Source organism: Sturnira hondurensis, unplaced genomic scaffold (assembly GCF_014824575.4).
Source record: "Sturnira hondurensis isolate 20B ecotype Veracruz unplaced genomic scaffold, ASM1482457v3 Scaffold0008723, whole genome shotgun sequence".
NCBI lineage: Eukaryota > Metazoa > Chordata > Mammalia > Chiroptera > Phyllostomidae > Sturnira > Sturnira hondurensis.
In genome coordinates, this window is record NW_028081354.1 from 1,913,523 (window position 1) to 1,974,470 (window position 60,948).

Genomic DNA, 60,948 nt, shown 5'->3' on the forward strand with positions numbered 1-60,948 from the left:
ACCAGACAGATTGAGGTTATGGATTTGGGGGAAGGATGCTGCAGGGGTGAGGTGACCCTCTCAGGGTGTAATCCTAGGGTACATGATTCTGATACGTCTATTACTGTTGGTGTTAACCGTGATCATGTGGTATTGCCAACTCTCTTCATGGTGAAGTTGCCATCTTCCCTTTTGTAATGAATAAATGTGGTGGTGGGGGATGGGGGTGCTCTTCTTTGGGGTTATCAAACATCCCACTTCTCCTGTAGTTTCACCCACGAGTGTTAGTTTTCATTGGCAGATCTTGCAGCCCTTATTCCTGTGGTGCTCTGATGGTGGCTTCCTGTCTCCCCCATTCCTTCATTTGACTGGAATTCTTCTGTAAGGAAGTTATCACTCCCTCCCAATGATTTATTTGTTCAATATTTTTACATCAATATGGGCAGATGTTTATTTATTTGGGGAGGGTTATAATAAACATTATAGCTGCTTATTTTANGTTTTCTCCTGACCAGACAGATTGAGGTTATGGATTTTTGGGGAAGGATGCTGCAGGGGTGAGGTGACCCTCTCAGGGTGTAATCCTAGGGTACATGACTCTGATACGTCTATTACTGTTGGTGTTAACCGTGATCATGTGGTGTTGCCAACTCTCTTCATGGTGAAGTTGCCATCTTCCCTTTTGTAATGAATAAATGTGGTGGGGGGGGATGGGGGTGCTCTTCTTTGGGGTTATCAAACATCCCACTTCTCCTGTAGTTTCACCCACGAGTGTTAGTTTTCATCGGCAGATCTTGCAGCCCTTATTCCTGTGGTGCTCTGATGGTGGCTTCCTGTCTCCCCCATTCCTTCATTTGACTGGAATTCTTCTGTAAGGAAGTTATCACTCCCTCCCAATGATTTATTTGTTCAATATTTTTACATCAATATGGGCAGATGTTTATTTATTTGGGGAGGGTTATAATAAACATTATAGCTGCTTATTTTATTGTTCTAACTATTCCAGCCTTGCCTAGTAGAAGCTCTTTTCAGGTTGACTCTTGTATCCTTTTGATGTGATGTATTACTTTTATAACTTAAGCAATACAATAATAAATAATTAAAATTGCTTTTCACTGCTTTTTATTATGTTGAACTGGTGTTTCATTTGAAGGGAAGAGGATGTGGAGACTAGACATGAGTAGGCTCAGCTTTCTTTTTCTTCACAGGTCACGCAATCTTTTTTTTACACTTGTGCAAATTTGACAAACATTTAATATATACACAATCACATTTATTCATAACTGAGTAAGAAGGATTTATAGCAACCAAATCCATAGTTTTGTAGCTGGTCTCTCCTTCAGAGCTTGTATTTATAACTGCTTCCGTCCACTGCTCACGGGTGCGCTCCCTTTGCCTCTTGCAAGCACCTGGGCTAGTTGTAGCTTTTGCCTGGATGGATGACTGACCCTGGCCTTCATTCCTAAGGGTCGGGGCCATCACTGATCATGCCTGGATTTCTTTCTTGTGACTTCGCGTTGGCTTTTACCATAGGTCAATCATCCCAGACAGCTCAGAAACTCCCTTTGTTCCCTGTTGCTTCAGAGTCATAAGGAGCTATAACCCCCGGGGGGCAGTCTTAATTTCCAGCCCAGTGAAATCAAGGTGTCTCCTGGGCGGGTGTTTCCCTCACTTTGGAATGATGACTCCTAGACGGGCTGCCCATGAGGTCCATGGACATGAAGCATATATTCATTGTGCTTCACTGTGTTACCATGAGTCGGGTAACAATGGTAATAGTGAATGGTGCCACACCCAACTCCCCCTGACTGCTGAGCTTGTAAGCCCTGGCCGTGGGAAAATTAGTGCTCTATAATGGACGCTGGTTTAGAGCCTGAGCAGCTTTCCGGGGACACCGACCCAACCCTGCGGAGTGCTGCCACCTACAGAGCAGTGCTGGTACCTCAGTCTTCACAGGCCCAGTCTGTGCCATCATGGCATCTGCTTCAGCACGGCGAGGAGCAGGGAAAGACCAGTGGATTTCATGCACCAGCATGGCCACAGCCACACCCCACTTTCTCTGCAGTGAGCTCCTTGGTTGGAAGCCATGCTGAATGGAATATCCTGATGGTGGATGAGGGATTCTGTGAGTCTGCAGATGGTGGTTCACAGAAGCGCTGGGCAAAGGGAAGGCAAATCTGGATCCAGAGTTGGAGTCTAAACAGTAAGAGTAAGTCACTGCCTCTCCCATTACAGGTGGGGTCTAATGTAACACCTGCTATGAGGTATCTGCCTGATCACCCTGGGGAATAGGCCATGAGAGGGACCCTTCTTGGCAGGTCTGGCACACAGCAGTGCCTGTGGGAGGTCAGGTTTGAAGGATGGCAGCCATCATGCCGACCCCATGCATGACCTCCACACCTGCCATTTGAACCAGCTTATTGGTGACCCCACTGCACACCAACAGGAGGAGGCAGCTCAGCTTCGAGTTGCACAAACAAAACTTAAAAGGTGACAGATTTCTTTCTTCTTTTGAATATTTAAATATTTAAAAGTGTTTCCCTTTTATTTGTTGTTGTGCAACTACAGTTGTCCCCATCCCCCCACCCCATTACCCTCCCCATCCCCCCACCCCATTACCCTCCCTGTTACCCCCCCGCCCCATTACCCTCCCACCTCCCATGTTCAATCCTCTCGCACCTTGTCCATGGGTCCTTTGTCCATGTTCCTTGGTGTCCCTTCCCCTTCTTGCCCCTGTTATCCTCCCCCCGCTTCCCTCTGGTTACTGTCAGTTTGTGCTTTATTTCCATGTCTCTGGTTCTATCTTGCTCATTAAAAAAATAAAGCACAATTCTCTTTGGCATATGAGGCTGTATTGTACTAGAATATAGAATCATAAATCTGAGGTTATGAACATCTGAAATAGCTTTTTAGAAAAATCACAGAGAATGACAAAAACTTCATACTGTTGAAGAGACTTGTGAAAACGATGAACTCTGAGTGTTGACGAAACCTCATTTGGAGACAAAATTAAACTAAATTCCAGAGTATTGTTTTGTTTGTTTTTACAGTCAATGGCTGAAAATATGACTTAGCCGAGAAAATCAAATTTCAAGGTTAACTCAACACCCTTGAAGAAAAATTGTGCTTGACGCTTGTTCACTTAGGCTACTTAAAGAAGAAACGGTGTTCCTAAGTTCCTAAGCTGATGTCTTTAAAGGGCCGTCAGCATTCTTTGCGGGAACAACCTTCATTAGAAAAAGGAAGATTGGCCGTCTCCCGGGGCTATTTCGGCAACGCCACATTCCAGATCAGCACTGGAACAGAAATCCAAGAGAAGATTAACTTTTTTAGGAAGTGTTATCACTGTCAAACATTAGAGCGAACAACCCTGGGGAGCTTGAGCTAGCTGCGAAGACAGCCAATTCGGAAAAAATAGTGTGTTCGAACATCAGGTCATCTGCCTTTTTGTGTGGGGCCGAGTGCTAACCCTAGAATGCCGAGGTGTGTTTGCTGCCAAAGGGAAATCACCGTGGCTGGAACCAGTGAAGGGCAGAGGCATCTTTCTCTGGAATACCCAGGGAGAGACCTTTCCAAACTGGCCGGGTGTTAGCTTTCCACGTAGCTTGGTGCGGTGGACGCTCTCGGTGCCTCTCTCGGAGGTTCTACATCTCTTCTGTGGGTTCGAAGTGTTGTGTCACAGGTTCTCTGTGCTTTGCCTCCTCCATTTGCACCTGCTGTTTCTTCCAGGATCACCCTTGGTGGCTGGGGTCCTCTGCACAGGTGCACAGAGAAGTGCCTTCTGGGAGTTTGTAGCACCTAAGGGCTGTGGCCAGCAACTGGGCCAATCTTCCTATTGGGTATGAAGGTCCAGGTCCCACTTTGAGGTGGAGGGATAAATTCCAAGCTGTAACTCTTTCTCCAGGGGTCCCCAGGGGACCAGGGCAAGGTCAGGACCTGCTTAAATGTTCCCTCTGCCCAGCTTTTCCCCTTGCCCATCCTGCTTTCCTCACTCCATTAGTTTCTCCATAATAAATCCCTTGCAAATGGGTGTGCAAGGAATGCACTTTGAATACATTGTGCAACTTTATGAAATAAACATCTCCCTCGTTCCTTAGTATTTCATATGTCAAGAAATTCCAACCAAACTGAATCTATGGACGCATCATATCCATGTCAAAATTTTCTTGTTAGTGTTTAGATTTGGGGACATTCTTGCTTTTTAAAAAAGTCATTTCATCGAACATGTCTGCAGGGTGAATTCAGGGTACACACCTCTTTTTTTCTGGCCTTGGCGCTGAAAAGCGCATTTGAAACTCCAGCGTTGTCTTTCGCGGGTCTTCCCGAGGTGCTTTGGAGCTCAAGCTTGACTTGGTGGCCAAGACAACTCACGTCAGATTGACTTTAAATATTTGTGGGAGTAAATTATCTCTTTCATTTTCCTGTAAACACGTAAGCATTCCTTGTACATTACTCTGCATTTTTGTCAACATAAAAAAGGCACACAATGGCCTCGATGTCAAAAATGATCTTAGTTACATTTTAGCAGCTACTTTTAACCCATGAGAGAAAAACTGGGGTAAGCAACTAGACTGAATAAAATAAAGGTTCGATTTCCCTTCCCGGGAAAAAGAAATTATTGTCATCTAACGTCACTGCAGCCTTGCTTCATTTGTAGTAATGATATTTAATCGGTTGAGACAGTTCATGAAAAGCAGGTGTTCTTGCTGGTTTCTCTTCCTAGGCTAACGGCAAGGGAACGGGTATGGGAAGGTCTCTCCCTCAGTGATCTGTGTGGTCTTGTCCTGCTCTGACAATCTTTATAGATGATAAAATTCTCTTTTTTTCTTAGCTAAGAGCTAAGGTTTGTCTCTGAGTCACAATATTCTTTTTCTCCACCAGGGGATGTTCTAAAATTGAATTAAACTTTGGTTTCAGGCCCAGGCACTGACAGATACAAACACTGCAGAGTGAAAACCCTCCTGCTTGGACAGTCTTGGCTGTTTAGGGCCTTGGGATAGGAAAATTAATAGATGGTCAATGGTCCTTCTTAGCAGACATTCTCCTTCCCCACCCAATGTCCTTCCTCCCCCCCTTTCTTTCTCCATCTTCCCTCTCTTCCAATGCCTTCTCTCTCTCCCTCTCCCCTCTTCCTTTTTTCTACTTTCTCTCATGCAACTGAAATGCACCCAAACGGAAGTGACTGCAGTTGGCTTCTTACCTTTTTGACTGTAAATGTTCTGCAGCATCGACACAGAAGAGCTCCCACAGCTGAACAGGAAGCAGGAAGCCCTGCGGAGAAGGAGTGGGTGTGCTCAGCAGGGATCGTGTGTGACAGCCGTTCTCACGGGAGGCCTTCCTACAGGTGGGGTCTGCGGGTGCTGGATGCTACAGAGAACACAAGCTCAGTGTCTGTGTGATTCACTTCCGGAGATGACTTGCAGGAACCGGAAGATATCTTCCTCGAGAAACATTTAAGACTTGAGTAGATGTTGATCTTGATAGCTTGTCTGGGTTGCCTTCTGGATGCCTGAATTTGCTTTCCTGTCAAATGGGAGCAATGATTTGGCTCCTTTCTGAAGGTTGGAGACATTGCGAAGGTCAGTGGCCCATTGAAGAGCAGCAGGGGGAGGAGGCCTAGACACGGCGCCAGCTCTCCAGTTTTCTAGGTTTTCTCATCATCCGCATGCGTATAGCTTCTGAAGATCTCAGTTTCCTCATCTGTGAAATGGGAAAAGTGGGTTTCTCAAAATGGGGTGTATTTCCACAGTTCAAAGCTGCTACTTCTCCTTCTCCGGCCCCTTTGGCGATATGTTTTTTAGAAAGCAGAGCCTCGAATAGGATGTGGCAGAAAGTAGTGGCTCAGACACATTGTTGAATGTGGGGATGGATGGATGCTCACCAGGAGGGCCTGCGAGTGCGGCTCTGTCATACACACATCCAGGGACCGAGGGGCACTTCATGGTGGGAACTGTACCCCTGAGCTGTGCAGTGTGGCCGTCTTCAGTGTCCTGAAATTGCCAAGATGGCTGTGAGGCCCCTGGAGGTGTAACACCCCTTATGCCCCTCTGTTCAGTTTTGTTTTTCCAGGAGCTGCAGAACAACCCCCATGGGTTCTCCACCCCCCACCCTACAGAAATGCGGGCTCGTGAGTGCTCTCCGAGGCTCCTGGAGCTTTGTGTTGGTAAAGCTTTTTAAATAATATGCGTCTTCAAGTCCTCCCACTAGAGGTTCTATTTTGGAAGTTAAAAAGCCAACATATTCCTCACTTTCTAACCAAGGGAAATATTTATGCCCCAGTTAGAAAATAAATACCCCCACTCCCAAGTGCATTTAGAACAAAATAAAATTTACTTAGAGGATATGTAATTATGAAAAATTTTTATAAGTTTATCTGTTTGTATTATACAATTACCACTGGCTGGGACCTTCCACCATCCCCCCTCCCCCGCCGCCGCCCAAGTTAAGGGAGTACTGGATGACTTTGGATTGAGGTTTAGTTACTCAGGTAACAGATTCATAGCGCCCCCTGGTGGACACAATGCTCTAATAGACCGTGGAATTGTTGGATGAATTGGAAATAGCGTTCCCAGCTACACTGCTGTGGCTCCCATCCCATCACTGACCTCGGCTAATCTTCTTAACCTTCTTAATCGTCTCTGCATTTTTATGTCTCATCTTGTGTTTGTTCCTCACAAAGTCTCGGTGAAGCCAACAGAGAACACAGGATGGAGGGAAGAATCATCCGCGTTTCAGCGCAGTACTTTCTCAGACTCAGAGTAGGCCACACCTGTAGTCAATCACGGGGGCAGGCCATCTCCCACACTGCCTGGGGGAGCAGAATGCAGTGTGGTAAACTTGGACCTTGGGGTCAGGCCAGCACGGGTTTACATCTGAGCTTAGCACCTGAGGCAAGTTATTTCACGTCCATGAACTTTAGCTTTCTGACCTGTAAAATGGGGATAATGATGATAGTGGCTGTTCCCTGGGGCCGTGGTGGGGGTCGAATAGGAGCATCAGTGCAAAGCCCTGGCTCAGGGCTGGCGTGTTCATCAGCACGCTCAGTGGGTGGCAATGCCTATTTTCATTAGTGCTGTGATGGTCTTGCCATGACGTGGCCCATGGCGTGACTGCTGAAGAGAGCAAACAAGGTCTAAATGGCGGTAGGAATAGGGGTATGGATATTGCTTTGGTAGTTATTTTACATTTGGAAGTTATTCCAAAATCATACACTCATTTCCATCTTTTTATCCTCACTTGAGGATATGTTTTTATTGATTTGAGAGAGAAAGAGAAGATGAGAGAAAGAAAGGGAGACGGTGAAACAAAAACATTGATGTGAGAGAGGAATGTCAGTCAGTTTCCTCCTGTACATGCTCTGACTGGGGATTTCACGCACACCTAGTATGTGCCCTGACTGGGAATGGAACCTGCAAACTTTTGGTGTATGGGCAATGCTCCTACCAACTGAGCCGCCCAGCCAGGGCATCATCTCTAGTTTTTAGTGGGTAATAATTAGTCCCCAGCCATCACCACCCGAGTCTGGGGTCATGCTCAGCCATTTGGACGTCGTCACGTCCTGTCTGTGACTGAGGATGTGGGATGGAGAGCAGGGTCAATGCCCTAGGAAAGCACATCCTGCTGAGTGCCCGGTCAGAGCCCGGGGAGGAGGGCGAGGTCGGGGGTGGCACTCTCCAACCTTTGCAGCTCTAATTCTGCTCCCTACGCTGGACACATCCCCAGTCTTCTCCTTCTTCTGCATATTCTTTTTTCCTTCATTCTTTTTGCTATCATACATAGCCCTACTGTGGGCCAGCCTAATACTTCATAGCACTGAACTCATTTCATCCTCCCAACTACCCTGTGAGCTACCTACTGTTTATTAAGCCCTGTGTACAGGTGGGGAAAATGAGACTCAGAAGTGAATTAATTCCATACCCTGCTTTGGTTCTCCAAACTCCCTTGCTTCTCCTCGCTCTGGTCTCCCTTCCCCACCCCATGGGTTTTGGGGGAACCAGTCAGGTTCTGTATTACCCCTCAACCCCTCCCCAGTTTCTGATGGTGATATTGCCGTGAGTCCCAGCACTCACTGAAAGGGAGCCCCTGGGAGGGACCAGGTCAGGGCTCTGACTGGCGACTCACTCCTGATGCTTGTTATCAGGAGGGCGGGGTGAGACCAAGGGTGTGCATGTCGCATTCCGTGGCACGCAGCAGGTTCTCTTGGGGACTATTCTCCACAGGCCTCTGGTGTTTCTGCACGTCTCATGAGCAGAGGCCCTGTCTGTCCTGTGTTCCTGGCTGTCTTTTCCAGGGTGTTTGTGCAGCAGACGTCCTTGGGGGTCAGTTGGCTTCCTCTGGAATAAGAAATTACTGCCCACTGTAAAATATTTGGGTTCTCTAGCTCAGTGTTGCTCTCCTTTAACACAACCCACTGCACATGCGGGTGTTACCAGGCTCTCCTCACGGGGTCCTGTGGGAACTGGGCTTTAGGGACTGGGGCAAAAACGCTGACCACCTGGATACTGCTAGTGTGTCTGAAATGACGTCCTCTGTCTCTGATGCAAGTGTCTTACGGCTTCTGCCAGTATCCATGAAACTGGCAGGCTAACTTAGGCTTGCAAAGAAGCTAAATTCTCTGACCCTTCACAGTTCTTGACAGATTCCAGGCTCATAGCTTAGAGGAGACAAAGATTTAGGATTTTACAGGTGAATCAGCCACAACCCCTGCCTGTAGAGAACTCAGATATTAGTGGGAGTCAAGGAAGAAGATACAAGGGAGAATGATCTAAGCACTGAGAAGATTAATGCTTTCTGAATAGTGAAGGAAAAGAGTCTCAAAGGACACAGCCTGTGGCTGTGGCTTGAAGGAGGCCTAGGATTTTTTTAAAAACCCTTATCTAAGGAGGATATGTTCATTGATTTGAGGGAGAGACAGAGAGAGAAGAAGGAAGGAAAGATCAGTGGGTTGCCTTCTGTACACGCCTTGGCCAGGGATCAAACGTGCAACCTAGATATGTGCCCTGACCGGGAATTGAACCCACAACCTTTTGGTGTAGAGGACAATGCCACTTGACCAGGGCAGGTGGCACAGGATTTTGATGGGCTTGGAAGCCAGGCAAGGCAGCTGCAGGCAGGGGGAACAGAATGCGCAAAGGCACCGAGTATGAAGACTAAGGGCGGGTTCAGGGAACAGCAGTTAGTCCCAGTGTGCTGGAGCCAGGGATGTGTGGCTGGAGGGCCGGAGAAGCTTCGTCTGGCCCTCTGGTGTTAACCTTTACCCTTTCTACCCTGCTCTCTGCCCTGGAAGGCTGGTTGGGGTAGCCGAGGGGAGGTACCAGTGGGAGAGCAACGGGTGGGGGAAGAGTGAGGTCAGGGTACGGATCCTTTTGGCTCCTTGCCTGTGAGTTTGCCTTGGGCTCCTGAGGCCTCTCCTGAGGCCTCTACCCAGCTTTCTCCTTCTGGATTTCTGTAGACACTCCCTGTCCTCACCCTGGGAGGCTTAGAGGGTAGTAACAGCTCCATTGCATCCAGCCAGCCAGGTGACTGCCCTGACCCACAAGGTTCCCTTATCTGCCCTTTGGTGTAAAATTGTTCCCACAGAAGCAAACACTTCCATGTGGCCCTTACTTGAGTGAGCCAGCCTCCCTTGCTGAGACCCGATGCAGTGACTGGTGGGGAATAAGGGTGTTAGGTTGGACTGTGGGGGGCGTGTCATTAAGCCTGTCTAAGAAAGGTCTCCTAGTTGCACCTTACTAACCTCTTTCTTCTCATAAGATGCAACGCAGGTGTTTCCTTACCTGGAGAGACTCCCAGGACACCCACCTCCCCTTCCAGGGAGTCGATAACCTGTATTTCACTTGCCTCCTTCCATATTTCTCTCCTCTCCGGCTGCAGGTCGAATTGATTTCCATATCTCTTATGCTGCACACAATAACTTTTTGTTTAGTGGATGGATAAACATACGGATGGAGGAAGACATGGACAGAGGGATGAACATGACCCTGTGTCAGTGAGGGTTTGGGGATGGGGGAGTGATGTGAACAGACACAGAAGCACATTGGTGGCCCCTGCCTTCCAGCAACCCCCAGTCCACTGGGAAGATATGGCATGGCATGGAACCCCATGTCCGTGGGGATATCTCTAACCCCGTAAGGCCACCTCGGGAGAGGTGCCCCTAGCACACAGATAGCGGGTGTGATAGGAGGTCAGACAGGAGTTAGCTCACTTTTCTCTGGGTGGAGAGAGATCAGGGAAGGCTGCCTGGAAGAGGTGGGGCTGGAGCTGGGTGCAGAAGGATGGTGTCTTAGCTTGGGCTGCTATAACAAAATACCATAGACTGGGTGGCTTTAACAACAGACATCCGTTTCTCACAGTTCTGGAGGCTAGGACGTCCAAGATAAGGCCCTGGTAGATCTGGTGTCTGGTGAGGCTCCTCTTCCTGGCAGCGTCTGTACGTGGTAGAGAGCGAAGCTCTCTGGGGTCATTTGTCATAAGGGTGTTAATTCCAGCCTGAGGGCTCTACCCACATGGCCTCATCGCCTCCCAAAGGCCCCACGTCCCAATACCATCACATGTGTTAGAATTTCAACATATGAATGGGGGGGCACACACACGCAGGCCATATCAGATGGAAAGATTTAGAAGGGGGGATGAGGAGGAGAAAACGAAGGCCATGGAACTGGAGGATGTTTTCAGAGAATGTGAGGGAGGGGGAGCCAGGCTTCAAAGGGTAGTTTGGGCCTTGCTAGAGTCTGGAATTTATCTGGAAGGCAGCACTGAGCCACGGAAAATGCCCCAGTGGGGTTTGTTACTTTAAAGAAAATGTAGAAAAGCAACAAAGGAGGCTTTTTCTTCACAAGGCATCAGACGTGGCTGGAGGAAACAGCATAGGTTTGGAGTCAGGCAGACCTGGACGTGAATCGTAGACTCCATGATTGTTGACTGTGTGACCTTGGGCAGGTCACCTCACCTTGCTGAACCTCAGTTTCCCTTTCTAGAACACAGGGCTTATAATGGGTACCTCCCAGGGCTGCTGTGAACAGGTGATTACATGAAAACAACATACCTATCATGGTGCTTTGTGTCTGGTAAATGCTTTATTATGATTATGATTGTGACTGTGATTATTATTCTACTACTCTTACTGTTCCTACTACGGCCTTTCTGCTTTTTGTTTTGTTTCAGGGAACATGCCTTTGAGGGCCATGTGCATTGTCTGAAATGGCTTTGGCCGCTGTGGTTGTGGGTAACAGAAGGAGAAATCATGTAGCCACAGAGCTTTCTTTTCTTTATTTTTCTAGCCTGAAAGAATAAGATAGTGGACTATTAATACCCCTATCTGGGGGCTCGGCGCTGGGGCTTGGCAGGGGCTTGTTTTCACAGCCTGAAATAGTCTGACATTTGCCTCTCCAGCAGGCAGGCTGCCAGGCCAAGGAGTGTGTAAGCACCCGCCTAACAAAGCAAAACTATTTTTATTTTGGGGGGGCCCAAGAATGCATCACAGAGCCCCTGAGCCAGCCCCACCCAGCCTGGCGGCCCCAGCCAGAACCAGCAAAGGCTGGTCTCTGCAGGCGCCACTGGGAAGCAAACAGCCAACTCCTCGGGGACCAATTTCCCTGGCAGGGAGACCAGGTGTGCCAGAAAATTGCTGGAGCGGCCCACCCCCGTCTTGATCTCCCAGCTGGGAACTAGCGGACCAGAATTCTCACTGAGTTTCTGAAGTCATCAGGCAAGAAGCAACAGGGTTTAGTTTTATCCCCTAATAGAAGATGAATAAAAGAAAGGCTGCTACTAATAGTAATGGCTTCCACTTACTGAGACCCTCCTGGATATCAGGCTGTGCTAATTGCATTACATGCGCCATCACTTATCCTGTAATATCTGTGTGAGGAATAGCCCCATTTTTCAGATGTGCAAACCGAGGCTCAGAGAGGTTAAGTCACTTGCCCAGGGTTAACCAGCTGGGAAATGGTTTGCCCCAGGCTTACTGGCTGTAGTGTGGATGCCCTTCTCACCCTCCTCACTGCTTGCCATGCAGGTGAAGAACAGGGAGGAGGTGGGAGCCAGCCTTAGTCCTGGTCTTGCCCCTGACCCAGACCTTGCCTCTGCAGTTATAATGGAGAAAATGATGCCTGTCGTCCTGGCCATGCAGGGCTGTGAGAGCAGGGAGTGGGGAAAGAGACTTGGAGAGCCCGAACAGCACGTTGATGTGAGCTGGGGAGGCTGGTGCACTGGACGGGGAGTGTGTCACCATGCCTTCTTCTCTGACGAGGGGGGAGCTGGGGTCAGAACTTATGGAGTCCAGTCCTCCATAAGTTACCTTAGGGAAGGGTTTTCTCCTTTCTTGTTTTCTTTCTCATAACTTTCCTCTCTCCCTCTCTCTTCCCCTCTCTTTCTCTCTCCCTCACTCCAGTCCTTCGTACTCACCTTTTNCTCTGCAGTTATAATGGAGAAAATGATGCCTGTCGTCCTGGCCATGCAGGGCTGTGAGAGCAGGGAGTGGGGAAAGAGGCTTGGAGAGCCCGAACAGCACGTTGATGTGAGCTGGGGAGGCTGGCGCACTGGACGGGGAGTGTGTCACCATGCCTTCTTCTCTGACGAGGGGGGAGCTGGGGTCAGAAACTGCAGAGTCCAGTCCTCCATAAGTTACCTTAGGGAAGGGTTTTCTCCTTTCTTGTTTTCTTTCTCATAACTTTCCTCTCTCCCTCTCTCTTCCCCTCTCTTTCTCTCTCCCTCACTCCAGTCCTTCGTACTCACCTTTTGGTAGGATGTAGCCAAAGAAGCATGGCCATCAGAGTCAGCCTTTGTTCTCTCCTCTTCATCATCTGACTCTACCCGACCTTCAAGGTCCAGCCTCAGCCGCACCTGCTCCAGGTGCCTCCCACCCCACCTGCTTCCCTGACTTAGCCCCTGCCCAGTGCAGAGTGAGTCCCTCCCACTTGACTTCCTGTTGCAACTGTCATCTGTAAATATGGGGCACATATGGGGCGCCTCGGTGGAAGTGGCCTGTCAGCGTTAGAGACACTTCTTCCCTACTGGATTGAAAGCTGCCTGGGGGTAGGGCCAGCGGCTGGTGTTTCTTTACATCCCTTCCTATTGCTCCCTGACCTCAGAACCTCAGTGACTGCTTACTGCACACAGGATGGCGTGTTCACCTGTTCTCCCACCTACCCACCCACCCATTCTCGCACCCACTCAACAGGTACTGAGTGCAATGTTAGGGTGTAGGGAGCTTTGGTATCAAGGTTCCTCAATGAGGAAGGAAGCAATTACAAAAAACAATGGTAAATCCTATGAAAAAGGAGGTAAAGGATTGAAAAGGCTGTGTGGGTTAGAGAAACCATATTCAAGCCATGACTCTGCCATATCCAGCTGTAGGAGCTTGGTCAACTCACCCTCCTTCCTGTGCCTCAGTTTCCTCCTCTCTAAAATGGGGATAATATTCATTCCCACCTCCCAGGTTTGTAGGGAGGACTAAATGAGGTGATGTGTGAGCAGCACCTGGCCCTTTCCTCCTTCCATCCTGTTACCTCCACATGGGCAGACATGTGGTGGTGGTGCCACAGCCATGGGTGGAAGGGCTGTCCCTTTGTCCCTGAGTTCAAGGCAGTGACCATGCGCTGCTGGTCACGGGGAGCTGAGAGCCTGAGAGGTGAAATGATTGATCTACAGACAGGTTTTTTGCTGGTTTGGCCCCAAATTTTCTTTGAATCAAAATGCCACTCAGTCTTCTTCATGTCTCTCCAGCTTCTGTCTGTGTAATTACATTTCCTAGAGTCCCCTGTCCCTGGACTTGCCCCAAGCCTTGTCTCATCGGCAGAGAAACTGAAGCCCAGAGAAGGAGAGCGGAAGCTGCTGGGGTCCAGTCTAAACTTTGGATCCAAACTTTGGTTCTTCTAGTTGCTTTTTCTCTCCAAGGTCAAGGATGGCCTGATTGCCAGGGGGCCTGGCTGTTTGCATCCCTGTTCTAACCCCCACCTCATTTTCCAAAGGACACCCACCCTGCATCTTGACCATTACACAGCGCCCAGAACCATGTTGTTTTTCTTGGAAGCTCTGGGGTTGCACCTTCCAGGTAAATGAACAGGCAATGAACACCTCTCTCCTGGTCTCCGGAGTACAGCTGGAACAGAGGGCCCTGGGGCTTAAAGACAGGGCAGGGTGGTGGATGAAGGCAGTAGCCATTCTAAGAGGTCTCATTTTCTGGGGGGTTGTCAGAACCAATACCAAGTTTGCTCTGGAATGGACTTTTTGTTCCCTCTCCTACTCGGCTTGTTGATGGGAAATGAGTTGTTTTGTAGGAGACGAAAAGGGTGGGGGATGTGTGTGGTCAGAGATCTGCCTTTCTCGGTCCTGAGCCCGCACATGAAGCCTTTTGAGCAGTGTGTTCCATTTCAGATTTGTACCAACCTGGTCTCTCTCTCTCTCTCAAAATATTTCCTTGGCCATTGTTGAAATGGGACACAGATTGTTATTAAAAAAAAAAAAGAAACAAAACAAAAAGCCCCAAACCTTTGTTTTCATATCAGTACAGACTTATATTTAGTTAGAACAATATCCTTTTGAAATTCAATTTTTTTCTGCCCCACAGTGGTCCAAGGGGAAGAAAACACTGGAGAAATTGGAAAAATTACCCAGTGTCCTGAACTTGAAAAGAGCATAGCGGGCTTGTGAAATCGCAGTCTGTGTCCGTTTGCCTTCCCACCCCACACGGACCAGTGAGCCGTGTCTTCTGCTTTAGAACCTGTTGGACAAACCCTGAGTGGTCGCGAGGCTGTGTCAGTAGGCTGCCTGCTGTGTTCTGAACAACGGCACAGCAGCATTTTCTCTCTTTGCGTAGTCAGCTCCAGGTGTCAATCAGAAAGCTGGCCTGACGCATGTTTGGCGTTCCAAGTAGTTCACATACACAGTGAATATTTCAATGAAATGAAGTAGGTAGAGGCCATGAGGACTGGTGGGGCAGGCATGGAAACTCAGGGAAGCGTGCTGCCTTTGCCACCCACTCAGCGTGCCCTTGGGGAGACGATTCACTCACTATGACCTTGGAGAGGTCACCCGCTGAAACACTGAGGTGTTGACCTTTCGCCCTTGAGCCCCAACATCTGCTGTAAGATGAAGTAGTTATAACAGTTCTGATAAGGGAAGGTAAATATTCAAGAGGTAAATATTTGCATTTCAGTCATAGTTGATAGGCGTAAGTGATTAATGCATGTGGAAAGATGTTATTCTAGGAACTGGAATGCATGGCTCCAGGAGGTCAACAAGCAATTCAATCTCTGTGCTCCAGGAAGGCTGCAAGCTGTAAGGAGATCGTGTCTGAGCCACTGAGTTCCAGAGAGGTCCTCCCCATGATGCCGAAAAAGAATTGCTGATCTACAGATGAAGGAAGACTAGGAAAATTGCCTCCAGACTGCACCTCTTATCCAATTAACCTTCTTGCCAAACCCATTACCTACCCTTTATTCTCCATATAGGAAGGTCATCGTGAGATGAGATGTTAAGATGGTTTTTGAGGGTACATAACCCACCATCTTCTCTGATCACCAGCATCCGAATAGAGTGCCCGCAATGATTCAATCCCTTCTCTGCTTATTGGCTGTGGTAGTGGTAGGCAGCTCAAACACCAGTTTTTCCAGTTTCAGTTCTATTTCTACTCATCTTCTCTGTGGAAACATGCACACATGTACAGGCTTATGTGTGAGGATTTTTTAAAAAATCACAATGCCATCTGTAGTTGCAAAAAGCAGGAAATGGTTTGGGAGTCCATCACGAAGGCAATGATTACTTTCGGCCAAGATGGAGGCATAGGTAGACACACTGTGCCTCCTTGCACGACCAAAAGAAGCACAACAAGAATTTAAAAACAAAAAACAACCAGAGCCAACAGAAAATTGAACTGTATGGAAGTCTGACAACCAAGTTGTTAAAGGATACACATTCATCCAGACTGGTAGGAGGGGTGGAGTTGGTCGGTCTGGGCAGAGAGCTCTTCCAGTAAGGCTGCGCCTAGTAGACCAGGGAACACAAGGTGGAGGCTGTGGACCAGTGAGACAGTGGAGTGTGGCACAGGGCATGCAAGGCTGCAGCTGGCCAGCAAGGCAGCGGTGGACCAGGGGGTCCCACATTCAAGCGCAGATAAACCAGCTGAAAGAATGGGGGAGTGGGAACTCCCAGCCTCACAGGAAACGTTAGAGACCCACAGGGTCCGGGAACGTACACAAACGCACCCACACAGGAATCAGCACCAAAAGGCCCAATTTGCTTGTGGGAAGTGGGGGAAGTGACTGAAATCTGGCAGAGAGTGGAGCAAATGCCTTCGATCGCTCTCGGGCCCCTCCCCCACAAACAGCATCAATACCCAGCCAGGCGGGTTACCCTACCCTGGTGAACACCTAAGGCTCTGCCCCTCACTACTTAACAGGCAAGTCAAGACAAAAAAAAAAGGCCCAAATGAAAGAACAGATCAAAGCTCCAGAAAAAATACAACTAAGTGACGAAGAGGTAGCCAACTTATTAGATAATCAGTTCAAAATACTGGTAATCAGGATGCTCACAGAACTGGTTGAATTTGGTCATAAATTAGATGAAAAAATGAAGGCTACACTAAATGAAATAAAGGAAAATGTACAGGGAGCCAACAGTGATGGGAAGGAAATTAGGACTCAAATCAATGGTATGAGCCAGAAGGAAAAAAGAAACATCCAATCAGAACAGAATGAAGAAACAAGAATTTAAAAAAATAAGGAGAGGCTTAGCAACCTCCAGGACATCTTTAAATGTTCCAACATCCGAATTATAGGGGTACCAGAAGGGGAAGAGGAAGGGCAACAAATGGAAAATTTATTTGAACAAATAATGAAGGAGAACTTCCCCAATCTGGCAAAGGAAATAGACTTCCAGGAAGTCCAGAAAGCTCAGAAAGTCCCAAAGAAATTGGACCCAAGGAGGAACACATCAAGGCACATCATAATTACATTAGCCAAGATTAAAATAGAGAGAATCCTAGAAGCAGCAAGAGTAAGGAGGCAGTTACCTACAAAGGAGTTCCCATAAGACTCTCAGCTAATTTCTCAAAAGAGACCTCATAGGCAAGAAGGGGCTGGAGAGAAATATTCCAAGTCATGAAAGGCAAGAACCTACATTCAAGATTATTCTATCCAACAAAACTCTCATTTAGAATGGAAGGGCAGATAAAGTGCTTCTCAAATAAGGTCAAGTTAAAGGAGTTCATCATCACCAAGCCCTTATTATATGAAATGTCTTTATCTTTCTTACATAAAAGGGATTTATCAAAGAAAAAAAATAAAAAATACATATAGTAAAATGACAGCAAACTCATAGTTATTAACAACAACACCCAAAACAAAAACAACAACAAACTAAGCAACTAACTAGAACAGGACAGAACCACAGAAATGGAGATCACGTGGAGGGTTATCAACAGGGGGTCAGGGGACGGAGAGAGGGGGGGAAAGGTACAGAGAGTAAGTAGTATAGATGGTAGGTAGACAATAGACGAGGGAGGGTAAGAATAGTATGGGAAAAGTAGAAGCCAGAGAACTTATATGTATGATGCATGGACATGAACTGAGGTGGGGGAATGTGGGTGGGAGGCCTTAGCAGGATGGAGGGGAGTGAAGGGGGAAAATGGGACAACTGTAATAGCATAATCAATAAAATATATTTAAAATTTTTTCAGGAAAAAAAAGAAGGCAATGGTTGACTACCTCACAATACATTCCTACAGCAGGATGCCATAAAATGTTAAAAATGGGTGGGACTACTGTGTGGTGATTGTGAGGGAAAGGGGGTGGAGGAGGTGGAAGAAGGTATAAGGGGAATAAATGGTAATGGAAAAACAATAAAAACAGCTGAAAAAATATGATACCACATAATACAGAAAAAAAATGGATGGGGCTAAGATGCTGGGTATAATTCTCACAAACATGATGTTGAGTGAAAAAAAGCCAGATGTTAGAGAGGCCTGTTTTCCTTGTGTCCCCCAAATCCATACATTGAAGCCTTTACGGCCCATGTGATGGTATTTGGTGGTGGGACCTTGGGGAGGTGATTAGTGTTAGATGAGGTCTTGGGGATGGGCTCCCCCTGGTGGACTAGAGCCCTTAAAAGGTGAGACCAGCCCTGGCTGGTGTGGCTCAGTGGATTGAGTGCCAGATTGCAAATCAAAGGGTCACTGGTTTGATTCGCAGTCAGGGCACATGCCTGGTTTGTGGGCTGGGTCCCTGGTAGGGGGTGCACCACAGGCAATCACACATTGATGTTTTTCTCCTTCTCTTTCTCCCTTCCCCTTTCCTTAAAATAAAATAAGGTGAGACCAGACAGCTAGTTTACTCTCTCTCCATCATGTGAAGACACCACTAGGAGGTCTGTAAGCCAGGAAGAGAGGCCTCACTAGAGCCGACCATGGTGACACCCTGAACTTGGACTTCTATCCTCCAGGACTGTAAGAAAGAAGGATCTGTTGCTATGGCAGCCCAAGCTGACTGATATAAGTGCCTCATGCACAAACACAGGTATATAAGTTTCAGCTGAGCGATGGTGTTACAAGGCAGAGATTATCTTTGGGGAGGGGGCAGGGAGTGGGTATGGAGAAGAAGCATGAGGGGTTTGGAGATCTGGTCATGTCCCATCCTTGGTCTGACTGTGGGTCAAATGTGGTGTCTTTACTTTGTGAAAGTTCACTGAACTGTGTGCTTAAGATCTGTGCATTTTTATAATGTTATTTTTCAGTTAAGGCACAAAAGGATAAAAACCCTATCCAAATAAGAATAATGATTACCAATGAAAACAAAAGGCTTGTGAGAACATTCCAGTCATTTCTGTTATTGGTATTGAGTGCCTGGGCTTAAACCCAGTAAGTGCATACCATGTACAAATGTACAACCTGCTACAGCCGTTAAAAAAAAATGAGTGGGGTGGAACCATGTATGCTGACTCAGGAAAACATTCACGGCACGTTTTGTTTGTAATAAAAGATGCTGACTCCCATTTATGCTTTGAAAAATTCTAAGTGTATATATATTTATTTGCAGGTCTACCTGTAAATTCACATATGGACTTTGGAAGTGAGGGTCATTAATTTTTAACTTTTGATCTTTTGTAGGCTCGATCACTTTCACAGCAGTAGGGTATTTCTTTTATAAATATAAAAAAGAGTAGTTAAGATAAATAAAAGGGAAAAAGACATGAGGCATTGGAGCAAAGTATGTCTGAGGTCCCCCGACCCTGCTCTGGGGTCCATGATTAAGGAACTGCTCCATGTCCAGCAATGGCGGTGGCCAGTTTGGATGGTACGGCACTGAATCTTCACTCATGGTTCTTAACTTAGATCCACAAAGCTGTTCAGCCTTGTTCATTCCTGTGGCTGTTGTTTGGGGGTTTCATCATGGATTCCTTCTTCAAGTCAAGTTTGATGATGGCCGTTCAAAGAGCAGCCCCCACCTTGGCGTCTCCCCCCTCCTTTGGGGAAATGCCCTGGGCGCTGGGGGAGGCAGTCAGAGATGCATAAATAGTGGCCCTGTGCTGAGTGTTGTGGGGACAGAACAATTGGCTCTCTCCCAAGGAAGTCATGGAGGGCATGATTCCCGGGAACAGGGGCATCTGGGTTAGTCCTTGGAGGATGAGTAAGAGTTTAACAGGCAGAGAGTGGAGGAGGAAAATGTTCTAAATGGAAGGAACTGCACACACAAAGCCTTGAAGTTGTAACTGGCCTTGGATGTCAAGGGAAGGTAGGATTGTAGAATAGCCAAGAACTGGGGGCATGGGTGGATCTGGGAAAAGCATGAGGGGTAAAGCTGGAAAAACTGCGTGGAGACAGGTTGGGGATTTGGACATCATCAGGACAACAATAGGGAGCCACAGAGGATTGAAGCAGGAGACTTAATCAGATTGCAGTGTGGCAGGGCAGAGCTTTTGATCCTTCCCCTGTCTTTCCTCTCTTTCATCCTCCCTTCTAGGGTCGGGGTCTTGGACCAGTATGAGTAAAAGACAGAATCCTGGTAGACATTATGAACGTGGAATTTATGCTGTGGAAAGTAGTCACTCCTAGTGACCAAAAGTCTTAGCTTGTGGATGTTTTATTTGGAGGAATCTGGAGCTGGTGGAGCCAGGCACATTCTATGTCCACAAAGTCGCAGATGCCACCAAGCACCTGAGACCCTGGGGTGTGAGTGCAAGAGGGTGGTGCTGTTGGGGGAGGCCTGAGAGGAGGACCTAGGGGACTCTGTGTGACCTGAAAGGTGACTCCACCAGAAAAGGTCAAAATGTCCTGCAGCATTCTCTGGACTCTGAGTCTGATCACTCAATTTCCCTTCTGGAGATCCTGCGATGCACCTGTCGCCTCCACTCTTGGGGTCACCACGGAGTGCATGCACATGCTGTAGACCAGCTCCTGCTGGGGGGTACTGCAGAGCAGGTGAGCAGAGGCCTGACAGCAGGATAGAGGGGTGGTGAGGGCCAGAACTGGTGGTCACTGTGGAGATGGGGGGAGAAGAGATGGGTGGGAGGCATGGGATTGAGGAGAAGCCAAAGTTGAGGATAGCTAGGGGTTTGCAGTTTGTATGACTATGGGGCAGAGGTTGTGGAGGGTGAAGCCATTGGGCAAGAAGAGACTGAGGAAGAAGGGGCTGGTCTGGGGAGGAAGGTGATTAGATTGGAGTCACCGCAACATCATCATTGCTCAGGGCTGTGCCTCCAGTTGACCTAAGGTGGGGGGTCCAACATCAGATGGTGGAGGAGAAATCACCTCTGCGACACTGTTGGCTTCATGAGAAGTGCCTTAATATATCTGACATTACGTATGGCTCTAGTACCTGTCTGCAAGGAGACAAACCTTGTTAATTATGATGAGTGGGAAAAAAAACACCCGATTCCTACTCCCAACAGTGCTCCGAGCTCCCTGTATGGCCCTCAGTGCACACATGTGAGGCTACCTCTCATGGAAGAAAGCTTGGACTATGGCTTGCTACTCACTGTCATGTGATCCTGGGTGAGTCCCTTCCCTTCCCTTGGCCTTGGTTTCACCATGTGTACCATGAAGAAATAGGACAAGAGGATTTCTGAGGTGCCAACACATGTTCACCACCAGCAACATGACCCTCCTCCGTGTTTCCTGCCTTGCTGGGGTGGCAGAGGGAGGCACAGGCCAGCCACCGGTGCTGACGATAGATGCAAGTCTCCGCAGTCACAGGGGCTACTGGTTAGTGCTGGCCCCAGGCCTCAGAAGGCTGGTGGTGCCTCACAAAAAAAATTGAATTTGTGTTTGAAAATTCAAGTGACCAAAGAGACTGGCCTTTTAAAATTCCAAATTGGTTTTGGGAACAAATGGATTGGATTAGTAGGAAGGGAGGGAGACGGGGAGGACCAGCTCACAGTGCGTGGACTTGCTGGCAGGCAGCCTTGCCCATTATGAGATTAGCATCTCTGACTTTTGCTGCAAACAAACCACTCTGTCCTCCTTACTGGTAGGAGCCAAGAATGAAAACCTCCCCATGTTTTGCCCAGAGAGGAGGGCAGCCAGAACATGGTTCTAGTTGGTTAAGTCTGAAGTTCCCAGGCTGGGAAACCATGTGGACCTGCTAAAAAGCTCCTTGAGAAATGCCTTGCAAAGTCGTGGCCACTAGACGCATCCTGAACTATCATGGGTCAGTTTTCTGTGGGGCAGAACTTCTCTTGTCCCCAGCTTCTGCGGGAGCATCCTATTTCAGCATGTGAGCCTCAGGGTCTCGGTGAACTCTTTCTTGCTGTCCTTGCAATGAGGCATCCTGCAACTGAGTCCCTCTATTTTTGAAAGTGTGAAAGCCTGAAATCTAAAAGTTACTAGTTTTTTTTCCTATTTCTCTACAGATGGAACAAAATCATCCTTGGAGAAAACTGCTCAGAAGCCCAGGATGATAAAGTCCCTGCGTAGTACTGTGGGCTGTGCATTCATTCATTCATCACATATTTGTTTTCCAAGTCCTGTTCTAGGAGTTAAGCAGGTGGCAGGAAACAAAAGAGACAAACACCTGTCCTCATGAGCCTACATCCTGATTATAGGGTGGTGAGACAGATACTAAAGAAAATTAATAGTAAGATAGTTAATATGTTGGATAAGAACAAGTGCTATGAAGAAAAAAACTGAAGCAGGAACCAGGAATAGGGAGCTGGAGGTTTGTTGGGGTTGTCCAATTTTAAATGGAGGGCCTTTTAAACAGGGAAGACCCCATTGGGAAGGTGACATTTGAGTAAAGGCCTGAAAGATGCAAGGGAATGAGTCATGTGGAGATCTGGAAGGGAATTCCAGGCCGAGGGCACAGCTAGTGTAAAGGCCCTGAGCTGAGAGTGTACCTGGTGCAGCTTAGAATGATGGGGAGGCTGGGGAGGCTGGGAAGGCTGGGGTAGGGGGCAGTGGGGTCCCAGGGCAGAGGTGATATAGGGGAGGAAGTGCAGATGGCCATTTGCAGCCCATGGCATGGGCTGGGCTTTCAGACCCAGTGAGATGGCAGTGAGGGGGGTTGTTGCTCAGAGGAGGACTGTTGCGTGACTTGCAGTTAACAGAGGTTCTGGGTGTGGGGACAAAGGGAGACACAGGAAGCCCAGGGAGGAAGCCCCTGCAGCGATGTGGTGGGAGGGGCAGGGACGCAGAAACCAGTGGGAGCAAGTAGTCACACTGCAACGTGACCCAGGCTGCAGATGTGATATGCTGACATTGCACTGAGGGGGGTGAGGACAAGAGGGGAGTTTGGGGCTAGATGCACAGAGCTGAGGTGTCTGCTAGACACCTGAGTGGAGTCCTAGCTGGAAAGAGGGTCAGTGATCAGAGGAGAGGAGCAAATTTGGAAGTTGTCCATGTATAAGGATGGCCAGGAAGCTGAATGAGGTCACCTGGGAATGAGTGCTGATGAAGGCAAGGTGAGTCCAGGCACCCTGGTATTTAGAGATGGGGGTTGAGGAAGTGCCACCCCCAGCTCACCACCCCCAGGAACTGTTGTGAGAGAAAGAACCATGATTCCTGACATCTTTGTGAACTGCAGGGGCTATGAGGCCCTGTCAAGGTGGACGTGGTTAAAGACCCCACCATCGGCCTCCTTCCCAGGAAGGAGGTCCCAGGAGGAGATGTGGATGTGGGAAGTCAGTTGGGGGTGCTCTTGGGAGCCAGTCCTGTCAGGGAGCAAAGGCAGCAGGTCCACGTGAAGGGAGAGTCCTGCTGTGAAGCCTCAGCTGATTCCATGGGGAGCTTGGTTTGCCCTTCAGAGCGGCCCTGAATTCAGGCACGAAGGCCCTGCATTGACCCTTAGGCATGGCAGCTCCCTTTGGCTCAGACACTGGGGAAGGACAGAATTCTGAAGCCTGGAGCATCTGATGCTGCCATGAGTTGAAGAGTGAGTCCTCGTTCCTGATGGGGACCCGAAGCATGTACCTGGGGGAAGTGGCCAGGCCCTTATAAGACTATTTAGAGAGTTGGTGAGTTTGGGGTTTTCTGGAGAGTCAGGACTGGTGGAATGCAGGAGCTGCGATGTGTCCACAATCCAGGTTAGGTTTTCTTTTGTGTCCCCAAATTTCCACAGCTGAATTCTGTAAAGCGAGAAAGCCTGGTTCCAGAGACTCACAGGACAGAGCTCGCTCATGTCCGGGTGGTGGGGGAGGAGGGACAGAGGCCTGCAGGCACTGAGAGCATCAGGCCAGGACGGCAAGGGGCAGCATGCCCAGTGTGGATGAATGCAATGATGAGTGTTCCTCAGAAACTTCCAGAAAGACCAGGGAGGTCTGTGTTACTGTGTTAAAGTGTGGCTTTTCTGTTGTCAAGGAGAGAGTGGTTCAGACTATCGTCACTCAGCTAGAAAAGAGAAGGGCAGGCTTCCCTAAGGCCGAGGAATTGCAATCACGAATTTCACAACTTCCCTCTGCTGTTTACCTGTTCAGTGAGCTGGACAGCCAGGCTTACAGGGACTGAGCCATTTTCTAGCTGGGTCAGTGAAAACCATGCCACTCTCTTTTCCCCCAGATTCTTATTATGATACATGATTATGCACATTATTTGTAGTAGTCAACACAAGGGCCTTAGTGCCAACAGATCTTGCTCAAATCCTGGCTTGGCCACACATGAGCTGTGTGATCCTGGGTAAATCATTTACCCTCTCTGAGCCCTGCTTTCTCATCTAGGGAGAGTAATGTCTAATTGCAAGGGCATAGGCAAGAAAGCACCTTTGCTCTCTCTGTAGTTAGGAGCCCATGACTTGGGCCTGAGGAGATGTGCCAATCACCCTGGCTCCCAGGGAGACGATAGTACTTGGGTGCAGTTTTCCAGGAACCCTCCACTTGGGTAAGCTTCTTATTCCTGCCATGGGCACCACTGTTCCCTGTCCACCCAGCCTGCAGATAAGCCAGTGACAATGTTATCACAGCTGCCAGGCCCTTTGGGGAAGAATTCCTTTGTTGGGCAGTCTTGGCTCCTGCAGGGGTTCTGCGTGGACTGAGGTGTAGATGGGCTGCTGAAAGGGCTGGGGGCGGGGCCTGGCTCCTAGTAGACGCTCAGAGGGTGTTCACTGGATGGACACTGTTGCTGACCCAGGGTTCTATAAATGGTAGGCAAGACCTTCATCTGGAAAGAGCGAGACTGGAGTGGGAATGAGTGCTCACGTGTTACTGTGTGATCCCAGGCAAGTCACTTCATCTCTTGGAGTCTTTTAAAACCATCTGTCAAGTGGAGATGCTGATGACAATTGTGAACTGTGAAGTGCAACCCAAGTGTTCACCAATGGATAAATGGATAACAAACATGTGGTCCAAACATACAAAAGATATTATTCAGCCTTAAAAAGGAAGGAAATTCAATTGCATGCTACCACATGGATGCCACACGGACAGTGTGCTAAGTGAAATAAGCCAGTAACAAAAACACAAATGCTGTATGATTCCACTTACATGAGGGCCCTAGAGCAGTCAGGTGCACAGACCCCTGAAAGCAGAATGGTGATTGCCAGGGGCTTAGTGCTCAATGGGGACAGGGTTTCAGTTGGGGGTGAAGTTCTGCAGATGGATGGTGGTAGTGATTCAGTGTGAATGCACTTAATGCCATTGAACTGTGCACTTGAAAATGCTTAAAATGGTAAATTATATGTCCTGTGCATTTTATCACCATGCAAACAATTTTAAGAAGTGCTATGCAATCACCACCTCCTGTGTGAAAACACAATCTACCTAAACAGGAATGGAGCCTTTCTGCCTGCCTACATTGTGAAATAGCTGAGTTCTGAATACTTTAAAATTCTGGGTGAAGTCTTAATGTCATTGACTTATTAGGCAGGTATGGTGGCACTTTGGGGTCAGAGGGAGAGGTGGTATCTGTATTTGAGTGTCCTAAAGCTGCTCAGGGTGGAGCTGCCACCAACTGAGATCACGTCTGTGCCCCTAAAATGCTCCCGGTGCTCATTGTGGTTATTACGGTTCCCCATGAAATTTGTGCCCTTAAGGGAGGAGAATGAGGTTCTTTCCTGTGGGATGATAGAATGTCCTCACTAAAACACTTAACCCAGTGATATAATAAATCTTTATCTTGAGCTAAAGAAAGTTCCTGTATAAAAAAAAATTGACAGATGGTGGGAAGTCTCATTAAACTTTTATTGGTAGTATCTTGAAATGACCTTTGTAAGAAAAAAGGGTTAGGATGTTGAATTGTACCAACTGGGTCCTTCACTCAGTGTTTCTTAAAATGTAGACTACCTATGTTGGATTGCCCTCAGTGTGTTGTAAAAAGGATACACAACCCACCTGAGACATCCTGAATCAGGGGGTGGAGCCCGGGAGGTTGTATTATTGACAGAGCCCTTGGTGATTCCTATTGACCGACTGAAAAACAGGAGCCCAGGCCCAACCCATGTGAATTCATTAGGAAGCCTGGGACAGACACAGTGGCCATCTGGGTGGCCACTGTTTTGGTGGGAGGAAAGCCAGTGATAGTGCCAGAGGACTGAGGTGGGGTCACGGGGAGGCAGCAGACAGGGCTGGCTTGTCAGGGGCTCCAGCAGGAGCTGAGCAGCTGCCTTTTAGAAGAAGGAATCATCAGACCAGACTGGCAGAAAGGCAGAGGTTCCTGGCAAGCAGGTCTGATGTTTAACTGGAAAGTTCACTGAATACTCATCCAATAGTTTAGTGTTAACTAGTGCCCAGTTAACAGTGCCTTTTCTGCCATGACCACTGCAATATATGGGTCCCACATAAGTGCTCCACCCTCCATGTTCCAGAACGTCTTGTCTGCCCCACTATTGTAGCCTTTAATCCTTTGCATTTTACGTACTTGGTCATGAATTTGTCTCCCACCTCAAACTGGGAGTTTTTAACCAGGAATTACTGGTTTACCTTTTAGGATGGGCACAGAGTAGGCACTTTCTGAACTGTTGAATGGGGATCTTGTGAACTTTCTGGTCACTTAGACATCAGATCTGTTTGCCAGAAACCTCATCTCTTAACCAGCCTGATCTTTTTGCTGGAGTCCAGATATGGTAGTGTTGGGAGAAGTACTGTGTGCAGGGAAGGCAAATTTATACCCAGAGCGTCTCTTTTAGAAAAACCAAGTGCCACACCCTCCATGATGGAAGTGGTTCCATGTGTCAAGCTGCCGTGAGGTACTTGCTGATCACCACACAGAACAGTGCTGTGTTGGGACCCAGTTTCTGTCGGACTGGACACGCAGCAGAGGCCAGGTCAGCCCGAGTGAGTGGAAACCCACGTTGCCAAGCCTGTGTGTGACCTCCGTCCCTGCCCCTCTGACCCACTGGGCAATGGCAGAAGTGGCTGAGGAAAGAGCCTCACTGGTGTCCACAGAATGGGTCATGCCATCCACTCGAGTATTAAAATTCTCCTCTGCTCAAGTCATCTTTTGGTGAGCATTAACATGGGGTACAAATATCTTCACATTCTATGCTCGTTTAGAGAAATCTACAACCTATCTTTTCCCCAGACCTTGTTGTCAGCAATTTTCCAGTAATGTACCTGACCATCCAACCAAACCATTTTTCCACAGTTCATGAATTGGTTTAGGCCAGGGGTGTCAAACACATTTTCACTGGGGGCCACATCAGCCTTGCAGTTGCCTTCAAAGGACCAAATGTAATTTTAGAAATGTATAAATGTAACTACTCCTTAACTAAGGACAAGGAGCTCAGGGCTGCTGCCAGGTAGAAACAAGGTGCTGGGCTGGATAAAACAAGGTGGAGGGCCTGATTCAGCCCTCGGGCCTTGTGTTTCCCACCTGTGGTTTAGACTCTTACCTGTGGCCACTTCTTCCAAGCAAAATGCACAATCAGGTGCACTGTTGAAATTTCTGCTCACTGGAAGTATTTCCCTTCACTTGACCTTCAAGAACATTCCAAAAGGAACTGTAGTGCCAGTTTCTTCTCTTTGGTAAGTTGAAGATGGCCCCCCATTCTCAACCAGCTCTCAGTATTTTTGCCCGTGGGAGAGGTGTCCTGAGACTCGGTTCTGCCTCGCCCTCTCTGTGACAGCCATTGAAATACCCGGAGGCCCTTGTTGAGGTCTCCCTCTGGGCATTCTCCCACCTTCACGTTCGACGGCGGTCATGCAATATGATCGCCAGACTTCCCTTCTAAAGCTGTGCATGACCCTGACATGTTTCCCCGCAGCTATGACAGAGCCTCAAGACTCAGAGACCACACTCTGAGATTGTGTAGACTTTGTTTCCAAGAACAAACAAGGTTCTCAGACAATAAATGTCTGGAGTTAGCTCTTGGACGGCTGTCTTCACTCAACAAATGTTTCATGAGGACCTACAGTGTGCAGGGATTGAAGAGTGCAACGATGGATCATGTCCATGGACAACCGAGGACCGGTTCAGGAGGAGCAGCTGTAAGAAGCCCACTTTTGACATTGACAGCAGTGATACAAATGAAGGTGAATTGCCTGGCACACAGTTGGGGCCTCCCTTCCCACACCTCGTGCTTCCTTGTTGCTAGTGGAAGGTGGGAACCCTATTAGTCTCACGCTGGCCGGGGTCCTAGAATTAGCGGTGCTTGTTCCTGACCCCATGAATACCGTGTGGTGGTGGGTACATTATTTTCTCTGAGTCACTCAAGTACACTGTCACAGACAGCATTCCTGTCTTGATGCCTAAGCAAGATCGGAAAGGTCTAGCAATTGGTTTGTTCATCTTTCATGCATTTCAAGAGAGATTTATTAACACATTAGTACATCACCTAACTAGTGTGCAGCAAGGGACGTCACTCCTGTTGATGTCCACTCCCAGGTTCCCAAGCTACGACTCCTGATTGTCTCCATTTTCGCAGCCTCAAGATTTCTGGTCCCTTTCATACTTGGCTCTATTTAACATTCTGTTCCTTCTGCTCGCCATCTAAATGATTTCCTATGATTATTTCTTTCAAACACCCAGGAGGGTTTTAGGAAAGTTTATATTGCTACTTATAGCTACTTGTAAAGTACTCAAGATGTAGTTGTGGTATGTTGTTTTAGGTATGTCACAGGTAGTCGCTCCATGTGGTATCATCTATCTATCTAGTCTCAGCTCAAATACACACACATACACATGTGTACACAGACATATGAGGTCTGTCCAGAAAAAGTCCAGCCATTGTTAATATAACAAGAATGGTTTGTGTGACATTGATGTAACTTGGCAGCCAAGGAGAGAGGACTGGAATGAGCATGTGTGAACAATGATGACTTTACTGTACTAGGCAGTGGGGGCCATAGACACCGTTGAGTGAGAGTGAGTACTGTGTGGCTGTGACATTCAAAATGACTGAGCTAGTAGAGCAATGAATTTGCATCACATTTTGTGTTAAGCTTGAACATTTGTCCATGAAAACTGCTGGGATGAATCAGAAGGCCAGATTTATGGACAACTGGTGATTGGCAGCTCCATCACGACAATGCACCTGCTCATGCATCATGTCTCGTGCAGAGTCTTTTGGTGAAACATCAAATCACCCAGGTGACTCAGCCCCCCTACAGTACAGATTTTGTGCTCTGCGACTTCTGGCTTTTCCCAAAACTAAAATCACCTTTGAAAGGGAAGAGATTTTAGGCTGTCGATGAAATTCCGGAAAATACACGAGGTAGCTGATGGTGATCGGAAGAACTATGTGATGTCCCAGTGCACCTACTAGAAGGGGACTAAGGCATCATTGTCCTATGTACAATGTTTCTTATCTCTGGTATCTTCTTCAATCAATGTTTCTATTCTTCATAGTACATGGCTGGATACTTTCTGGACAGACCTTATCTAAAGACACACACACATTATGTTTAGAGTAAAATATACATTCAGCCAGCTGCAAATATCCTGTTTCCATGGAGACAATTCTACAAGGTCTTAAAATCATTGCTTAATGTATACAGGCATCAAAAGACTAATTCATTCTTTAGGATCTTGCTCTTTCTCATGTATATATAGCAATGAAAAATATATAACTTTCGAGTTTAAGAAATTCAGTGTTCTTACCAATGATAAAAACCTATCTGTGGGCATTGAGTCACCTGAGGGGCTTCAGAAGCCTTTGTCAAATATCGTGGCTGCGTACAGACTGCCCGGAGTGCTCTCGGTGAGGTGGGCAGTGCACGATGAGGGTGAAGGCGGCAGAGAGACTCGAAGCCCTTTGTAGCACACCTTGGAGCCACGTCTGTGTGGTATCGCTGTGACAGACCAGTCGCAGAGCATCCCTGGTGGTGCAGTCACCAGTGTTCCTGGAGGACTGTCATGCACATGCCCCCGGGCCTTGCTGGCCTCGGCAGACCAGGGCCCAGGCTACTTGCTTTGCTCTGTGGAGGAAGGCTTCCTTGGCCAGGGAGCTCCAGGCCCAGCTGCGAGGGGCCATTGCCAAGGATGCAGCGCAGGGGCAGCCAGCCCACAAGGTTCCTCCTTCCACCACCAGGTGACCCAGGTCTAGGTGTTCACTGTTTAGACTCTGCACCCAGTGGAGAAGGTGATCTTCCAAGGGGTTGAAGGAGTGCTGAGACTCAGTGCAAAAGGCTTGGAAAGAGAGCTTGAAAAAACCACAGGTGCTTCACAGAGGGCTAGGTAGGTGTGGTCACAGCAGGGGCCCATGTAGCCTGGGCGGGGGGGTGGGGGGGGGCTGGTTCCGCTCACAGTGTGCTGTGCGACCTTGTTTCTTTCCTAGTGAGATGAGGCTGATGCTCAAGACTTGAGAGGTCCCACCCAGACCTTCTCTCTCCCTTGGGGAGGTAACACTCTGGTGGTTTGTATACTTTTCTGTATCCCCACCCCACCCCACAACACTCAGAAGTCTGCCTCTGATCGGTGAGCAATACAGCACAGTCATTGAGAGCCTGGACTCTGTAGTCAGGGAAATGGGCATCATAAAAGTGCCCACCTCGTAGGGCCATGGGGACACAGGTGACTAGGGGCACCTAGCAAGAGGCTGGCGAGTAGAAAGGCTGGCGAGTAGGAACTCCGGGAACCCCTGGAGCTGGCTCCAGAGCAGCTGTTCTGATGGGCAAGGTACTTCCCTTCTGATGTTTCCCTCTGTTGTATTCAAATCAGGTAACAATGGGCTGTCGTTCTGGGAGGGGCCAAGAGTTGTCCCTCAGATCCCGGTGGCCTGAGCCCACTGGAAGGGCAGAAACCTCTTCGGCTGGACGTCCGGACCATGGACAGGGTTCAGAATGACGAGGACAGTAAGTACAGCCGGGCGGGTGTGGGGTGCCCACCTCTGTGACAGGCACTGAGACGAAACCTTGCTCTGCCCTTGGTGTTATTTCAGGGTCTGTGTCTGCCCTGCCGAGAGTTTCCCTTCCTTCCTTCCTTCCTTCCTTCCTTCCCTACGTGTGCAAAGCCCATTCACAGCCTGCAGGCTGTTCTTCTTCAGGGTCTTGGAGCAGTAGGAAAGGATGGGAAAAACTCAAATCGAGAATTTTTCTCCCCAGCCATGTCAATACTGTCCAAGTCTCATAATTTATCCCTCCTTTCCCTAATTGACAGTCCCCACCTCCTCCAGAGCCAAATGTTACCATCAGGGTTCTTATTGCAACCCCAGCTGGGTTCAGTTCTTAGATGAGGCTAATTTTAAAGAGATGTCTTGAAAGATCTTTGCTCATGGTCTCCCTCTAGCTAAGAGCTCATGTGTTCATTACTGCTCCTGAAACAGCCCGGGTGACCCCATTCTGTCATCACTGGGACAGAAATACAATGAAACCTAAGGACTATTTAAAGAGATGAAGAAAGAAATGGTATTTTTAGGGGAAAATGTGCTATGTTTAAAAAATGGAAATTTTGGGGTGAATTTGGAACAGCGAATGTGGTCCCCACTGGGAGGCTACGGTTCAAATCCTGACTCTGCTGTGAATTGGCTGCGTAATCGTGATCTGGTTAGTTAGCCTCTGAGCCCCAGTGTTCTCACCTATAAAGGGAGACTGCGTGAGGAGTTCTCAATTTGAAGACCATGAAGGTGTGGGCAAAATGCTGTGTGAATGTGTTTTTTTTAAGTTTTTAAACATTTTTCTGGAGATGGGGGTGCACGGATTTCATGTGAAGCCCAGAGAGGCCTGTGGCACTAGTGTATTTTCATAGTTTCNAATTTGGAACAGCGAATGTGGTCCCCACTGGGAGGCTATGGTTCAAATCCTGACTCTGCTGTGAATTGGCTGCGTAATCGTGATCTGGTTAGTTAACCTCTGAGCCCCAGTGTTCTCACCTATAAAGGGAGACTGCGTGAGGAGTTCTCAATTTGAAGACCATGAAGGTGTGGGCAAAATGCTGTGTGAATGTGTTTTTTTTAAGTTTTTAAACATTTTTCTGGAGATGGGGGTGCACGGATTTCATGTGAAGCCCAGAGAGGCCTGTGGCACTAGTGTATTTTCATAGTTTCTGACCTTGGTGACCTTGAATATCCCTCAAAGGTTCAACACTGCTATTGTCTTTAATGATGTTATCTTACAGCTTTAAGCTGCAGTGCCAAAGTGGGATATAAAATGAACTCACACTAATCTTAGAGCTGTTTAAGGTTTTTTGGAATTCTTTTTTATATTGAAGTGGAAGCTGTATAAAGATATTTTAGCACATGTTTGAGAAGGACCTAATCTGATATACTGGAAATTATATATTCATAGTCTTATCGTAATAAGCATCTACTAACATTCAAATGCAATCTTTCCTCTTCAAAACACTACTCATTATCAGTCTTTCAATTTATACTTAGAGTTTCTCTTAGTAGAAATGGGCTAAATCAGATCTCAATTCTAATCCAAGCTGTGACTCCTAACTGCTGGGTGACTTTAAGTGACTTAACCATTCTGAGCTTTATTTTCCCCAAGTAAAATAGGGATGGTGTCATCTTGCAGGTTTAGTAAAGGACTAATTGGATGTATTGGGTTGGCCAAAATGTCTGTTATGTTTTCTTCATAAAATGAAAAACACATTTTTCGTTTCCACCAATAACTTGATTGAGTTAGATATTTTGAGTGTGTCAGCTATGTCCAGCTTTTGGTTTCCTGTGGGTAGAGCCCAGAGGTGCTGCTAAACATCTTCCAATGCATAAGACGGCCCCACAGCAAAGAATTATTTGATCAAAATGTCAATAGTACCAAGAAACTTTGCAAACTACTGCATAAGTCTTTTTATGTGTGTGTGTTTCACTTGTGTATTTTTCTTGAAATAATAAAGTATAGAGTGTCAGAAATGTTCCATATTTTCTTCCATCTTCAATATTAAAATGGCTGCACAAAATTCACCAATTTTGATGTTTTTTTAATGCACACCGATATGACAGCTGTCACAACACAATCTAACAGAGTTGTTTTGAATGAAGTTAAAAACAACTAAGCACTATTAGAGCCATTGTATGGGAAAAACATAATGAACTTTTTGGCCAACCCAATAAATTAGCCTAAAACATCACTCAGTCCAGAGTAGGCATAAAATAAATATTGACTCTGGAAAATTATCCTATTTTGTCGCCCTTAAAATTACACTGTTATGAATGGATGGTATTATAACCTATGATGTTCTAAAAGGATGTTGGTATCATCCTTTTAGTAAGCAGGGCGAGATTGGGTGAACACTTTAGTTCCCTTACAATTCTAAAATTTATGACAGACCTTGATTCTGTCATCGGGTCACTTAGATGCTGATTTCTAATATAATCGAACCCCATGTTGGCACATGGGGTCTACAGAAAGGGATGGAATTGTCCAGGGAAGTTTTTAGAAACGAAGTCGCTGAACTCCGGAACATTGTAAACTTTTCCTCCAGGTTTCAGACTTACTAATTGCTATCGGACTTCTGTAATTTACACGCTCTGTCTTAGGTGAGAGGTCGCTGCCCACTTTGTCCAGCTGAGTTGCCCCTCCCAGTCACTAAGGGCTGTCCCTTGGTTGTTGGGTCTATGACATGGGCAGCTTCAGTGAGAGCATATCTTCCTCCAATGACACACACTTTGGGACTAAAGGTGGTGTGGATGGGGACACTCTGGGATGTGGGTCCCCCAAGGAAGTCATGGGGAAGGCTAGTTAGCACTGCCACCGTCATGCCAGTTGCCTCTGACGGTGTCGCCAACTGGAGGCAGTGTCTGCCACCGCTGACCAGAACACCTTCAGGAGTAGGCTGGTCCCTCCACAGCTGACACTGTCACAAGTTGTCTTACTTTGAGTTTTATCTCTTTCCGTAGAGCTTCCACTCTTTGGGATTTATTCTACCTCCCCCCACCCCTAACCCTGCCCCACGGAGGCAGAACCTGTCTGTTGTCTGTTTAAAACAAGAACTGTTTAGGGTATTTTTTTTCTTTAGCTTGACCAGGTCCTGCTTCTTCAGTGGTCCCAGATATAATGTGTTTTTAATCACCCTTCTCTTGGAGGGAGACTCAAATCCTCCCAGAAGTGGTAAGCAAGAGTCTCTTCAGGTAAGATGGGCTGTAATTAGAGCCCCTGGTAATTTCAGGAGGAGGCCGCTCTGGTCCAGGACCATAAGACCTCATGACACCTCTTTACTTCTGGGCACCGGTCTCTAGGGAGTGGGGGACAGTGATCGAGTCATAAAATTGTCGCCATCAATAAATCAGTGCTGAAGAGATGGGACTCTCCTCTTGGCATCTGGACCAGCTCAGCTGCCCAGCCTTATTCATTAGAGTACCCCTCAGCCCTGCTGAGCTGGAAATCCCAGACTGGATCTCAGGTCACCACGGTCACTTGAAGCTACCACTGGACTTCTGGGCAGGGGCCCAGCTGCTGAGAGCCCTGACCCTGGGGCCTCAGTGTTTTTCGCACATCCCTTAGGGTGTGGGAACAACCACCAGGAATGCAGGTCTTCCCTGCGGGTTTGGCTCTGGCCTCACAGAACCAACCCAGTCTTCCCTGCAGGCTGCCACATTCCTGGAAGGGGACTGTGGATCTGGAAACTCCCGACGGAAAGATACCGTCTCCTTTGGGGAGTATGAAATAAAAGCTTTAATGATGTCATATCATAGCTTAGGGATCTCAAGAACTCCCCTAAATTTGTTTAAGGAGCCCTGTCTTATTCACAGCACTATTCACTCCTCTCAGTGACTGTACTCCTTGACCCCTGGTTTAGGGAAAGGATATCAAGGCCCCCCAAAATTAAGTGAGTTTTCCTCTAGGACTACGTAGCATGCTAGCTACGTGCTGTTCTCATGGCCGGGAGAACAAAGATGAATAAAACATCGACCTACCTTCAAGGTGTTTCAAGTCTAGTAGGGGAGGCAGACCACATAGGTATTTTACAAATGCTAGTTCTTACAAAGCTGTTTGGTAAAAGCAGTGGTAGAGAGTGCAGTTCTCTCTCAAAAGCAATGGAGTTCTGAGACCACAGAGAAGGAGAGCCACTCCCAGGCCGGCTTTGCAGGAGGAGAGACCAGGGCTGAGTCAGGGTGAACCAGGTGAGGGGTGTTGTGGGCAGGAACAGCCAGAGCAAGGGCTGGGAGAAATGGCATGCTTTATGTATGAGCATAAACACAAACCTCAGTGTCATGAAGGGACAAGTCACCTCTAGAAAGGAGAGGCAGCACTTAGAAAGCCCAGCCCCCACATGGGCCTCTGTGGCCATTGCAGCACTTTCCGCAAAGCGTGAGTTCTGCATTCTTCCTTAGTGAGGGTGCGTTGTATCATTTGCTGCACTCTGGCCTGCCAGAGGGGCTGATTTAACTCCAGGGAACACTTCTTCCCGGTCTTCTTTCCCTGTTTCTCTTCGTGTTGGTCTCACTCACATTGTATTTATTTCGCCAAATATTTTCTCAGTGGCCCTCACCCTAAAGCTCCCACATGACTCTCTCAAGCCTCAAGCAGGCTTCTCTCTTTCTCTCTCTTTCCCCCTTTCCACTCTGTTGTTTGTGCCCTTACCGTCCCCAGTTAGCTGTCTTCCTTCCTCTCACCTTGCTCTGGGTGACATAGGAAGAGTTTTTCCCCATCCTGTGAATAGATGAGAACATTTTCTCCCTGTCCCGCAGGTAATGTAGGGCCTTATCTGACAAGTTCAGGACCCTGGACGGTAGTCGTGGGGAGTACTGAGCCACTGCAGTATTTGAGAGAGGGGATGACCTGGTCAGGCTTTCTGGTCTTGCGAGGAAGCCCTTTAATCCGTGTAGCCAATTGTTCATTTGTTTGTTCTTCTTGGCTAAACAGGATTTCTTTCTTTTATCTTCTGACCACCTCCTTATCTTTCTCTTTTCTATTATTTTAAATTGTGGAAAAATACATATAGCATAACATTGGCCATCTTAGCCATTTTTAAGTGTACAGTTCGGTGACATTAAGCACATTCACTTGTGCAGCCATCATCACTATCCATCTCTAGAACGTTTTCGTTTTCCTCAACCGGAAGTGTCCCCATTGAATTAAAACTCCCCATTCTCCCCACCTCCACCCTGGAAAACACCATTCTTTCTGTCTCTGTGCATTTGGCCTCTTGACTATCTCTTGCACCTTCTTGAATATAATTTAAATCAAGTCGTTTGTGTGCACCAACTGTGTGCAAGAGGCAGGGGTTCCCTGTCTAAAAGGGTTCTCATACTTATCGAAGGAAATAGAATGTAAAACAAACTAAAGCAAGATAACAGTGGGGAGCCATCTGAACTGAGAAGTGGCTAATCTTAGTGGCTAATCAGCTGAGAAGATGATTAATCTGGAATTGGGGGCAGAAGATGTGGGCTCTGTTTATCCTGTGAAATAAAGGATTGGCATCTAAGAGAGAAAGTGAAGAGGCTACCCGTTAATTATGCCTGTCTTTACAAGGAAGATTCCTTTCTGTACAAATGAAAAGTAGCTGGTGGCTGGTGAGCAGACACTCTGCGTTGGTAACTCCGCAGAGCCTTCTCAGCAACTACTTGACGCCGTTTGCATGGAGCAGAGGGCGTTCAGCCAAGAGGAAAGGTTATTGGGCTTGGAGTCAGGACCTGAGTCCTGAGTCCTATTTCCGTCTCTGCTATGAATGTCTGAACTTGTTGCCCGGAATCACATCTCTGAGCCTCATCTTGTTGTGTTACACAGTGGGGAAAACAGTGGTTGTTGTGAAGTGCAGAAGAGATCATGCCTGCACCATCCTTCTGTGAGCTGCGGTACCAAATGTGGGTGTTGGGGTGGGGTGACCCAGCTGGAAGACTGCCCTGGCACTCAGCCCCAACACCATGGAGACAGTGAAGTGCCTGGTGGCCCCCTTTGGAGTGCTCGATGCTGGGTATCTCACAATGCCCCGTGACGTCCGCGTTCCTGTTGTGCCCGATGGGATCTGCACAGGAAATGACGCATCCCCCTGCAGCGCAGCCTAGAGCTCTTTATTTCTGTACATAACATAATGGTGAGATTAATTTAGCTCTGACGAATTATGATTGCCCCGAGGGTCAGGGTGGCTCCTGGTTGATGGATGGAGCTCTGGGTTTCCCGCCTCTCATTCTTCCCCTCTTCCGGCCCTTTTGTTTGGTTTCCAACGAGATGTAGCAGTCATGTGGCCTTTCCCTGTCTTCTCCTGGTGGACAGCATTGATGTGCTAGCTGACCCAAGACTTCTGGGTGGGTGGGGGCCATCCCAAGGGAAAGAAAGGGCTGTGGTGGTCTTGCCTTTTTTTCTATGCTTGACATTTCCATTGTCCCCTGGCTCAAAGGAATACAAAGAAAGAGGAAGACCTTGCCTCTTTAGACCCATGGCATTGACTGAGCATTTATTAAATGCCAGGCTTAGGGCTCAGAGCTGTGTACAGATGTGTTAATAGATGGGCAGTATTTCTTGCTGTTTCATAACTGGGGTAGTTGAGTTCTGCAAGGATGCGTGGCTTGCTCAGAGTTGTGTATGACATGGCTCGTCTCCAGGGCATCAGAGCCCAGGTTCCTAATCACAGAGCCTCAGGGATTCTGAGTCCAGTCACCCTGGCTACAGTCCAGCCCTGACCTTCATCTTTAATTCTGATAACTGGGCTCATGGAACTGCAGTGGATGTGCATGGGTCTTGGTCCCAGAAAGTACAAAATCCATCTTCTTCACCTTCCCGATCCTCTCAAGCCCTTCCACACAGGGTGGGCAAAATACAGTGCAAGGGCCAAATCTGACCCACAGCCTGTTTTTGCAAAGTTTTATTGGAACAAAGCCATTCTTATTCAATTATGTATAGTGTGTGGCTGCTTTGAGGCTGCAATAACTGAGCTGAGTAATTGAGACAGACCACTTGGCCCACAGAGTGTGCAATATTTACCACCTACCTATTTACAGAAAACGTTTGCTGAACCCTGGGTCCCTGGTGGCTAAAATAGCTTAGAATGCTAATAAATCCATTAGAAACAAAACAACATTGGGAACCAAGGTATGACTCTGCCAAGGAACAGGCGAGAGAGCCAGGACAGACATAGGTGTGGCACAGAGTGACATGGTCCCAAAGCTTCAAATGTCGTCCATGTATGATAATGCCATGCTATCTAACTTGGAACCACAAGCTTCTGTCTCTAACTTCGCCACGGTGCGCCCTGGGAATCCTGGAGTAACCTCTCCGAGCCTCCGACTCCTGGTGTCCAGTGGAGTTGGAAGTCCTGCCTTCCATGCCTCCAGGTGGGCGTGTGGGGTGAGGCAACCAGTGTGTGGGGAGGTGCTGCATGAGTCGTCCCCAGTTTCCAGGGCTAGTTCTTATATTATGCCTTCCTGCTTAGAGTCACAGACCATGTGTACCTATGTCATAGCCAGACATACCAAGGTGAGATTTTAAATGTTTTATAATTTAATATTATTTTGTATTAGTTTCAGGTGTACAGCGTACTTGATAGACAATCATACACTTTACAAAGTGTTCCCCCTGATATTTCTAGTACCCACCTGGCACCATACATAGTTACTACAATATTACTGACTATACTCATATGTTGTACTTTATATCCCTGTGACTATTTTGTAACTGCAGATTTGTACTTCTTACGCCCCTCCCCCCTTCCACCCAGATCCCCAAGTCCCCTGCTCTCTGGCAACTACCAGTCTGTTCCCTGAGTCTATGAGTCTGTTCATTTATTATGTTCTTTAGATCCCACATATAAGTGAACTCAGCAAATTTAAAGTGGGTGATTCTTCTATAGGGTTGGCCTCAAAAAAGTGTTTGGAAAAAACCCGGGCTTTGGAGACTAGTGGACCATGGTTTGAACCCAGCTCCATCACAACTGGATGTGTGATCTCAGGCGAGTCATCACCTTTCTGGGCCTCAGACTTCTCATTGGCGGGAATTGGTCTGTCAGAATGGGTGGGATTGGTCTGTCAGTGTGGGTCATCCAACAAGCAGACACCAAGACGGCATTAGATGTATCAGAGGTCCTTAGGGGACACCTATGAAGGGAAAAGGGAGAAGCAGAAGACAGATGCAGGGACAGCTTTCGGACCTCAGTGCAGGTCCGACATGTGTGAGGAGATCAGGCAGGATGGAGTGTGAGCAGAAAGAACCTTAGAACCTTAGAACATGGTGCAGCTCTGAGAGTCCTGCCCAGGTCTATGGGGATTCTCAGAGCAAAGAGTGCCCATTGTAGGGAGCTATGTGACAAACTGCTTCATATCTCACTGCCTTCAAATGACAGCCATTTTTACTATAGTTCATAATTTTGCAAGACAAAAGTTTGGCAGGGCTCAGTGGGTGATTCTTCTGCTCTGTGTGTCATGGATTAGGGTCTGTCTTAGTTTGGGTTGCTGTAACAAAAACATCATAGGCTGGGGGGCTTAAACAGCAGACATTTATTCTCATAGTTCTGGAGGCTGTGAAGTTCAAGATGTAGGAACTGGCAAATTTGGTGTCTGCTGAGGACCCATTTCTGGCTTGTAGGCAGTTGTCTTCTCATTGTGTGCTCTCATGCCAGAGAGAGAACACCCTGGTCTCTTTTGCTTTTTTGTAAGGACACTAACCCCATTGTGAGGGCTCTGCCCTTGTGACCTCATCTACCTGTAATCTCCCAGAGGCCCACCACCTAATACAATTCCACTGGGGGTTAGGGTTTCAACATATGATTGGCAGGAGGTTGGGGGAGTGACACAACCATGCAGCCTGCAGCGGGTCACTCCATGGTGTTTAGCGGGGCAGCCTGGTCTGGCCTGGAGGGTCCAAGATGGCTTTGCTTGTGTGTCTGGTGGTGTGGTGGAGGTGGCTGAAAGGCTGAGCTCTGCCTGGCCCTCTTCATTGAGTCTTGAGGCATCTCCACATGGTCTGTCTAGTGCGATGCTCTGATTTCTTACATGGCAGCTCAGGGCTCAAGATGGAATGCTCCTAGAGGCCAGAAGTAGACATTGCAGTCTCTTTATTGCTTCCATTGTGTTTCTCTGGTTGAAGCAGCCTTAAACCTGCCCCAGTTCAAGGGCAGGAGACATAGAGCCACCTCTCAGTGGAGAGAGGAGCCTTAAAGAAGTGTGACCGTCTGTACTTCAGTATCTCTCTCCAGGGTCATGGAACATGGTGATATTTATAAAGCACGTGTCACAGTGACTGGCACAGAGTAGGTAGCCATCAAACAGAAGTTGCTATTTTCAATGTTTTTTTCCATTCTTATTATTACTGCTGCAAATATTACACCCCCACCTCATCCCTTCTCACCCTGCAGATGTGTTCTGTCTCTTGAGCGTGCCCGACTGAGACGGGGTTAGTAAAACTGAAGCTTCTTCTAAGGCTCCTGCCTTCCCTTGTCGGCTTCCTGTGAAGTTGCCATAGGCTCCCCCTTTCCCCCTCCCTGAGGCTCAGGACTGCCCGTCTTTCTGCAGGTGTCATGGACCTCAGCTTTGAGGCCGAGAGTCCCCTGGCGCCTCCAGCTGAACTCCTGGAGAGGCTTCCCAGCTATGACTGCCTTTTCCAAGGAGGCGGTGAGTCTGTGGGGTCCTGGTTCTCATGGCCTCTTCCTGGGGCTTCTGCTGGTTGGGGGGTCATCTCCAGAACAGGTCAGCACTGGGATAGCTCACTTTTACTCTGGGAGTCCTGGGACACCCCTCGTCACCATTGGGAGGGAATAGGAGGACGCGGGCATAAGCCCTGTGTCCATGAACATTCCATGACCTTGTCCATTTAAGACTGGAGTGATGCTGCTCTGAGAACTATCATTCTTTTTTTTTTTATCTGCTCTTTCTCACATTCAGCCAGTCTTTTCTTCTTTTACCTACAGGTGTCTGCTCCTTTGAGCTAGCCCCTGACTCCTTTCTTTTTCAGGACAGCAGATATTCTTCCCACCTTTGGGGGCTCCACAGAGACCCCAGGAACAAAGGTGCTGGTCCACATTCCTGGAACACAGGTGAGCCGCGGGTGTGCTCTGAATACCCTCCCGGAGCCATCACACAGGATCATGCCTCGAGATGCTCCTCATCACCATTGTCCCTGGGAACTCTCCTTGGGGATCTCAGAGGTGACATATCTCACCCCTGACAGTGCATTGGGGTCCAGGCCTCCTGGATCAGATTCTCCAGGGATGGAGATTCCCGGAGGCGGGGAATCTGTATTTACCCATCCTCTGTAGGCTGTTTGGCAACCACGCCAGAGTTGAAAACCATAGTCAAGATCAGGGGGCTGCAAACTCTGGCCCCTGGGCCAAACCCAGCCTGCTGCCTGTTTTTATAAATTGAGTTTTATTAGAACACAGCCCCTCTCGTCTGTTTACGCACGGTCTGTGGCTGCTGTCCTACTGCAACAGCAGAGGAAAGTGGTCGAGACCCAGACTATTGTGCCCACGAAGCCCAAAATACTTACTGTCTGGCCCCTTACAGAAAAAGCCAGCTGCTCCCTGGAGAGGCCCACACCCTCCTTGTTTTGTGTTGGGGGAGAGCTCCAACATGACCACCCGCTTTGTGCAGAGAGAAGGAAGCCTGCAGCACCTCGCCACGCCCCTCATTTAGAGCTGAGCTGCTGTGGAGAAACATATGAAGATGTGAAGGGGGGAGGAAGGGGAGGGCTCCTGCGTGCTGGAGGGGCTGGGGCAGGAGGGCTTCACTAAGGAGGGGACCTGGCAGCGGGGCCTATCTAAGGAGCTTTCCAGCATGAGTGAGGTGTCCAGCAAGAAGGCAGAAGCGGCTGGTGGTCTGCTTCCCTAGTGGCCACCGCTCTGGTCCAGCGGGCTCACAGTGAGTCACAAGCTATGGGTGCAGCTGTTAGATGGTTCTGCTGTCCACGTGTGAAGTTACTCACCGCTCCTCTGGTTGAGGTCGAGTGCCCTGAGGGCAGGAACCTCGTCTAGCTGTGTGACATCTTCTCTGGCTGTCAGTTTTCCTCATCTGTAAAATGGCATAATTCATCTTTAAGGACTTTTTTGAGATCTAAGATTCTATCAGCCCTGCTCAGGTTCATACTTCAGCTAACACGATCTTGCTGTCCTCTAGAAAGACCTGCCGCTCTCTCCCCACGGGCATCTGTTCACACAGTTCCCTTTGCCAAGATGCCCTCCCCTGTTGGACACCTGAGTGCTTTCTCGTCACGTGGGCCAGTTTCCGTCTGCACAGTGAGGGGGATCCCTGCCTGGATGAGCCCATGGGCCCTCCCTAGACCCTCTTGCCTCTCTGCTTTGTCCCCGGCAGAATCCCTGTGGTGACGGAGGAGGTGGCGCGGGACGCCCTCCTCAGCTTCGTGAACTCCAAGTGCTGCTATGGCAGCTCAGCCGCCAGCGACTTCATCATCCAGGAGCTGAAGCAGCAGACCCTGTGCAGGGTAAGGGAGCTGGGGGCTCGTGTGACGGGAAACGGGAGACAGGTGTCTGGAGGGCGGTGTGTGTGAGTGGCAGTGATGTGCAAGTCCCTCCTGTGACCTCTCTGGTCTGCATTCGGAGGGAGAATACAAGGAGGAATTATCAATCACCATTGCAAAGCTCGAATGTGCTAGGTTTCACGTAAAGCGTGCTACATGTATCTTATCACATCCTCACAGCTACTGGCAGGGTAGGTGTTATCGTCCCCAGTTTGCAGAGGAGGAGTTGGGTGTCTAGAGAGGCAAATGTACTTGCCCAACAATGCGCAGCTAGAAGTGACCGAGCTGGGATTCAGACTCAGGTTAGCTGGCACCAAAGCCCATGTCCTCAAACACAAGGCTGATTCCCTTCTAGGAGGAGTGGGCTGAGAGGGGTCCCTCGACTCCCCTTCATCCCAGCTTCTTCTGCCTCCATTAAGTCACTTCTGTGCCAAGGAATCATTTATCCATCACGGGGGCCTGACACTCCAGGGAAATCCTATGCTGAGATCGCAGCCGGGATCCCAGTAGACACCTAGGTCACCTTCTGTATTGACAGGACTACAGGACAGTGTCTGGGTCCATGCCTTCTAGTGGCACCGGCACAGCCGTCCTCTGGTGAGCACACAATCACACAGAGATCAGATGAGCCTGGCAGGGTTGATGGGGCGGGAATCTGGGGGAAGAGGTCCCTGTGTAGCTGTGCAGCCTTGGGCACGTCAACTGACCTCTCTGAGTCTCCATTTCCTCACATGAAAAAGGAGGAGCAGGTGACATCCAAGATACCTTTTCAGTTTTGTGATTCTGTGGATGAGGATCAGGAAGGAGGATTTTGCCACCAGGCAGGTCAATTCCTCCACAGGGGGACCCTTGGAGCAGTGGATTCCAGGGGCCTCCACCTGTCAGAAGGCGACTGCTGTTCCAAACCTCACCTCTTAGAATGTTTCTATGTACAAAGAAACAGGGAACTGAAATCGCTTTGGTGTGAGCCTGTCAGGGGAGGTTCCTGGGGCCCACTGAGCTGCCTGCAGACGTGCTGGTGCACCTGGAACAGAAATCGCTGTCGCCAGCCTGTTATAAGCAGCCCCCTGTGCCCTGCGCGGGACCATTGGGACTCAGCACTGAGCCCCAGCACGTGGGAACTTCCTCTTTTTGCATAATGCTCTGTCTTTCTCAAGGGCATGAGTGTGATCCGACTGTGTTTTTCTCTATAGTATCGACTGGAGACTTTCAGCGAATCCAGGATAAGCGAATGGACATTTCAGCCCTTTACTAGTAAGTGAATTGTCTGAAATCAGTTTAATTGGGAGCGAACATGGCAGGGGCCAGTCTCATTCCACTAGGTGGAGTGAGATGCTCTTCTACTCAGAGCCTTGGTTTCCCTACCCCTGTCAAATGAGAGGGTGAGCTTTCATCTCAGACATTTCCCAGTGCTGACTTAGCAACTGCTTCCTGTCCAGAAAATGGTTTGCAGAAGGTCCTGAGGAAGTCTTGCGTTTGCCTTTGGCCTCGGGCTGGTGCTGCCATGGGCCTACATAGCACAGGTAGTGTGTGTGCTTGGGCGGCTGCCTGCCCCCAGGCGACCCCTGGGCCACTGTGCAACATGTCATCCCACCCCCTGCTGAACCACACTGAGACATCAGGTTCCGTCTGGGAAGCCCTACACCCTACCTGTTTGCTCTGCTGACCACTCTGCTTCATCTATCGAGACTCAGCTCACAAGTGACCTCTTTTATGAAGCTTTTCAGAATTTCTTCTCCTGCCACTCCCCCCGCCGACCCCACCCCAACAGAGCTCTTGTCCAAAGCACTTACCGTTGAGCTTGTAGCTATGTCTGTCTCCTCGAATGGAGGAGGAAGGAGATGGGGGGAATGGAGATGATAGTTCTTGAAAGTTCTTGTTTATTGAGCCTTCAGCAGGTGCCAGCTCTGTGCTAAGCACTTACATGCCTCTTTCTATGTAGTGTTCACTGCCATCCTCTGTGGTATGTACCATCATTATCCCCATTTTAGAGATAGACAATTGAAGACCAGAGAGGTGAAATAACTTGTTTGGAGTTACATAGTCAGAAAGTAGAAGAACCAGGGGTCAAACCCAAGTCTCTTCAATCCCAAAGCTTGGGTGCTTAACTGCAAACCCCAAGGGGACACTTACCTACCCCTCCTTGTAGCCCAGGGTCCAGTCTAACGCCTGGCACTGAGTGAAGGCTCTATACTATTTGGTGAATACATGTAAGCTTGTTCTGCAGCTGTTTGCTGTTCTTACAAGGATCTGCTTCTGTGTCAGACCACTTAGTAGATGGGCCACGAAGAGGGACCTCCCCCAGGCTTTGGGACTTCAAGGTCCAGGTCCCCCCGATGTTTCAGGAAGACACCAAGAAGTTCCAGGTGCCTCACTCGTCAGTGGTCAAGGTAAGAGGGTTATTGTAACACTCCCTTCGGTCTGAGCTGCCGTCCCGGGGACTGGAGGTTTCCTGGAACACTATCCTTTAGAAAGGAAACTCCAAATCCAGGCTCTTGGCTGATCTCTTTTTAATCTATTCATATAGCAAAAGAATGACCCCATTTAGAAAAATTGTAACCAGCTTTAAATAGGGAGTATTCACACTCCTAAACCATCTGAGTGTTTATCCTCCCAGCCCGCTTTTGGCCTGATAGTAAACCACTGAAGTGCTGAATGAAGTGTAAAATGAAGTGAGAACATTGTTGGGATTTTTCCTGGAAGTCAGCAGGGGAGCAGGATTTGACGTCTCTCCTGTTTTACGGAAATGATCATGGCATGAGGTGAGGGTGACCTCATGTATGACAGAAGCACAGCTGAGACGTGTTAGGTTATGTTCTCTTCTAATTACCTGTCTTGTTTTCACTTTAGAACTTGATTCAAGCATGTAATTTTACCCTGTGTGTTTTCATAGCATCATGAGCTGGAGAGGAGCTCAGAGCTCAGGAAAGAGTTCCATCCTTTTCTCGAGAGTAGAAAAGCCATTTTGATCCAGTGATTAAATTCCAAAATCATTGCTTTTCACACAAACGCTGTCCACTTTTATGGCTTCCATTTCCAAAGACCATTTTAGCTACTGAATAGGTGAAGGACACCAGCCTTTGTGGTTTAGCCTAGGAGCATGAGTTAGGATGAGCAAGTGGAGAGCAAGTGGCCCCTACTTAGCATCCAGGACAGACAGGGCTGGGCCTCTGAGGGAATGATGACTTGGTCTCCCAGGCTTGGTGTTCAAGGCCCTTTGGAATCGTGGTCCAGTAGGCATGACCACCTCCTACTCTGGCTCTGAATGGATGCACTGGTATTTGGGATGGTGACACAGGAGTGCAGGTGGGGGTGCAGGTGGTGAAACTGCAGGTGTCTGAGGAACCAGATCCAAAGAAAGCGTTTCTCCCATTTCTCCCCCAGGAATGCCACAAATGCCGCGGGCATGGGCGCTACAAGTGCAGCGGCTGCCATGGGGCCGGCTTGGTGAGTTGTGCGTGGCTGTTGGTAAGTGTAGCACAGGCGGAGGAGCCCTACGGGGACAGCAGAGGGCTGAGCAGGGGGCTGGGGGCTCCCAAAGCCAACAGTGTGACCTCAGGCATGTTGTTCTTCCTTGATGGGCCTCCATTTTTCCAGCTGTGAAATGGGAAAGTTGGATTGGGTGATCTCTACTGGCCCTTTTCATCTTGATGTTTTATGATTTTAATTTTTCTCTTCTTTTCTCATCCATTTATGAACATCCCTTGAGCACCTGCTTGGCACTAGACCCAGCAAGAGGACTAAGACCTGGGGTGCTTCCCACCAGGGACCCCTGTCATCAGGGAGGCCAATAGTGACTAGCATGTGTAGTACAGGGTGGTGAGTGTCAAGACGGTGAAGTTCATCGGGCTTCCAGAGACTAAGTAGATGGGGCTTAGATTGGTTTCTGAGGGCTACTGCAATAAATTACCACAAACTCGGGGGCTTAAAGCAACAGAAATTTATTCTCTCACAGTCCTGGAAGCTGGAAGTGCAAAATCAGGATGTCAGCAGGTTGGTTCCCCCAGAGGCCCCGAGGTGGGGGCCATTGTCTGAGCTCTGGCAGCTGCCGCAGTCCTTGGCTTGCAGCCGTGTCACCCCCATCTCTGCCTCCGGCTTCACATGGCCGTCTCCATGTGTGTGAGCCTCTGCGTGTCCTCATGCCCTACTTATATGGACGCAGGTCATTGGAGTTAGGGCCCACCCTAGTCCAGGATGACCTCATCTTTACTGATTGCATCTGCGTAGACTATTTCCAAATGAGATCACATTCTGAAGTTCTGTTGAATGCAATTTTCAGTGCGGGGAGGGGGAGGGTCACTATTCGACCCAGACAAGCCCCTGAACCAGGCTCTCATGGCATCAGCCTTCTTTTGAAAAACTTTCAGGGCTACCAATCATCCCAGGAGCAGTACCAAGTTCCCATGTGTTCTTAGCTCTCCCCACTTACATCCACTCCTTTGGACACATACTGACCACTTGTCACTCTGAGCTGTGTCTTCCTGCATCGTTCCATCTGCCTGCCTGCCATTTCTCCCTGTTGGCACCCTCTTTCTGTCTGTGATGTGCTCAATCTTCTACCCCCTGAGCACTGCCTGGAGGCCAGCTGTGGCCCATGCCTGGGCTATCCTATGCCCTCACTCCTGCCATTTACTTCACCGTGGTTTTCCCAGAACACCTCCCTGAGGTGATTTCTATGCCTTCCTCCACGCCTGCTCCTCTTCCTCCCCGTCTCCTCCCTCAAGCTTCCTCTGGAACACCTCTAGAGCCCACCCCCCGCCAACTGCAGGGGCATTGCCTGAGTCACCCCTGGGGGCCCCTCCAAGATGAGGTTTCCATCTGCAACACTAGCTCCCTTGGCCAGCTTTCCCCTCTTACTGCTCCCTCTGGCCATAGCTGTTTGGTTAGGGGGCACTCCCAGGGTTCTTGGGAGTCCGAGAGGAGCAGGAGAGGCTGATGTCCCAGGAGAAACAGGGGTGTTAGGGTGTAGAACCTTTGAAAGGTACAACTGGGGGGCCCTAGGAAATACTACATCTAACCCTCCCATTTTACAGATAAAGGGCTGGAGGCCCAGGGAGAAGAAGAGGCTTGCCTAAAGTCACCAGACTGGGATTTGAACCAGGTATTAATTAGGATGCTTCCCTGGGAGGCCGGGAGCACTGAGGCCATGGTGTGTCCACAGGTGAGGTGCCCTTCCTGCAGTGGAGCCAAACGCAGAGCCAAGCAGCCCCGGAGGTGCCAGATGTGCTCGGGTTCTGGCAGGCACAGGTATGGGCAGGTCTCCCTGGCCTTCTTGCTTTCCACTGTCTGCTTCTTTGGAAGACAACCAGGCCCCCTGTCTTTTCAATCCTGTGTCCCCAGAGCTCTGTGCATAGTAGGTGCTTGGTAAATATTTGTGGAGTGGGTGGACTTTTTCTTGAGGCCTGATGTTTCTGGAGAGGACTGGAAGTCATCAAGCAATCTATGGGGTAGGCGTTCGGAGCAAGGCACTGCAGGAGGAAGGGGCAGTTTAAGGAGAGGAGACCTGTTCCTGCTCGTGTCAGGGAGGAAGGGAATATGGAAAACCACCCAAAGGTGAGATTCTTAACTCTCCGAGGATTTGGGCCTGGAAACCCTTATTTTTAACGTATTGCAAGGTGTAAATGAGAGTCTGGGAAGGCCGGTTGATTGACTAAACAATCAGCGGTTTCATCTCTGCTCCAGGGCTTTGCAAACAGTCGGGCATTGCATTTTGTAGATCAGTCCTTTAATGTATTTATAAATCTTTAAAGGGAAACAGGAAGCCGTGAGGCATGCAACTAGTCAAAGTGGAGTTGGTTGGAGGGTATCCTTCTAACGAGCTAGACGGCAGAACTTTGGTGGACATGTGATTGATAAAGAAGGTCTTTGATGCAGAAAGAAACTCAGATTTGTTTACAAGTGAAAGAAATCCAATTCAAACTGGCTTCAGTAAAAAATGTACAGTCTCGTGTAACAGAAAAGCCCAGGAGTATATTTCTGGGGTGGTTTCAGGAACAGCTGGGTCCAGGTGCTTGAACAATGCCATCAGGAATCTGTCTCTGGTCCTCACTATGCTCTCCTTTGTGTCGGTTTTATTCTCAGGCACACTGTCTCTTGTGGCAGAGGTGGCACCAGCAGCTCCAAGCTTAATAGCCTCAGTAGAAAAGGATGTCCTGTTTTTGAAAGTTCCAACAAAAGTTCTAGGGTGGATCTCGTTGCACTAACCTGGGTCATGAGCCTATCTCTGTATCGACCACTGTGGCCAGGGAGATGGAATACACTGATTGACCAGGCCAAGGTCCCCAGCTGGCGACAGAGGGGGTGGGCTATAAGCCTGTGAACCATATAGACTGGGTGGGAAATGGGTGGTCCAAAGGGAAATTGGGGCACTGCCACCAGAAGCAAAAGGTCTAGGTGGCGGCAGGGTAGAAGCAATCCATGCCCACTTCTTGTTCCCTTCTTGGAGGAAGGATTTGGGGATGGGGCCCTCCACTGACAGTGCATCCCTCTCAGGTGCAGCACGTGCTCAGGGAGGGGGAACAAGACCTGTGCCACCTGCAAGGGGGAAAAGAAACTGGTGCACTTTGTCCAGCTGGTCATCATGTGGTAGGTGGTAGTCCCTCCATGCGGTGGCCCAGCAGTGGTAGCTGGGGGACGTGGCCTGGACTGGTTTCTGCAGAGAAACTCCACTTGGTTGGGGCTTTCTCAGTACAGGGACCTGCTGGGAGGAAAGGGACTAGAATTACTTGGAAAGGGGGGGATCCCTGGGAGGAGGAGTGTGGGGTGGCGGGGTGCTGGCAGGCCTCAGAACAAACCTGAGTTCACGTTCTGACATCACTACTTTCTAGTGCAGCAAACACTCGACACCTGGGCATTCCTTTTGGTGTCCTAAATTCCCATGTCTGCGACGGTCCCAGGCCTTAAGGGTTCCTCCTATTGGGCACTTTGCTGGCACTTCACAGGGAAGGATGGACTGAGGAAATGGGACAGAGCTGTCAGTGCCTGACTAGTTTCCCAGCTCGCAGTTGAACGTGCTGAGGCCCAGAGGGGCTAGGAACGTTCCCCAGGCTCCACCAGTAGCAACGCAAGCCCTGCGGCCTGGGTCTGTCTGATTCCAAACCTGCGACATTCCTAAGCATCCCTCATCCCTTCACCTCCAGGAAGAATAGCCTGTTTGAATTTGTGTCTGAGCACCGGCTGAACTGTCCCGTGGAGCTCCTAGCTAAAGCCAGAGGAGAAAACCTCTTTAAGGATGAGAATACAATGGTAAGGAGGGCTTTGCAGAGCACCACATGGAAGCTAGGTTCCTCTCCTGGCTCTTCTGGCTTTTGGTGGGGGCTTCACTCATTTAGACAGACAGGCTGGGAGGGAACGGAGCTGCTGGACAGGACAGAGGCATCTGGGACCCCATGGGGCCAGTCTCCCTTGAGTTCCACGTACTGGACCCTTCTTCCTTTCCTCCTCTCCCCCCCATCCTCCCTCCCTTCTGCAAATGTGGAGACCCTCCTCCTGTATCAGGCACCATTCTGGGCTCTGGGATACTGCCCAACAAGATCCCTGCCTCATAGATCTCACAGTCTGGTGAAGGAGAAGACAACATTTCACCACAATGTCCGATGGCAGCCAGGGTCCAACCAGGGCAAGGAGACAGGAAGGGCTGGGGGTGTTGTTTCAGCTGGGGCTCAGGGAAGTGATGGGCAAAGACCTGATCACAGGGCAGAGGGCAGTGCATGGTGGATCGTGTGGTCTCTGGAGCAAGGGCACCCCACAGAGGGAGCACAGGGCAGAGGCTTGAGGAAGAGTGGGGAGCAGTGGGGCCGGAAGGCAGAGGCCTGGCAGAGCAAGGAGCAGAGATGTGAGACGTGCCCATTGGGAGGGGCCTGTTGGCCAGGGGTTGGCAAACTTCTGCCCTCGGCCTGCTTTTATAAATAAAGTTTCATTGGGACATAGCCATGCCTGTTTGTTTATGTATTGTCTGTGGCTGGCTGTGTGCTGCAAGGGGGAACTGAGGAGTCGACACAGAGAGCCTATGGCCCACAGAGCCCGAAATGTTCACTACGTGGCCCTTTACAGAAAAGATTTGCCAATCCTGCTGTCGGCCTCGGCAGGGAACTTGGCTGCTAAGTTTTTAGCAGCCTCTCATGCTGTTTTCTCTGAGAGGGTCAAGTGCTCAGTCTCCTTTTTTCCCCCTTCTTTCCTTCACCATAGGAAGGGGGCAGGGAGGAGACTTCCTTCACTTTCCCCCTTTCTTCAATTTTTTGTTTTTAAAAATTGAGATATGATTGGCATGTACCAATGTTAGTTTTATGTGTACAACACAATAATTTGACATGTGTATACACTGTGAGGTGATCACTGCGAGAAGTCTACTTAACACCATCACCACACTTAGTCACCGTATATCGTTATATAATACGTTTTCCTGGTAATGAGAACTTTTAAGAACTATTCTCGTAGTAACTTTCCACACACTGTTATCTATTGCAGTCCCCATGTTGTACATTATATCCCTAGGACTTATTTTATCACTGGAAGGTTGTGCCTTTTGACACTCACCCCCAGCTCCATTTCATTCACCCCTCACCCCTCCGCCTCTGGCAACCCTCAATCTGTTCTTTATATTTAGGAGTTTGGTGGTTTTGTTTTTTTAGATTCCACATACAAGTGGAATAGGGTATTTGTCTTTCTCTGTCTGACTTAGTTTACTTAGCATAATATCCTCGAGGCTGAAATGTCAGGTCTTCTTTTTTTTACGGCTGAGTAAGTTTCTCAGCCTGTTTTCTTTGCCCCAGTCACAGCAGCTTCCTGAAGGCTGAGGGCAGGCGTCACCCTCTAAGAAGCCCTGCATCCCACCCCAGTCGGGCGGCCTCAGAGTCTTGCTGGGGGACTGAGGGTTGCAGGCGGGGGGCTACTGGGTCCGCAGCCCCCTTTGGTGAAATTCCCAGGAAAATGTGGGCAATCACGGATCTGTGGCACTCAGGCAATTGCCACCTGCTTGCCGCGTGGTCTCGGACCCTCCCCAACCCGGCCTCGTTCTCCCATCTGCCTGAAGTCAATTGTCAACGCTCCAGGTGCTGGCCCTTGGTCAGAGTAGCGAGGTGGTTGCGTCTCTCTCCCCAGGTGTACCCGCTCGTCGACTTCCCCCTGCGGGAGATCTCTCTGGCGTCGGAGCGGGGCATTGCCCAGCACAGCGCCACCCTGGCCTCCAGAGCCCGAGTCCTTCAGCAGGTGAGCGGCGCAGGGGCCTGGGGTTGTTGGGAGGTGAGAGCTCCGAAGGCCGAGGGCAATGTCTCTCTGGTCACATAAGGGAGGAAATGGGCTGTTCCCTCTCTTGGGGGCCCTTCCTGAGAAGGGAAGGAAGGGTGAGGAAGTCAGCCAGTGGGAGGGTGGCAGGGAGGAGCCCCAGCCTGAGAAACACAAGGAGTCCTGGGGACTGACCTGAGGCCAATGTGGCAGCCAACGTGGCGGCCTGAGGCAGCGATCGGGCGGGCCACAGAGTCCATGATGCCAGGGTTTGACTTTTATCCTGAGAGCAAAGGGAAGCTATTGCAGGGTTTCAAGCAGGGATCTGTCTCAGTGTGATTTGAATCAGAAACTCCTCCGCCTTCCCCCACGCCCTCCCCGGTATTCAGAGAGGAGAAGGGAAATCTATAGATCCGGGGTCATAGGCAGGGTGTGAACCCCGCGTCTTGCCCCTTAAGGCACTTCCCAAGCCCCAGGCATGTCTTCCCCAAGCCTCCCCTGGGCAGGGGTGGCAGCGAGGACCAGGGTTGCTTTGGTGCTGCATCCCGGTGGCCACTAGGTGGCAGTGGTGCCCGTCCGCGTCCCGGGAGCGCTTTCGCAGCAGCTAGCTGGGAGCTGCTGGAAGGAGGAGTCTGGACAGGGAACGCCCAGTGCCAGCTCTGTGAGGGGGCCTCGGCTGGGGCCCGAGTATTGCAGAGTGCGCTCAGATCCTGGTTCTCCTGCTTCTTCACCTGGTCACATCCACCTGCCTTCTCTTTGAAGTGCAGTTTCTCACCTGTGGAAAAAGAAATACTAAACTGGCCTCACGGGGCTTTGTAAGGATGAGAAGATTTTCTTTTTGATTTTTAAAATTTTATTAAGTTTACTGGAATGAATCAGGTTAAGATTGTACAGACTTCACGTGTACAATTCTACAATACATCATCTGTATACTGCATTTCGTGCTTACCACCCAAAGTCTAGTCCCTCCAGCACCGTTTATCTCCGCTTTACCACCTTCAGCCTCCACCCACCCGATTCCCCTCTGAAAATCACCATGCTGTCGTCTGTCTGTGAGTTTTGTTTGCACATTTGTTGCTTCCAGTCTTACATACTACATATGAGTGAAATCATGTGGTTCCTGACTTTTTCCATCTATTTCTCTTGGCATGATACTTTCAAGATCCGTCTGTGTTGTTGCAGATGGCAATGTTCCATCTTTTCTTATGGCTGAGTAGGATTTCATTGCATATAAGTGCCTCGCCTTTATCCAACCATCTCTCAAAAAACACTGCAGTTGTGTCTCTGTCTTACTGTTAGACTAGCCATTGTAACAGGTGTGAGCTGGTGTCTCCTCTGGTTTTGGTGTGTGTCCCCTGGTAGCTGGTGAAGTGCAGCATCTTTCATGTGTCTGTCGGCCATTTGCCTGCCCGATTGGGACAAGTGGCTGGTCAGGCCCTCTGACCATTTTTTAACTGGATTTTTTTTCGTTATTGCGTTGTATAAATTTCTTCTATATTTCGGGCGTTGTTTGTAACTACCTTCTCCCATGTGGTTGGTTGCCTTTCTGTTGTGTTGATGGTTCTCTTCCTGTGCAGATGCTTTCCAGTTTGATACAGTCTTGCTCATTTATTTTGACTTTTACTACCCCTGCTTTGGGGGTCAAATTCAGTCTAATTTCATTCTTTTGCATGTGGCTCTCCAGTTTTCCCAGCACAATGTATTGAAGTGGTTTTCTTTTCTCCATGGTATGTTTTTGGCTCCTTTGTTTCAATTCTGTTCCATTGGTCTGCATGTCTTTTTCTGCCAGTACCATGCTGTTGTGATTGGAGACAGTTTTCTTTAAGCGCTTGACACCTGGTGATCAAAGTGTCCCCTTGCAATGAGTATTTCCCCTTCTCTTTCTGCACATCTCCCCTATGTGCAGAAGAGAGAAGCATGCACCTAATTGGAGTGGATAAATGACCATCTTGAGCTGGAATGGACCTCAGAAATCATAGCGTTGGGTTGCTGCAAGCTCAAAGGCCTGACAGAGCCAGGCAGTGATGTGGATGGGATAGCCCCTTGTCCAACAGCTACCACAGCTTTGTGCGGGCACAGAGGCAAAGACTGCAGACCTTTTAAAGTCCAGATTTTTATATGAGACCTTCTAACTTTTCAATACTGACAACAAAATTTTTCAAAATGTAAAGGTCAACGGGCTTGCTGTGCCTGTGGGCCATCACAGGCTGTCCCTGGTCTGGTCCAAACCTATGACCTTTCCGAGGAAGCAGAGAAGGCCTAGGGAGCGAAGTAAATCTGCTCAAGGTCACACAGCTTCTTAGTGGACGAGCCCAGGAGTAGAACCTGAATTTTCTAACATCAGGTTACTGATGTTAGAAATGCTACTCACTGTATTCAAGAGACACAAGTGACTCTTTGGAAGTCAGTGTAGGCTCGAAGGGGTATCAGCCAGAGGGGTGATTTGGGGCTGTTTTCACTGGGTCAGACACTGCAGGGACAATCTACCTACCAGGTCAGGGCCTGCTCTCCAGCTCAGGCCCACACGCTCTTAGGTTGGGGTCTGAAGAAGCCAGTCCCAGACGAGGGTTTGTGGGCCCATCATTTATGAAGGAAGGACAACCCGTGGAGCTGCGGAGGGAGGAGGGAGAGGTTCCACGAGAGCCTGGCACTGGCAGGGGCCCCGCCCCTGCCGGATCTCTGGTCTCCTGGGAGCTCTGAGCATCAACCGCACCTCAGGGTGTCCTGGAGACAAGGGGGCCGGACCTTCATTCTCCAGCACCGCCCACTCGTTGGTGCAGCCTCCCAGGCACTTTCTGCCCTGGGAGGAAGGTGGGTCCCTTATCTCAAGGACAGGACGCAGAAGAGGAAGGTTGAGCTATGAGCAGTAGAGCATGAAGAGGCAGGGTGGGGAGGATTTGGGGGTGTAGGGTTGAGGGAACCCATGTGGGACGAGAACAGTGTCCGTGAAAGGCCCCAGGATGGTGTCTCAGGAAGCTCACTCTTCAGCACTAGTCTCCTGTGGGGTGGGTCGTAGTGAAGGGCCCCTGACTGAGGTGTCCTCTCTGGAACTGGGGAGAGTGTAAGGACAGGATTCAGCAGCCTGTGGACAGTAGCGTTTATCCTGGTACGCTTTTGCCTCTGAGACAGACGATTGGAATTCTTTTTGGACCCTTCGTTTGGCAGCTGGGGAAACTGAGGCCCAAAGAGGGGAAGTGACTGCCGAGATCTAGAGCCAGGTGGCCGGCCAGGGGGGAGCCTGGCCTCCTGGGGCTTCCCCGCAGCACAGCCCTGACTCGGGTCACACAGGCCACTGTGAGCCAGCCCAGCAGGGATGGGGAAACGGGGTGGGGGTACATTTCTCTTTAAAAGGGAAGATAATGGCGGAAGAGGCCGTGTCTGTGAGTCTTTTTCCTGAACTGCCCTTTGGTCCTGGATCTGTAGACAAAGATTCATGCTGCTGTTTTGTTCAGGATTGAGAAGTTAATGAGCGGAACACAGTCCAGGCATCGGCCCCAGCCTCCCAGACCTGGGGTCAGCTCATCCCCGGGGTGCGTCCCAGGTGTCCAAACAGATAAATGACCAGTTACACGATAATCAAGGATGGCAACTGCTGCCCTGACCCATCTGTGTGGCCTCAGACTCAGAGACCATTCGAATCCAAAGCAACTGGAGGCTGGCAGTGGTGGGTGGGATTACTGTGCTCTGTTGGGTCCGAGTAGAAACGTCTAGAAACGAGAGTGGTTCTGACACTGCCGTCCAGGTCCTCTGAGCAGATGTGGGCTCCCATCGGTTCTTGCCTTGCAGTTCCCATGTTGGGTCCTTTGTACTAAAATGTCAAAAGAGGTCTTCTACCTTTAATTTCCAAAATTATCACTTGAAGACCAGTTTCTGAAACAGGGAGAAAACTCGGTCTCACCATCTCATTCCGTTGTCTCAACAACTCTGTGACTAGAAGTTTTATCCCCATTTCACAGGTGAGGAAACTGAGGCCTAGATAAAGGAAGTGTGAGGTTCCACAGAAAGCTTCACGGAAAAGGCAAACCCTGAGTCCGATTCCCCTTCTGCCACAATGTCATGCTACCCCTCCACTTCCCCCCAGTACAGTAGGGACCTGCTTCTCAAAATTGCCCCAAACCTGGGCCTGTTTTGTCCTTTCCCCAGGGCCCCAGACCGTCACCTACAGTGACAGGACTGGCACTCTTTTCCTATGGAGAGGAATTTCCAGCAACTTGAGAGGGTCTGATCCTGGCCAGCCATGCCACCACTCTGTGTTTGGGGTCCCCAAGCCTGAGCCTGGGGCAGGGGAACAGCCAGTGCAGAACTTAGGGGTTTTGACATAGAGCCTGGCCCATCTGAAGTCCCCGAGAAAGCTTTTCTTCAATGATTAGGGATGACTTTCCTCTGTCAAATGCGTCTGTCATTGTTAATAACAAAACCAAAATAACAGCACCAAAAGCTAGTGGGGACGGTCAGTAGGAGGCCGGTGTTCTCTGCTGAGGCGGGGCTGCTGGTTCCGTTCTGGGCCCCTTGATTCTGGAAGGCTGTTGAGCCATTGCTTAGAGGAGGGGCGGGAGAATGCGGGACTCTGGGACTGCTCTGTAGGATGGAGGAGTGTCCTGGGCTCTTAGGCCAAGGTGGGAGGTGGGTCCCGGAAGGAGGTTTCAGCGTCACACAGGTCCAGCGAAGGTGCGGAGATGGGGCCCGAGGTAGATGATCATCCAAACTGGAAATGCGGTGAGCCCACTGGCCTCGGTTTCCCCATTTGCAAAAGGGGGAGGTATTTGAGAAAAACTTCTTACAGGAGGGTCGATGCAAAACCATGAGGCACGGGGAGGGAGGGGTCTGAGAAAATAGCCTGAAACAGCCTACCGAACTTTAGAATTTCTTTGGTGGCAATGTTTTACCCTAAAATGCAATTCAAATGGTGTAATCCACTCTCTAATTCTAATATGGCCGCGGTGGTTGTGATATAAAAATGTTAAAAATGACTTTGTCCTCTACCTTTCTCTACCCGCCACCCCGTCTCAAAATCAATGTTTCTGGAAGGTGTCCCTTTGGCTGGTGGCTCTCCATAGGTCCCATGGCACCTCTGGGGACACCTGCGACCCCCCTTCTAAAACCTGGGATCAGATGGTGCCTCGGTTTGACCCAGGGCGTGGGGGTATATGGAGGAGTGGAGGGGAGATACGAACAGAAGGCACAGTTGCAGCCCAAATGCCAGCTCCGGAGCATGCACTTCGTCCCGCGGGTAGTGGGGAGCTGCTGACAGTTGCTGAGCAAGCCAGTGGCTTGAACAGAGCACTGAAGCTTTTCCTGGCCCATTGTTTCCTCAGCGCCAGACCATCGAGCTGGTCCCCCTCACAGAAGTTCGTTACTGGTACCAAGGAAAGACCAATGTCTACTACATCTACGGCACGGACCACAGGGTGTTCCTGGCGGACTACCCTGAGCGGTATTGCTGCGGATGCACCATTATCTGACAGGATCCCCTCAGCCCGCCACTCACATGGACAGGGAGGACCACCGAGGTCTCTGGGTTCACTCGCCGCTGGCTACGGGGGCAGCCTCTCACCGACCCGGGCGTGTCTGCCCTTCCAGAGAATTCATCTTATCATCTTCAAGCCACAAGTCTTTCAGGAGCTCCTGTGGTGGAATCCGCCATGTGTTTAACCTACAAGAATTCAACCTCACACATTCCTTTAGGACAAAGCATTTAAATGGCAGGGGCAGAAAGCAAAGATTAACACCTCAATTGAGCGTGTGGTTTGATTTTGCTTTTCGCTGGGCCAGTTTCGAGTCTGGGGGCCTCTTCTAGTGGGAGCCTTTTGCACAGCTGAGTGTTATTGAAATGTCTAAAGATGTGTGCGCATGGGCTCCCTTGGGGCACGCCAGATACCGCCCGAGGCACCTCTCTGTCCTAAAATCTGACTTCCTGCTCTGTGGTCAGGAAGTCAGACCCGGCCAGGGCGAGGGTCTGTCTTCACTCCACATGTCTGGGGCCTCACCTGGCGGATGTGAAGGCTGGGATGGCTCGAGCTCTGGGGACTGAAATCACACCTGAAGGCTGGTTCGCCCAGAGATCTGGTGGTTGACGGTGGCTGTTGGCTGGGACCTCCACAAGGGCCAGGACGCCTGATGTGGCCTCTCCAGGCAGCCTGGGCTTCCTTACACATGGCAGCTGTAGTGGTGAGTGCCCCCCACACATGTCATGACCAGAGAAACAGAGATCTGTCCCCAAAGAGGAGGAAAGCCTGCTGTGTTGGATGGGCGAGGGTCTGCATGCTGATCTCTAACGTGGTGCCTATGCAGGGGGAGATTTGGGAGAGTGATTTTTGGATATATGCAGGTTCTTACATCACATGCCAACCGCAGGACCTGTGCACTGAGTAGGACCAGTGTACCCAGTCGTGTGCAGGAGCTCCCACCGGGTGCAGCCAGGCTGGGTAGGTAGTCAGTCAGCTTTGGAAGGGGTGGCACGGGGCCGGCTGGGCCACTGCACCTGGCAGTGGGTAACTAGAGGCCACTGTCATTTTACTGTGCCTGACCCCACCCTCGAGGGGATTGCTGCACCCCAAGAGGGCCAGTCTGTACTCTCACTTAACTCCCAAGTCCTGTGTACAGCCCTGTCCCTCAGGGGTGGGAGGACAAGACCTGGTTGGGGGAGGCCATTCCCCAGGGCATCTTCCCCAAATGAAATGCAAATGAGCACTGCATTTGCACCTGCCCCTCCCACCCCTGGTATCCAGTCTTGGGTTCAGGGTGTTGCTGTTCCTGCACACTGGGGGAAGGGGGCTGGCTAACCGGAGTTGCAGGGCTCAGAGTGTGTCTGGCTCTCCTGGGGCTGCAGGAAGACCAGGGAAACTTGACTAAGAAGCAAAGAGACTGGACCCTGGAGACTCTGAGATGCCTGAGCCCAGCAAATGGCTCCGTTGCTGCCCCCGGCCAATGCCCCAGGCTGTGCATGCAGGAAGGCCAAGGGCAGGACAAGATACAGCCTTGGGTTGGGGTGCCCTCTGGACCCTGGGGACAGAGCCTGGTGGTGGCAGAGGATACAGGGAGGGTTCCCCGAGGCTTCTTACTTCCTCCTCCTCCTGAAGCTCTGTGTGCCCCAGTTTGGGGGCTCCTGCTCTGGCCAACAAGGGAGGCTACCCTCCCTTCCCTGGTGTCCCCGACCTCCTCAGTTCTCAAAGGGGATGCTTCTGCCCCCAGGGGCCTTGTGCAAATGGAGGGGACAAGTTTGGAAGTGACAGGTTGGAAGTGATGCGGTGGCATTTGGTGGGTGGAGTCCAGGAAAGCTGACGTCCAGCAAGGCCTGGGGACGTCCTCACAATGAAGCGCCATTCCAGGTCTTGCAGGGCTTGTGGCTGGTAGCCGACACGCCTGTCAGACATGTGCAAACCCTCACCAGTTACTACGGGACACTGTGCTGACTTATATTCAGGGTTAGCCTCCGTCCTCGGTTTCCCTCTGTGTCTTGTTTGAACCGGCGTCTGACCCTCTCGCTTCTCCTCCGTCCAAACCTGCAGCTGCCTGGGCTGCACTGGGTTCCTTCATGCTGCCGTGCCCGAGCGTCCACGGATTGAAATACATGGGTTAAAAAACTACCTTCTTCTCATTTGTCCTTTATATTTTCTCTTTGGGCATTCAATTGCTTCTTTAAAAAAAAAAAACAACCAGCGTATAACTGATATACTATGTCATTTGGTGTAGCACACGCATGCCATTTCAGGATACAAAGGGACTATGCTAAAGTTGAGGCCCAGTGCACCAATGAGAAAATCAAGTGGGAATAAAGTGGGTCCAAAGGGACACTGTTCCAGTTGCAGCCCCGTGAGCCCCTAGCAGCAAGGCCCCTTAGTTCCCATGGCCCTGGCAAAATCCCAGGTGGGCCCTGGGTCTTCTGGCCGGTTGGTAACTGTTGCGTGGTTTTCTCTGCAGTGTTATCTGTGTAACGACAGGGTATGACCCAATCTGCTATTTCTGCCTCTCTCTTCTCCTAGGGCTGTTCTGGCTTGGACTGTGCAGCTCTAGACTCAAAAGAAATCATGGGGTGGGGGGGGCAGGTAGGGACAGCACACAGGGGCAGCCCTTACCCCTGGCCACCACAGACTGTGGCTGCGGTCCCAGTTCGATTCTGTTTTGGAAGAACATCAGGCTCTAGTGGCTCACTTTTTCTCCATTGCCCCAGCAAGCAGAGCACCAGCCCCATTGTTCAGCAGTCACTGGGTCTCTGTCAGTGGCCAGGGCCGTGCTGGGCTTAGCAGGGGTCCCACTGAGTATGGAAGTCTCTGCCCTGAGACTGCGGGAGAGCGTGGAGGCAGAGGAAAACACACGGGCCCACCTGAGAATCAGGCAGCTTTGTCACGGTGGGACTGCCTGAGACCCAAGTCAGTAGCGATGGTTACAAGTGTATGTGTCTGATGTGTGCACACTTGTGCATATATGTGTGCATGGTGTGTGCATGGTGTGTACGTGTATATCTGAGTGTGTGTGTGTGCAAGCACAGGGAATGTGTGTGTGGTACTCTGTGCAGTTAGTGTTTTTCCTGTATTTTATCTGGAGCAGTAGGGCCCGGAGCATCTAGATTTGGGGTCCCCTCCCTCTGACCAGGCTCCCGGTGGAGGAGGATGTTGCTACCTGTCTTTATATCTTTAAATTTGGGGCATTTCCTTGCTTTTTTCCCCATCAGCTGACAGAATTGAAGTTTCTAGCTAAAAGAAAGATGTGTCTTGGATACGAGGAGCTAGCTAAGCTTTTAAGCCAAAATCAGTTACTGCCATTTTAGTGACAATTAGTTTCCATCCCAAGATTGGAAAGTCAGGCAGGACTTTAGGGATCTGGGACATAGGATAGGGACATTCTGTACAGTGTGGTGCGAAGCCTCACAACATGGCCTCCATGTTCAGCCTGGGGTCACATCCTGGCGCAAATGCAACTTGCCCAGAGTCCTTCTGTCCGATGGGCACAGTGACGGCTAGGATGGCAAGAGTCTAAATGAATAGTGTGTGTGGTGTGCACAGCACGTGAGTGTACAGGGGATCCGCACTGTTGGTAGAGGGGTGCAGGGAGAGGCAAATGTGGGGCAGAAGATATTAGACCCCCAGCATTGGGGGTAGAGGGGAACTTTGTGTCCCCCCAGATTTATGTTGATAGCCTACCCCCCATTGTGCTGGTATCAGGGGATGCGGCCATTGTGGGGTGCTAGGTCATGAGAGCAGAGCCCTCACACCTGGGACTGGCGCCCTTGTAGGAGGGTGCCTGGTGAGCCCCCTTGCTCTGAGAGGGTGCAGTGACAAGGTGGCCATCTGTGAACCAGGACGAGGGCCTGCACCAGATGCCAGATTTGCAGGTGCCTTAATCTTGGACTTCCAGCCTCCAGAACTGAGAGACAGAAATTCCTCCTGTTTATAAGCCACTGAGTCTGTGGTATTCTGTTATCACGGCCCTGGGAAACTAAGACACAGGGTGTGTAAGCAGAGAATCAGAGGCTGTGTGACACTGACAGTGGTGTCCAAAGGCCAGTCCAAGTATCAGGACCTGGCTGCACCGGCCGCACCGACAGAGCATGTCGGAAATGCAGATTTCCAGGTCCACCCTAGATATCTGGGGTGCATTCTTATGCAC

General features: G+C 49.5%; 1 protein-coding gene across 1 annotated transcript; it reads left to right on the plus strand.

The window, feature by feature from the left end:
* The first annotated feature begins 30,556 nt into the window (after window positions 1-30,556).
* On the plus strand, window positions 30,557-57,080 carry SSUH2 (ssu-2 homolog). Its single transcript, XM_037055708.1, has 12 exons — window positions 30,557-30,627; window positions 40,161-40,259; window positions 40,600-40,681; window positions 41,955-42,084; window positions 43,314-43,374; window positions 44,386-44,510; window positions 45,505-45,567; window positions 47,282-47,367; window positions 48,613-48,705; window positions 49,260-49,365; window positions 51,220-51,327; window positions 56,658-57,080. The coding sequence occupies exons 1-12, from the start codon at window positions 30,600-30,602 to the stop codon at window positions 56,802-56,804; spliced, it is 1,128 nt and encodes a 375-aa protein (XP_036911603.1). The 5' UTR covers window positions 30,557-30,599; the 3' UTR covers window positions 56,805-57,080.
* The last annotated feature ends 3,868 nt before the right edge of the window (window positions 57,081-60,948 follow it).

Excerpts from the sequence above, each read along its gene's own strand:
- SSUH2 (XM_037055708.1), top strand. The coding sequence starts at position 30,600 with ATGGACAGGGTTCAGAATGACGAGGACA. Across the intron at positions 43,375-44,385 it reads GACATTTCAGCCCTTTACTA|ACCACTTAGTAGATGGGCCA; the intron begins GTAAGTGAATTG and ends CTTCTGTGTCAG. Across the intron at positions 51,328-56,657 it reads GAGCCCGAGTCCTTCAGCAG|CGCCAGACCATCGAGCTGGT; the intron begins GTGAGCGGCGCA and ends TTGTTTCCTCAG.